The sequence below is a fragment of the Anguilla rostrata genome, chromosome 1 (genome assembly GCF_018555375.3).
Source record: "Anguilla rostrata isolate EN2019 chromosome 1, ASM1855537v3, whole genome shotgun sequence".
Lineage (NCBI taxonomy): Eukaryota > Metazoa > Chordata > Actinopteri > Anguilliformes > Anguillidae > Anguilla > Anguilla rostrata.
Window position 1 is genome coordinate 25,022,237 of NC_057933.1, and position 72,089 is coordinate 25,094,325.

The window sequence follows — 72,089 nt, forward strand, 5'->3', positions numbered from 1 at the left end:
GCGACAGCAATTGTCAAATTTGTACCACCCTTCTGATAAATTGCCGTAAAGAGGGGTCAAATTTTTCAGTCAGTTTTAAATGGCCTCTTCTGCATCTAAATTATAGAGCATGCAGTAAATGCTTGTAATAGCCAGTCAATGGTTTTTAAAAATAACGCTGGCAGCTAACAGAGCTTTTGTGATGTACTGATATTGTCCCAAATCTGTGATTTCGCTCATACACTTTTGTGTGGATTTGTGTGTTAGAGATGCAATTCCAGAAGAATTATCAACTTTCACCTCATAAGAAATGATAATGTTCGAATTGAGAGAACAACCTTTTTTAGTGATTGCGTTGGTTTAGAATATTTTGCTTTGTTTGCTATTGTGCTCGTCATATTCTTCCGAATTGATATTCAGTATCCCTCTAAAAAGTCCACCTGAACACAAGTGACTGTTGATTTGTTTGGGGGGCATGGGTATGTTGAGGCAGGTCCTCACTTTCTTTAAAAGGCTATCTTTGACACTAAAACATATGGTCGTGAAAACGGTTACATCCATAATAATTATTTTGGATTTATGTGTGGGTTGGGCTATTTGTGTTGGGCTGAAGGATAGCTTTTACACTGATCCCAATTTAGGCCCTATTCCAAATTGAATCTTTGCAAATAATTTAAAATGCCATGTCTGCTACAGCTGGGGGAGTTTTAGGCCTAGAACTTCAACTGAAATGGATTTTGACCATGCATCTGTAAAACTGCCTAAATAAAAAATGAATACCTTCTAAAGTTTTACAATGTAATACACAAACCTACATGCCCTTCTTAGAATAGGCCAGTCAAAAACAAATATCCATTGCCTATTTAAAATGTTTTTTTTTTTGTGTTTGTTTTTTTTAAAATCATGAATCGTCACATTAACATTTTATATTAATGACGATAAATAAGGTAATACATTTTAGCAATATTAAGTACTATTGTTACTTCGCCCCACGCCTTTTCAGCCTCTGCAGCGTCTCAATACATGGGGCGGTTTGCATTCCAGTTTTCCATTGCGTGTATTTACACGTAGACGGTGTTTTTATTTGTTCATACTTTTTTTATTATTTTAATCTTTCTCATTGAGATAGATAAGGCCATGATTCCAAGTAAAAATTGTAATAATGCATAATTAATTATGAAACCCAAGTGCAAATGTTTTATGAATATTATATTGTTACACGGGGATAGTTTTGTGAATATTGACCAGGCTTTATCCCAACTGATTCCCTAACCTCCAACAAGACGCCATTTTATTTGATTTTCTATACCTAATTGAACTCATCTTAGGTATACACCTACATGTATCAATTCCATTTCGCCGGAGTAAACAATTTTACAAACATCGTACAGTGTGTTAAATTAATCTATTAGTGAAAATGCATGGTTTCTGTGCTGTCCAAATGGATTTCCCTTCATAATGTGCATCCGATCTGCTTAAAATTATTGTGAATGATACGCAGATTATGAGGTTATGCACAATAATCACTTTTAGGAACGTACTTGAATCCGCGGTAGCGAGGAGACATTTTACTCAAAGTAACCTGTAGTTGTTGTTTTGGGATTTTTGGCTCTTAATACAAAAAAGCTATAAACAAACAAGTTATCGCACATTTTCCCCCAATATTTGCTCAAGAATGCAAGTTTTAACAAGAGGTTATTCGAAATTGGATTCATATTTGCGTTGACCTAGGAAATAAATTGGACATGGAGGTGCAAGCATTAATTATTTAAAAAGAATTTAACAGTGATGTGGTATTGTAATATTGGCAGTTTATTGTTTACTTCAAGGATTTTGGAAAGGTCCATAATACAAGTTTGATCGTGCACATATATAGATTATTTCAACCATAGTGGAACGAGAAACCTCTTGATGAACGATCAATTTAATTTTGTCACTATACCTCTTATTTTACGTCTTAGTGTAATTTTTAACTGAATAAATATGAACCCTGCGTAATAATAGGCCTAATAATAATAATAATAATAATAATAGCCAATACATTATGCATCATCATTATCATTATAATAAATATTCATGGCAAACATAAGTTATTTTGTCGGTGTTTTACTTAAAACTATGATTTATTTATTTTTTATGTAAGAAAGAAAAACACCACAATCAAGTACACATTAGCCTGTATGTAAATGGAAGTTAACACATACGAAAATGTATAATATTTTTTTTTTTTTTTTGAGCATTGAATTCGGTTTCAATATAAAGCGTGCATGGAATAAACTAGGTTCATTCTACACTCGCACAAAAAGGTACGAAAAGTGCCTAACGATACATTAAATTACTAGCCAGCAATGCATAATACATTTTTACCTCGCAAAATGTGCTTATTAGTACCCAAACAGAGTTTCTGTGGTACATTTGGGAAATGTGTTCCTAAAAGAAGAAAAATGTACATCCACTGTACCTTTATTTCAAAGATTGTACCTAGTTAAAAAAACGTTAAAAGGCACTTCCTTGTGCACGATTTATACTGCTATTTCAAATTCAGTCACTTCAGTTACTCGCGTCTCCGTATATTGACATTTATTTGACTTAAATATCATTAACGATATGCATCCATTCTTTATTATTCATACAGTTTAGTGGTAAACTGGATGTAAGCCTCGCAGCTCAGTGTGTTGATTGTTCCTCTAACACATTGAAATGTCGTTGGAATCATCGAAATCTCTGAACATATACAATGTCATTAATTTTATAACCCGGAGTAGCCTACATAATGCACGGAGAGAGATGACAATTAATTTATATTAATTTGCATTGCCATTGCTAATAGCGTTGACTTAACGGATGATTGACTGTGTTCCTCGTGAAAACTGTATTTTAAAAAACTTAATTTAGTTTGTATATCTAAGTAGTAAGTAGCAGTCCATCTGTTTACAGGCTGAGCAGAACATCAAGGGTCAAGTGATATCTCGCGCAATTCCTAAAAGAGGTTAATACATTAATACAATGAACATACAGTTAATATTAATTTACATGTTAGTCTGTTCCGCTGTCATCCAATTTAGATCATACTACAAAAATAAAATGAAATAAAAAATTTTATAAAAACCCACTGATAATGCTGACTGCACCTACACCGACCCCGGTCTTCCAATTCAATTAAATTTCAATCATATTATAATGAAACCGCACTCGAACTACATCCTTAAAAATTAAACCTTCAGAAATATCTTGCACTTCAAATGATTTATTGTTAACTTCAATTGGTTTGAAACATATACAGCAGCCATCACGTGTTTATTTTTTTAACTTACAAAAGAAATAAAACAAAGTATTTGCCTTAAAACAAGTATAATACAGGTAAACTCAGTCTGGTGTGTTAGCCAAATATACATGTTCTACTTTTGTTTTATCTAAATGTCTAAATTATTTTACAATACGTATAGCATAAAATATCAGGTAAAACACTTCGATGGTGTGGCAATTCCCTTTTGAAAAGTTTATACCTGAAACCCCTTTTCCCGCCCTGGTTCCTCGCATTCCCAAGTGGAGCAGCATTCCTGTTCAAAAACATTTACTACATTAAGAGAATAGGGAAGTCCCAAAATAAACAACACAAACAGTTTCACCGGCAACCGTTTAAGTGTTCGAAAAAGGAAGAAAGAAGCTGCGCTTAAAAAAAAAAAAAATCAAAAAACTGTGCCCCAACCAGGTGGAACGCCTCATGGTGTAGTCCTTCAAGTCCATCGAAGGCTACAATCTTCACAGTTGGATATATATCAACATGATACATTGTTTCGTCTGCTTTTTGGGCTTGCAACCTCTATCCATAGGGTAACATAAAAAGGAAAATTACCACTGGTCCTACCACGTTCTGCCATAAAGCAGGTTCGAACTGACCATATTGTTGGTGTAATCTACAGCAGAAGTGTCAATCTGTGCCAGGTTGCTGATCTGGCTGTGCAGAGACGGAGGGCTCGGTGACATTTCCTCCAGGTCTTGGGCCTGAACCAAAGGGTTCACCTGCTGGTTTTGATGTTGATTGATGGTATTGCTGGAAGCGGGTATAACTCCCCCAGAACCGTTCTGTTGCTGTTGATGTTGCTGGACCTGTTGCTGATTTGGCGTCGGCGTGCTAGAGCCATTCTGACATGGTTTACCATCCTTAACGAGAACGGGGACGGCCACCCGCCTCGGAGACTGCTGCTGCGGACACAGGTTGCTCTCCTGCTGCAACTGTTGCGTGGCTTTGTCCTTGGCCTGCCGTTTCATCTTGTACCGGTGGTTCTGGAACCAGATCTTCACTTGGGTCGGGGTAAGGTGGATCATACTCGCCAGGTGTTCCCTCTCTGGCGCCGAGAGGTATTTCTGTTGCTTAAATCTCCTTTCCAGCTCGTACACCTGAGCCTGAGAAAACAGAACTCGCCGTTTCCTCCTGGGCGCCGCGTGTAATGGTGGCATGGATTTGGCGGCGTCTGCCATTCCTGTCAGCGTCCCCATTCCGGTCATATTCATACCTGTGGAAGGTCCCATGAATCTAGAAACTTAAAAATATATATACATATACATGCATTCAATTATCAGAAAGATAAGGAATTGTCGGTTAATGTCTCTAATGGGGGGCATCGAATTGTGTTTCCCGGATTTGTTTCCAAATTAGTTTAAATACTATTGTTATAATTGTACGCGGACATTGCTTTGTAAAAATAAAATAAACTTTTGTCTAAATTAACTCGACAATAGAAAAAATAATAATTGATCGATAATAGATATAATTCTGATAAACATTTGAAGACTGAGGCACTTCAGTTAGCTGTTCTGTGGGACCTCTTTGTTTTGCGCTTTGGTTAATCCGTTGATGTCCTGTGACTTTTAATAATGATGAATCTGCACGAAAACAGTATTCAATATATACAAAAAATAAATAAAATAAAAAATCAAAAGAATAAATGACTTACTTGTTGAATATCTTGGGTCTGGGTTTGCGCCGTACCACCCTGTTGCTGCTGCGCTATTTCTCATGGTCTCTTGGTACGAGGGAAGGTCTCCCATGTTGCCAATGCTTCCATTGCAGTACCCTCCCATGGCACTGTGCGAGAACTGAGAGACGCTGTGTGGCATGTGGTAGGTGGTCGCGACGGTAGCGTTGTGGCCCATAGAGTGCTGCTGCATGCCAGGCTGAGAAACCTGAGGTTGTCGGTAAGCTCCCAGTGGAGAGGTGAGGTTCCCCGTGCCGTCCATGCCACTAAACTTCTTGTAGGTCTCCTCGATAGGACTCAAAATATCTGTCACTGAGAAAGGCGTTGTGTGCTTTGGGCTCAACGACATGGTGCAGAAAGCAGGTAAATTTGTTGAGCAGATCTGCCGTGTTGTTGTATTAGCTCTCTCCTTGTGGATGTCTACGTAAGAGAGTGCTTGTGGTATGCCTGAGATCCGATTGATCGCCTTGGAGAAGGAGGCGAGCCCTAGGCACTCTTATCTCGGGTTTATTGTAGCCAGGCGCCAGGTTTACGACAAACACGGGGGGCGGAGCAACGTCCTAAACGAGCAAACAATAGTCATTGACATTTTACCAAGATAATTGAGTAAAATGCTGTTAGTTTCATATTAAGATAAGCATGATGCCAACAGAGACATTTGATTTAGCGATTTTCTCGACGTTCTATTGCAGCTTCCAGTAATGTATATCATCAAAAAGGTTTCATTTGGAATATTTTTTGCATGTGTAAACCGTGCTTTACTTTGAAACCCTGAACCGTTGAAAACGGAATTTTGGGGGCAGTGGAAACATTGTCCTGCTTTCATAGGGAATTGCCATACTTTCTACAAACTTTGAGAGCACTTTGACGAGACATAAGCGCCACCGAGCATCGTCAAAGGTACAATGAAGGTTCTTCTCCATTGTATAACTACCTAATTTATGCGTCTTAAGCATCATTTTATTCCAACAGGGGAGGGCACTTTTTAAATTAGCTCAAGGTAACAAAGGCCCCAAGAGGATAAAAATAAGGATAGGGATCCTGTCTTGTGAGTATATTACTTTTCAGCAATTTTACTCTTTTTTATTGACAGAAAAACTAAGGAGACACTAAACAGAGGACATTTATGATGGAATAGATTTTAACAACCAAAGTTTTAGAAAGAACACATTTCATTGAATTTAGGATAATAAATGTAATTTCAGTTTTAGCGATATTAATATTAATAATAATAATAATAATAATAATAATAATAATAAACTGTAACTTGTTCAGTATAACTGCTCTTCCATATATATATATATATATATATATATATATATGTATGTGTGTGTGTGTGTGTGTGTGTGTGTGTGTGTGTGTGTGTGTTGTGAATTGACTATTTGGAAGGAAGGCATTTGTTGTTGCTGAAAGGTATTTACTTTTGCTATCCATAATGATCACAGACCTGAAGGTAGCATATAAACAGAGAGAGAGAGACATATATGTTGTGTGTGCGTGTGTGTGTGTGTGTTTATGTACTTCCTTCTGTCTAAATCCACGACATCAGCTGACATAAGTTTTATATGAACTCAGAGGCGACAAATCAATTTTCCAGATGGTGCTCAGTAACCATACCATGTATCAGTAAAATATTGAGTGCATTAATGTATATTCCATATTGTTATAATAATAATAATAATAATAATAATAATAATAATAATAATAATAATAATAATAATTACTAAATGAGAGATTACATGTGTAAAATGTCAAAAATGTTGAATGTATTTTTTTTTCTACTAGCTTTTGGGCAGTTATGTCGGAGATATTACTGTTCGGAGACATGTTTTAAAACATGTTTTCATCAATTAAATTTAAAACAAGGCAACGTGTAATACGGAAGTCTAATTATAGCTTGACTGAAAATAATGAATTGCCTGCAAGACGAAACAGCATGAAACCAAATGAAAGTGCTTCATCACGTATTCATCTGAACAAGTTATTGAGGTAAAGTTTGCGTTTCGGTCTGAGGAAATATATTGCTGGGACGCGGAAGATATTTCATCCCATATATTCAGTACAAGATTTTACCTAACACGCAGGCATACTGAGAAATGCTTAGGCCTGCATACTGCTCTGTTGGCAGTGCAGCTCAAAAGCTACGAATGCATATCAATTTTTCATTCACATTATGCCAAAGCAGCAACAGAAACAACGACAACATACTACTACTACTACTACTACTACTAATAATAATAATAATAATAATAATAATAATAATAATAATAATAATAATAATAATCACCACCATCATCATCGTCATCATCTTGGCTAGCATGGTAGCTGGCAATGTTTGTGTTTCGGCAAAACTAATCACTCTGTAAATGTGTAAACAGACTATCTGCCATGCACGTTTGGGTCAGCGTAAAGCCCCAATTGAATAACTTGTCCAAGTAGGAATTAGAGTCAGGGATGTGTATCCATACACTCAAGTCTATTTTAGATGAAGAGCTATATTGTGGAGCAAAAGTTGTATTTCTCATGAATGTATAATTGGTCCATGTGGGTGACCGTGTCATGGTGGCGGATTTTTGCAATGCAGTGGATTTAATACAGTTATGGAATTTGTTTTACTTTTCAGAGAATGCCCAAGACACTGTGTTCAGGGAACAACTAAGTACTAAATTATTTTGAAGAACAACGCCTCGGTGGAATACATGAAGCTCTTCAGGATTCACCACAGAATAAGAACACACTCAATCAATGTGCGGGCGTATTGCTTTCGTTATAGTGTCTCTTTCCGAAAATGAGGAAATAACGGAAATGCATTGAACAGATAATTCGATTTAGGAAAACTTTGTAGAAAGCAGCACAATTGTCTTAATAATATACCGAGGCGTGTACTTATTTAGCCTCAAGTACATTAAAATAATACAAAAACACAATGAAACACGCCAATTCTTGTATGCTAATTATGAATAATAAATCAATGTTACCGTCCAGATTAGTTCAATAAATATGGCGTGCTTACTCGCATCAATCAATTAGACTGAAACGCTTCCTGACTTACCTACTAAAACAGAGTGGTCGTATGTTTTATTTCAACTTAAGCATAATAAACAGCCAAGCTTCACAGCATTTAAAACTCTGCCATTTGAAAACGTTCAGCTGAACTACGATCTAAAACCGACTGTAGACTCGTAATAATAGCTTTCCTGTCTTTTGTCACGTGCATTTAATAAAGGGCTAGTGGTCTCATATCTTCATGTCGACTAGGCTGGGTAATTCTGACCGTTCGCCTTTTGAAGGCGTCAATGATAATTCAGTTTGAGAAATATAAGCTGTGGTCATACACGGTCATGAAATTTTGCCCCTACCACTAAATAGCCCTCGCAATGTTGTAAGATCAAGGAAAATTTGAGTGACACCATTCAAAACATGGTTTTAGAAGTTGGACGCTCCACGAGTGACCGCTAGTGCGGCAATGTTTAAAACCGCTGTTCTTGGTTCTCTCAGTCGGGTCGGTTGACAAAGTACCCTACAGTCACAGGACCTCTAGCTTCGTGCTAGTGGTTTTCAGTATGTAAATGAATCAGACCTCTCAACCTTGTCGAATATTAAGTCATAGACCATGACCAAGGGCCACGGAACACCGTCACTTGAAAGCTACTGCTGTCTGGCGAGAGCTGGTCGCACATGTACAATGAGCAGCGTTAAATGTGAAATCAACGCCTAAATTGACGGCAGTGCATTTTTTGTTTTTGTTTTCTTGAATTAACTGTACAAATAAGCGTCAACTATATAGGTGAAATCGACATTAGGTAAAGGCCTTTTCTTCAAACGCAACGTTGAGGATATTTCCGCGCGGTGGGATCTGGCATTAGGAATGGGACTGAAGGTTTGTCGAATGGCTATGCTTTTGTTTAGGTTGATTCGGTTTTATAATATCTTTTCTTTTTATCCTCAATTGACGTGCTAAGTATTTATCTGAACAACATCTTGATGTGAATGGTGATTTGTAACCAACACGTCTTCCAACTGTACATCCATTTCGTCCATAGGCTGCGCTTAAGATTCGCAAACTAATTTAATAATTTTATTAGCTAATTGAACACCTAATTTGATCTGTCGTTTCAGATGTGATCAAACGTTGGACTATTTTTTGAAATATATCCCTTTTGAGCACAACATAATCATTTCTGGACTATTTTGTAACTGTAAGCGTATTGGTACTTGCTTTCAGGGCGTTCTCTCTGAATGTTTGTTTATTTATTAAAAATATGAATTGAATTTCTATATGATGCGCCTTTTAGGTGTGAACAATATTATACAAACTCTGAATTGAGTTGCATTTATTACATGTTCACAACACAATGGGAAAATAGAACAAACGAGAGAAGAAAGGAGTAAACGTGCTTCGCCGTTATAGATGCATGTACATGGTGAGTATATCAATGCATATTATAAAATTAGGTTGCCTGTCTTAATCACTGACATGCATTTATCTCAATTAAGCCTTTTCATTAGTACTATTTTTCTCCTATGTCGCCGCGTATAATAAAGCAATGTAGATCTATACAACATGTAGGTCTCCAGGATTTATTATGAACTACGTTCATTGATAGTGACTCAAAGACCAATGATTGTGTGAATGTAAAGTGGGTATTGAGTGCTTAAGTTGCATTGACGTGCGCTAGGTTAAATAGAAAAACATGTATGTCTGTGAGGTCTGTATGAGCGAGACTAGAATAATAGCCTACTTTATATATGCGCCTTCTTTAGGCTATATGCGCACATAATGCATGCACATATAGTCAAAGCCGGTAGCCAAAGCCATATAGTAATGCGGCCAAAACCTTAAACAACTGATTCGCCTTAAACAACAGCTGTGTCCAAAAAAATCTTTGGAAAGAAAATCTAGAAAGATTAATTATCTGAGGTCAGTTTCTATCTCACCCCCAAACGTCTGAAACAATATCACAATAGAAAAAGCCAAGCCTGGGTACTCCATTTTTTCAGTTTTCATTGGATAAAGTGCGACTTATAGCAATAAATAAATAATTAAATATATAAATCCGAGAGTGAAATATGTATTTTGCGTTGCCTCGTTTTTATAGTAAGTATTATCCTGAAATCACTTAAGTATTTCGAACGATGTAAACGTATGACCGGCCATACAAGCCAAGATAAGAAATTGATAAATTAAATATCACTGACATAAATAAAGAAGAGTGGGGAAGAAAAATACTAATGCTAGCTCTAAAACATATATTCAGAGGCCTATAATGTCATATCACTGTTGACATAAATGGAATTTTGGAAGACACTGTTGCTTTACTGGGCTTATTTTGAACACCACAAAGGGCAAAGGGACGGGCTAATGCTACGGCAAACTATGCCTTGTTGTTGCTTTAAGCAATTACGCAACCAGCAATCCTAATACCCATGATTTATATCCTAGTTCTGTGGTCATCGTCGTCTCCAAATACTTTGTGTGTGACCCCAGACCGTAAATTGTTGCAGTCGTTCCGTCGTTATTAGGTAGCTTTCATGTATACAAAGTACATCCGTGTCCAATTTGAACTTGTAAGTGTTGTTTCACTGCGTTGTGTTAACCGTAAGTATGCGATGCGTTAATATTTCAAAACGCATATCGATCGACCTCCCCACCCCCTTCCCCAATCTCCCTTTACCCATCCATGATGCTGATAGCTTTACAGCAGACGGACACCAATCTGTGGCCACCGAAGCACTTCACGTAGGCCGGCATGCTGGTTCAATAACCAGAAAGAGATTTGGAGAGGTCAGTGAAGGACCCGAGCGCTTGGAGTGAGAGCCGAGGTCCTGAACCAGCGCCTCAAACACACATCAGAGATGTAAGCGAAACGAATGAGCTCGTTTTTTCTCTCACTGAGGGCCAGCTCTTCTAAACTAGCGCAACCCAAGCTACCGATTGCGACCATCAAGGCATCTTGACCAAGATCAAAAACTTATCAACAGACAGAAGGAAGGTATTTGACTAAGTGCTTACTTGAGAACCCACACCATAGATAGCAGTCCGAGCATTTACGGAGTTGCAACGATATTTAAAAAGAAAAAATACATCGTGTGCGCCCCCACCCCCGCCCATACCCCCAACACACATCTGTTCCCATTACATTCTCCTCCTAAACAAAGACACCTGCCTAAAGCAGCTCAGCGGATTTGAAGGTTTGCAGTTATGCAAAGGAAGCTCCTAAACTTAATCCTGACTTTAATGCAACGTGTTGGTCCTCATTTTCAAAGGTGTGCGATTCGTGCCGGGCAAGACTCCAGTAATGAAGATTCGGGGATACGGGCAGCGCCCGCTCCCCTTTGTTTAGTCAATTTCAGTTAAAAATGATTTACATAAATTAAGACCGGAATATTAAATTCAATGCCAAGGAAGTCTAGCAATTGCGGGAAAAAAAATACAGGCAGCTGAAAGGTCTCTCGGGGACTGAAGTTGTCTGCCTGCCCCGTAATATCCCCCTTATTAAATGTTTTAATGTATCTAAATAGATAAGCGCCGGCTCTAGAACAGAAGTAGACGACTTTATTGACTAAAATGTCTCAGAAGAGTTAGGGTGCCTGAACTGCGAGTTGCCTTGAAGGCCTATGACAAGAGGTAGGCGCTTATCACCTGCAGACTATCAATATTTGATCCATTTCTTTATTCATTCATTCATTCTTGTCTTTCTTATTATCCAGACAAAGCTTAATGTAGCCTATTCATAATAAGAATGCACAGTACTTCTGACTGCATTTAGACACTTTTACAAGGTCATTTGTACGGCACAACGCTAAAATAAACCGTCGACCTACTAAACTGGGTTTATTAAGCTTCATAAAAAGATGTTTTACGTTACAGCTGTCATTTCCATATACGTTAACTGTATGGCGGATTTATGGTCCTTTCCTTTTGGAAGTCACTTTGATATTACGTTGCTTTTTTGCACCCCTTATCAGTTACAAGCAATTTTATTAAGCAGTTCCTACATTTTTGTAAGTATTAAACCCTATCTTTCCATTGACATGTGTAGCTTTAGCTCTTGCAGGCAAATCAATTCTAATAGCAAGAGCCCCGTCCACTGGGTATGTCCGAATAGTGGAAAATAATATTGTTCTAGTAGGCATATTAACATATTTGGCAAACATGTGCAATTGATGCTTGTACCTGCAATTCACAGCAAATGTCTTGTCTCACATAGTCAGTATTGGTTTCTGGAAAATAACTTTTTGTTTTGTGACTAATGTAGCCGTAGCCCTTGGTCTGTGTTTGCCCCAAAAAGTAAATTCACTCATTTAACAAAATATGGTTGGGGGAGAGGTGGCGGGGGCCAACTATACTAGCCAAACACTGACATTCAGAAGACAACAGAAAACTGAATTATGTAAGTCTCTTAATAAACCCACTATTGTACCTATTTTTTAAACTACGGTTTTTCGTAGATGAGATTGGGTAAATCTCTAAAGCTTTTTTTCATTAACTAAACCACGCAGCTATGCACAGCTCGGTACACGTGGGCAAAGGGCGAAATTCCAGCACCTGTGTCATTTTGTCTGTACAAAAAGCCTTGTGTTGCATGTAATTATTAAAATATGACTTTATTTGAGTGTAGATCATGCCTATCGATTTTGCACATAATACTATTTCCAAGACTAACCAGTGTTAGCACACTTGAATATGTGATCTAAATTAGCACATTTAGGTATACATGTGTTAATTCAGGGGTATGTATGAAGATTAGGCCTACTTTAAGCCTAGTAAATGTACAACTAGGCTATTATTATTTCATGTGAGTCCTAATTAAAACGAAGTGGATTTTGGTTTATAATGTGTTAAGAAAATAATACACATAAAGTATCATGCTAATATTTAATAAAATGTTTTACATTATTGACAAAATTCAATCAATGTAATGCACGCTTTCCTCGAAAAATTATTTAATTACGCAAATATACTTATTTGATTGTACAACAGCGTCTCATTTATAACTTTACAAGAATATATATATATCAAACATAATTTTAGATAATGTTTATATATTGATAAATACCGCTGCTCATAAGCGCAAAGAACAACCAGTTAATAAGTAGGCTATAAGGTATCGAATAACAGTTTAAAGCGTATATGATTGTTTGAATCATATAAGTGTTTAAAATTGAGTAATGCTAATTTATGATTCATTAAAAAGTTTTGTTTGATAGTTGTAGAACACATTAGCGGCTACAACTTGATCTTTATTTGTAAAATATACCGTCATACATTTGGTCAATAATAATAATAATAATAATAATAATAATAATAATAATACTTTAATTATAATTGTGCGTTATAAGTTACAAACAGATTAGCCTACTACATGGCATTTGTACAAAATATGTTTGCTCAGCCTTTTCAGAATATGAATAAGTAGATACAGCTACTTCCAAAGTAATGATTAATTGTTGTGAAAGTATTTTTCATTTTCAAAATTAAACATTTTAGTAGGTATTTATAATTTCTAAAGATCAAGTAGCTTAGTTAATTGATGCTACGTTTGGCGTCCACTATTCCATTTGCGGCTAAGGATTTTCTTTCTTATTTTATTGTCAACCAGTTTCATCATGAAACAGGCCAGGTGCATTTTTCTCCAGTAGCACTACTTGAAACGGTGCGTACCTTCCTCAGAGGAGGTTAAAGGTCCGTCCAAGTGCACCAAGTATGTGATAGGCCTCTTGAAGACCTTTTTCCTCCACACAAGTTTTCATTCACATGCAATTAATGTAGCTTAATGGACGAAATGATTCTAATAGGTTGCAAAAAAACACCAGAGATGGCAGAACACGAGTAGAAATTGGGTCGTTTCAATAATCCTGGAGTTCACTAGGTGTAGAACGCAAGGCGGACAAGGCGGATTACGAAAAACTTCCAAAATCTCTCCACAATTTATTGAACTGTTTTTAAAATTTTTATTCATTGATTTTTTTTTTTTTTTTACAGCGACGGACTTTGGGGTGGTAGTAATAACCTGTTTAATAAGTAGCGTGTTAGTGTAAGTCACCAGAGCATACGTCCTATCCGATGTCATTCATTAAGGACATTTATATTTTGGTTGAAATTTAAGCGTCAAAGGGAGTGGATAATGTGGATTTCGGACTTGCCTACAATTCTGTAAGTATCTGGATTTCTAAGACATTATGTGTTTGATAAACATAAAAATGAACTACATGCATATTGATGTTTAGGGACCATATTTACGTATTATAAAAAGTAAGTGTATACCTCCAAATGGTCTTTCTGGCCGTAGGCCCACACGAGTAAGTAGCCAACGCAGTGAAAATGTATGTTTATGTTTTGTTTATATTTTACTTAATGAGCGTAGGGGTAATATTTCTGTGACACAAACCGTATTGAGCAAACAGTAAAATTAGCAGAGTAAGAGATTTTGCAAGCGTTTAAATTACTGAACAATGAGTAAACTATACACTTGAAGTGTATCTAACAATCCGCCACAGTTCAGGTGTGAATAACTGTGAAAAATATGATAACAAAATAAAATTATTTGTGCCAAACGCCATCGTTTATAAATGATGTGAAAAATGTTGCGTTCCAAGAACAGAATTTCAGTGAATAACAAAAGTGAAGTTTACAGTATTAGTATTGAGCGGTTGTTCTTTGCCCAAATGAGTATTGTCATAAAAAATTAAATAAAAAAACTAAAGTGTTTGTTTGTGAAACAGAATTTAGATATGAATAATTTATAGAATGGATATCAGGCAGCAAGTTTCCTCAATAAGCGTTTTCAGGAAGCACGACTTAAGGTAAACCCCTAAAAAAATAGGTGCCGTTGTGCACCAGTTCATATTTTAAAAAGGAAGTGCTCTTTCTAGTACAAACTTTTGGAAGCATGTGACATGAAAAACGACGTTAATTTCAGCTGTTCTGCTAATTATTTAATGTTTAGAAAATCACCATTTTGAGGGGGGAAATATAATGAACCGCAATGCATTTGAGATCACGTTAGTGTCATCTCACTCTTCCATAAGTTTTATCCTCAGAACCAGTAGTTTCACTTTTTCCATATGCGGTTATGTCTATCACCGATATATGGTCTTTTTTTGGAGTGAAGAGCATGCGTGGCTATCCGGTACTTAATTGATTGGTAATCAGATATTATTCTTTATGATGTTGATTTTGAGTAACAACAACAACAAGAACAAGAGCAACAACAGGAACAACAACATCCAGAACAATTTTAGGGAAAATGTGGTTTTACAGTTTGCGACTGTGGCGTGTGATTGGGTATAATTAAACATTTCAACAGCAAGGGCGCGTAAACATTGCTGCCGATGAGACTGTGTTCATGACCTAGTCGTGTTTCCTTCGTTACACCCCCCAGGTCCCGAAGGTATTCCGATGGCAAAATGTCCCTGCCAATCTCATACCTGGTCTAATTGCCTTGATGGTAATTGTCTCCTGCTGATGAACTTAATAAACACACGTGCGCGCACACACAGCACACACACACACACACGCACAAATAATTCGCCCTTAAGATGTCATTGTATGTGTATTCAATAATGACATTTTCTCTTAGGGAAAACAAAAGACTCAAAGAGCCTGGCAACTTTTGCTACTTCTGTATAAATAATTTCTGTGGTTACTAGGCATTTTCTTTCTAATCTTGAAGAACCCCCATTTGGATTTAAGATACTTTGGACAAAAGCAGTTCCCTGCTACACTTCTGTAATAAAAGTGTGCAGCCAACAATCAGAAAATGAACTGCAAATGGCTCCTCTTCTGCAGTATGACACAGGGAGAGAGAACAAGGCAGTAATTCCCCCATAAGACTTTAAAAATGCCTTTGCATTAGATACATTAAAAATGCATTAGAAATTAGGACCAGCAGTGTAGTTTAGAACATGGTAACCAGACACAATTTGCAGTGAAATTAGATTACATTGGCCCATACGAATCTTCATGACATGACTTTATTTAAAATGTTAACATAATTTGTATCTGTTAAGCTTGGAACAAGTATGGACAGAAGTGCTACTAAATTTTCAGGACTGGATTCAAGTATTTGTCCTTAACGTAGATGTATAAATGCAATAATTAACACTTTTCTTTGCAAATAGAGTTTGTCAGGGAAAGATTTGCCAGCACTGAACGTGCCAAAACTGTGTTTGTGAAGAAAAACTAACATGAGCATTTAATCATGAGTCAAAGTTAAGGTCACATTCATTGAATCCAGGCATCTGTAGGCCCAGTAAACAATGTCTGAGATTTGTAAAGGGAGTGGTCAGCCAAATATTAATGCTAGGAAGTATATAACCTTTTCGCAACATAGACATGAAATACACTTTTAAAAAGTATCGTCTAACCTTCCTTGATACCTGTATAGTTTTATAGTCAAAGCTTCACCTACTTTTTTCCCCGAAGTTTCAGGTTATAAAAAAGGATTACTCAGCTTCAATTTTTTAATATAGGATTATAGGTAGCAGTGATTATTATGGTGAAATATAACCATGACCATGGCCGAATGTAGATATTGTTTTTGGAAAACAATACCCTCTCAATTTACTTTCTGTGCCATTTCACAATTCTACAATTTGTCACTGATATATTACCGGTCCTGAGGAGGTTAGGGTCTGGAGTACTGAAAAGTGGTATTAGGTCAGGAAGTTTTCGTCTATATAACATTAGAGGCATTTAGCAGCGCTTACCAGATTACCATTTTTTTTTAATAGCACATTATACAGCTGGTTATATAGCATGCAGGTGAGTACTCCAGGTCACGGCAGTCCTACGACGAACTGCGACTTGGTAACATTTTACCCCAGTGTACATCGTCATAATTAGTATTTAACTCATGCCTTCAGTACTAATACTATACAATTTCTCAATTGATATATTCATTGTAATATACACGGGTGACAAATTAAGGGAAAAAATAACATAGTGCCTTAGTAAGGTTTTGAGTCACCATGAGCAGCCAGAACAGTTTCAATGCATCTTGCCATAGATTCTACAAGTCTCTGGAGGGATGGAACACAATATATATTCCCTCATTTGGTGTTTTGATGATGGTGGCATGAAAGCGCTGTCTAACACATTGGTCCAAAATCTCCCATAGGTGTACATCTGCGTTGAGATGTGGTGACAGTGAAGGCCACAGCATATGATTCCCATCAAAACCATTCAGTGACCCCGTGCCCTGTGGATGGGGGTAATGTCATCCTGGAAGAAATCACTCTCATCAGGATAGAAATGTTTCATCATAGGATAATGGTGATCACTCAGAATAACTTTGTATTGATTTGCAGTGACCCTTCCCTCAAAGGGGACAAGTGGACCCAAACCATGCCAGGAAAATGCCTCCACAGCATAAGAGAGCCACCTGACCCCTCACTGTAGGGGTCAAGGCCTGTACTATTCTCTTGGTGTACGCCACACATGCACTATCCCACTCTTTGAGAATATGGTGGAAGACTCATCTGACCATATCACATTTTTCCACATCTCTGTAGACCTGTGGCTATGGTTTATGCACCACTGAACTCTCAAATGGGCATGATAAGGGGTTTATGCACTGCAGCCCGACTATAAAATCCCTCTTCATGTAGTTGTCAACAGATTGTTCTTGCTGACACAGTCTGATTACGTCCTGCATTGGCATTTTGCCACCTGAGAAATCGTTGCTCTTCTGTTTTTCCTTATGTATTCAAACAAGTCACTTGAGATCAAAGTGCACATTCCCAGCTTTTATTTAAGGGTATTGTTACACACTTAAGTTTCACCATGTAGAAATTACAGCAGTTTTTATACATAGCCCCCATATTTCAGGGCACCATGATGTATGGGTACGTTAGTGTTATGTAAAAGAAAGTAGTCACATTTAGTACTTTGACACATATCCTTTGCATACAATGATTGCTTGAAGTCTGTGACCCATAGACATCATCAGGTGCTCAGTATCTTTTCTGGTGATGCTTTACCAGGCCTGTACTGCAGCCATGTTCACATCTTCAGCTCCTGCTTGTTTCAGTGGCTAGTTGCCTTGTTTTCCCTTCAGCATATGAAACGCATGTTCAGTTTGATTCAGATCAGGTGAATGACTTGGTCAATATAGGAATTTCTAGTTTTTGGCTTTTAAAAAATCTGTTGCTTAAAGTTACAATCTCGAAGATTTCAGTTTCGTTCTCTTTGGCGGTACCAATGGCGAGAAGCGGTAATTGCAGGTGTGTTTTTGGACCTCACTTCCCATAGATCCAACCGGATCCAATCAGTGTCGCCTGTGTGACGTCAGTAAGTTGGCACCTGGGCCACGCCAACTATTACACTTATTTACTGAATAAAAAATGGTTGTTATACAAGTAACGTTATGTACATACTCATTCATTGTCTAACATTAGGCTAACTTAAGCTGTCTTTACACTGCCGAGCCGGGTTAAAATGCTGTAGCAGACCTGGGGTAGAATTAGTGATGATCAATTTCCACAAACGTTCTTTATCCACCTTTTGCTCGGTATGAACATTACACTGCAGAGAAGGATTCGCTGTGGCTTGTGCAATTATGTATCTCGTGCATCATCATCATGAATGATTGTTGTGTGATATTTTTGAAACAACTGCCTTGTTTCTGGTTTTGCTGGCTATTCGAGAATAAAGCTGAGCTGGGTGTTAAATTAGCAATCAGAATAAGAAGAATAAAACAAAAACAAAGGAGATTTCATCAAAAAAGGGCATCAAGGCTGAAGGAACATATGAGGAAGCGTAATAAAATAATAACAACGCTAATCCATACTGCCATATTCTTTTATTTAGTTTTCTCCGACTTGACATCTTTACACAGAAATCAGATCCGGCTCTGCTCCACCTATACCCCGGCTTATATATTGATGAACTTGATGTAAATAACGGTAACGTTAAGGCCAGTTAAGATCAATGATTCGCAATGAGACGAAACGGTTTTAGAATGTTGCAGAGAAAATTGCGGCGGTGTGAATTGGTTAGTTGCAGAGCCTCAGAAGCCGTTGCCTGGAGTCTCAGAAGACCCACCTTGTCAAATCACCAAGTGCAGTTTTAGAACGTTTACAATCAGACGTCTTGGAATTTTGCAAGTTGCATCCAGTCTCGTTGCGAATCATTGCTCTGAACTGGCCTTTAGTTTGCTACACTGCAATGCTGCAACAACGTAGCATTGCATTCGAGAGACGGTTTGCGAGGTCGGTAGCGTTAGCTAGCGTTTTTTCTAATTGTTAGCTGACATTAGATTGTGTTAATTACATTAGCTAGCTAGCTAACGCAGCGTTACCTGATATGAGAGATGGACTGTGCGCAACGTTGTCTAAACTAATGTTGCCTTTATTGACATGGTCCGGTAGCTAGCGTTAGCTGTGCAAATAGCTGTGTAATTTAGTAACGTTACATTGTCATCAAATGTAATACAAAATCTACATCAACAAATAATATGACCTCTCATGTTACACAAAAACTTATTAGGGTTCCATAACCCCCCCACGTTTAACAGTAGCAGACACCGGAAAAAACAGTACGCCGCTCACACACAAGTGAGTTGAAGAGCAAGCCTGTTGCATTAGCTCCGCCTACCCTCTCTGGCGGACCAACCACTGATGGGTGATGGAAAACGCGTCACTATCGATGCGCCGCTTGTGATTTTTTCCCGGGAATGTCGCCACAGACACCCAGTTCTTTAATCATAAATAATAATAATAATAATATAAATTAATATAATAATATGCTCAATCACCATTGTGTTACCTAATTCAGCGATAGATAGTGACTTAACAGACATTTATTTTAATGAAAATCTTCAAGATTATTACTTTAAGCAGTATGTTTTATGTTAGGGCTTGTTGTGTTGCTGTAGCATGAAGCATTGTCCAATGAATTTGGAAGGCTTTGCTTACTTCTGCACACTTTAGAACTAATTCTCCTGTTGCTATCAGCAGGTACATCATCAATGAAGACATGTAAGCTAGTACTTGCCCAAAACATAACACCCCCACTACCGTGTTTCACAGATGAGGGGGTGCTTTGTATCTTGGGCCATTCCTTTTGGCCTCCACACTGTTGCTCGTCATCACTCTGATACAAGTGAAACTTGTCTCATCTGTCCACAGGACTTTTTTCCAGGAATATGCAGGCTCTTTTAGGTACTTCTTGGCAAGCTCTGACTTGGCCACCTGATTTCTGCTGCTAACTAGCGGTTTGCGTCTTGAAATGTAGCCTCTGTAATTCTGTTCATGAAGAAGTCTTCTGCGGACTGGTGTCACTGAAATATCCACGCATGCCTCCTGAAGAGTGTTTCTGATCTGTCGTACAGGTGTTTGGGGGTTTTTGTTCATTACAATGATAATTCTTCGGTCATCAACTGTAGAAGCGTTCTTTAGCCTACCAGGCCCCTTGTGATTTCTGAACTCACCAGTGCTTTTTCTTTTTAACAATGTTCCAAAAAGTTGATTTTGGTAAGCCTAAGGTTTGGCCTATGACTTTGACGCTATGACTATGACTCCTTGACTTTCATTGGCACAATTCTGGTCCTGTGACAAATGCCAATAACATACTCAAAATTGAATCAAAAGCATAGAATCAAGAATGCAGACTAGATACTGAAAGCTATACTACTACTACTACTATACATTTAAAACTAATGTTTATGTTAGCTAGTAGTCATGGTAATAGGGGAGGGCAGGGCACGTTGGACCGCGAGGCACATTGAAACACGGGATTTTTCGGAGATACGCTGCAGCAACATGGACGTATTTTTGTGAACACATCTCTCTATGTGACTTCCACCAATCCTGAAGACGGCGAGATTATTTGAAACCATCAAGACTATTTATTCACGATTGTCTATTTTTACCCCATGTAAGTAATTTTTTTTAACTGAAGTGTTTTTTTTACCTTCTACTTTTTGTATATTTGTCACAAAATCCAAACATATATAATTTAAATCGCTATTGTAGTGGCTACAAGATAGAATAGTTTTTGTGTTTCATGTTACATAGCACTGAGTGACAGCTAGCCAAATATGCGGTCTCCAGTAGGCGGGGCACGTTGGAACGCTGTGTACCAACGTGCCCCGCCTTCAATGAACAAGAGCGCATAGCAAGTTTTCTTTGCTTTTATTCACAGTATGAGAAATAGGCAACATAAAACTGACAGAGGAGTGGCCAGGGAGGTACTTGAGCTAGCAGCCAGAGATGTGGAGAAAGGGATGTCAGTTTGTGGAGTTGGGCTCACAAAGCCTGCACTGAGGGCTATAAGCACTATGTGTGCCACAATGTGATGCCAAGTTAATATAATAATAAAACAACTATATTGATGGTATGAACAAATGAAAGAAAATGTCACAAATTTAGTTAAGATTCTTCACACATATATTAGAACATGGCTTCACATACCACTAGATATCACTCAGTTTCAAGTGCTTGAATCACATTGTATATGCATGGTGTAACAGCATATACAACAACCTTTTAAAAGTTAAACATGATCATTTTGGATAACGCTGCTCAGTTCTTTGTCTTCTCCGCATATTCAACGCATTTCATCAAAATAGTCATCATAATTATTCACCTTTGACCCGGGTCACCGGTTTTACTTCCTTCATTGTTATATACAATATAAATACATGAAAGTCTATAAATAATACATGCAGGTGCGAAAGAAAACATGTTTGTATCACACAACACGTAATTGTAAGAAGATAATGTTGTTTGCATACGTTTTTAAGGTAATGTACAACACTGTTCCAACGTGCCCCACTACTTGTTCCAACGTGCCCTACCCTTTCACATCCGCCACTTTCGGCAAAACTGTAAGAAACTGGTAAGTGCTGGAAATCTAGTTTTGGTGTCTATTTGTAGCTAACAGACATATGTATACATGTATAGGAAAAATAGTAATAAAACCCGAATCATTTTTAAATAAATAAGCTTAATTAAAAAAGTGTTCCAACGTGACCCCCCTCCCCTACTAGTAGTAGTAATGAAATCACAAATGCAATCTGATTTCCAGTTGCAGTGCATAAGAATTGGATAAATCTTATAATCTACATAATCCCCTATTTGCAGTCCCTGTTTCAGACAGTCTGTCACACCAAGCACTAAATGCATCAATATTTAATTTCCAGACGGTTCTCACAATGACATATAAAAAACTTAATCGAGTGTGGCTTCACTCCTGGAATGTTGGCAAATATCAGATGCTATCTAGCACAAGTGTTTCCTGATGTGCAGGTAACATTCACTCAATGCCAGGAACTCAATTTTGCATGTTTTCACACACCAGGCAAGAGACGCAGTTGCCTAATCGAGAGTTTCGAAGTACTTTCAACACCCGGCTCGCGCATTATGTCGAGATGAAGAAAACTTTTAAATGGACTCGATACCCGCACAATAAAGGTGAACAAACCTTGAATTTCAATGAGATGTTTTTTTTACCTGTATGTTATTTGTTCAGCTTCCATGTAGCTTTTATCAGATAAACTACATATTGTGGCTGTATTTCAAGGAATCAAAGGTCAGGCAATATAATTACGCAACGCTACAAAAAGAGAAGCTCGATGTTTTAACCTCTATTAATCTGATGGTGCAGTCACCAACATGCATTATCATATTTGTTGATTAAACAACGATGAAAATACATTTAGAAAAAAAAAAGTTTCCAGTGGTTATTTTGGTGTTTAGTATTTTTCCTAGGCTAACAGTAAGCACTGGACTGGTAGCTCTTTTATCATTATAAATTGTCATTATAAAATCATGTTTAGGATTAAAAAAATATGATTTTCTTTTCTGCCCTTTTGTATTCACGTGTAATATTTATCATTGCTTTGACTGGCATTCTTGTAATGATGTGTAGGAGTGCAAAAAAAAGTGTAATATATGCTTACAACAGCAGTGATAATATTGAAGAGGCACACGTGAAAATAAAATTGTATGCCTGTAACTTAATTGTAATGGTAAATATTCAAGCTTTTCAGTTTCTAGAAACACTATATGGCCAAAAGTATGTGGACACCTGACATGCAACATCTCGTCCAAAATTATGGGCATTAATGGGGCTGGTCCACCCTTTTCTGCTATAACAATATCCACACTTCTTGGAAGGCTTTATACTAGAAGTTGGAGCATTGCTGCAGGGATTTTCCTCCATTCAGCTAGAAGAGAATTATAAAAGTCAGGCACTTCTTGGACGATGAGGCCTGGCTTTCCAGTTCATCCCAAAGGTGTTGGCTGGGGTTGAGGTCAGGGTTGATTCTCAACAAAACTATTTCTATATGGACTTTGCTGCATGCCCAGGGTCATTGTCATACTTAAACAGGGAAGGGCCATCTCCAAACTGTTGAGGAAACAGAATCACCTAGAATATGATTGTATGCTGTAGCATTAAGATTTGTCTTCACTGGAACTAAGGCGCCTTGCCCAAACCATGAAAACCAGCCCCAGACCAATGGGTGTCCACATACCTTTGTTCATATAGTGTATATACAGAATTGTTCATTTTAGAAATTGGCCATTATTATTCCCAGATTCTACATTTGTCAGCTTTTGGAAGGCTTTAGGAGAAAGGCAGACATTAAATTCCCCATCATGCTGTATCTGTTTTTACTTTATAAACAGGACGTGAAGATGAAAAAACTAGAGACAATGAAAACCACAATGGCAGTTACTTCCAGACAACATCTCTAAATTTGTGTTTAACATAACAATATGTTTTACTGGATCAAAAAACAGGTGCTTTAGCCAGATCCACCTTGGTAGACCTTTCGGGAAGAGTGTGAAGAGAGACATTTTGTGAACCCCATTATGACGCTATAGTGTACTATCAGTCATTTACTTGTCAGAACCAATCAAAAGAATTTACTCTCCATAGCAAAGCACAATAATTGTTTGAATCAGGCAGCACTGTTCTTCCATCGCTATGCAGAACCACCCACGCCACTGCAAGCACCACACCATCCCCATCCGTGGCATAGGACCCCTCTGGTCCCCTAAACAGGAAATGGTGGACCAGGTGTTGAGTGGTATGTCACAACTGTGCTTGTTTACGGGTCATCAGCTTGGTACCAATGAAATATTATCAGTTCAAGGGTACTGGTCTGTATTAACTCCTAAGGTGCTCCTGCTCCTGTAATGCCATATCCCCTGACCTGGACTGGTGGTAGTCCTCACTCCTTGTGGTATTTGGGGATCTTCTTTTTATAACCCAGTGATTAAGCCATCAAAGACAACAATACGATGAGCTCATCTCTTCCATTACATTTCTGGACACCAATCTGTGAGCATTACCCGCCCAATAAGATTTGTTTCAAAAAATTAAAAAAGGTAATTACATGGATGTTTTGTTTGTGTATTATAGATGCTTTGGATACTTGTTTTGATGGCATTTCAATATTTCAATGAAAAGTAGTTTTTTAAAAGTCATGCAAAAATCATTTCAATATGAAGCAAAAAAGTATTTTATCCATTATTCAACAATTCATAGATAAAGTATAATGACATTTATACTGACTCAAAGTTGAAACATAGCATAACCTGCTTATCTGCATTGTCCATTACATATTTCAACTTTGGCAGCGGATCTAGAGACGACTAGTGCATGACACTAACTGGGGTAGCCCTTTTCCTGATGAGCAGTGGTTGGGTTCGGTCAATCAGAGATTATACTGAAACGCTGCGAACCAATGAATTAGAAACTCAAAATTGGATCTCTGTCCAGTTGCAAAACATACTTAGTTAAATTATGCAACTTTTCTGACACATTTCAGTATCTGATAGTGAAAATTTTTGATATATTCCTTCTTCACCTTTATCTGAAAGATTAAAAAACAATACTTGGTAGGGTTGATAACTGTATATTTTATTTGTATTCATTTGACATCCACATGCCCATTGGCACATTCATTTTCTGGAATTAGAGCTAACGTTACCATATCTTGGAAAAAGTTTGCCCTTGAATGTCCATACCTCTAATAAATGGGCACAACAGTCTCCACCTGTTTCCTACAACATCTCCTACTACAAAGGTGGACCCTCAGTTACCAAACCTGGGATATGTTTTATTCATCTAGCTAGAATGTCTGTAGCTGTGTATCTAGGGAGTTATCTGAGCTAACTGGCAAACTCTGGTAGTACACAGTGAAATATTGCTCTCACAGAAACTATTTTAGTGTAGCTGGCATGTCATGATAAAAAGTTACCAACTATTAGTGAGATAGTGAGCTAACAGATAAAAATAGCTAATGACCATTTATCAGAGCAACTACCCTCAGGGAAAACCAGGTTTTGAATGTACTTTCAGTTTTTATATAGGTTTGGCAGGATGCATACCACAGTGAAACAAATCATATCCAGGGAGAGAAGCAATGAGGTGTATATCTCTTCCATAATGATGACATACCTATCAGGAGATATGGGTATGTTACGACTGAGCTTATTTTTGGGCTGTGCAGAGATGCCATAATTTGTATCTATATTTATATTTGTTCAACTGATAAAAGTATTTAATGTTTTTTTTTTTTTTTTTTTTGGATAGAATCCAGAAGTGGTTGTGGTTGATACCAGGAGTAACAAAAAAAGTCAAGAGGAACTAATTTCCAGCTTCACATCCACTATCATTGATTTCCATCACATACTAAGACAAAATAATATATCTTCTTGCAATAAACAATATTGTATATAACATCTTCTTAATAATGGTCCAAAAAGTTGATTTCTGTTAGCGTAAGGTTTAGCCTATGCTGGTCTTTGAATTTTTTTTTTATTTCTCAGCCTCATAATGGCTTCCTTGACTTTCATTGGCACAACTCTGGTCCTCATGTTGACAAACACCAATAACAAACACCAAAGGCAATCAAAAGGCTAGAATCAAAATTAGATACTGAAAGCTAAGGAAGCCCTAAGGAAGCAATTGAACTCACCTGACTAATCAGAAACACCCGTGAAGCCATTTGTCCCAAACATTATGATGCCCTGAAATAGGGGACTATTCATAAAAAAGTGCTGTAATTTGTACATGGTGGAACCAAAATGTATAAAAAAATACCCTTAAATAAAAGCTGAGAATGTGCACTTTAATCACATGTGAATTCTTTGATTACAAATATAAAATTGTGGAGTACAGGGCCAACTCAAGAAAAAAAATGTCTTTGTCTCAAACATTATGGACCTCACTGCGTATATATACATAACTTCTCTGCTAACGGGGAGTGCCTATAGCAATTATGTACTGAGAAGGCTATTACTGAATAGAAAATAAATACAGTACATGAAGGACAGACATTTGACAAATCAAAGATAGATTACATAGGCTGATTGCATCTGTGTCTTCATGCTTGGCAGGTTAGTTTAGGTTTTCAGTGACAAATTAGTAAGGCTGTCAAAAGTGCAATGAAATTGAGTTTGAATATTAGCTTTTGTAATTAGTTACAGTTCGAATATATTCGAATATCATTTGCCTGTAATTCACAAAAATAAGCCGCTTATTTTCGGGAGCAATGTGCACGTGACGCTCTCACTAAACTGGCCTGCAAGTTATTTTCCACCAGCGGGCAGTAGAATAGAGGACATCGGTGAACTTTCATTACTACATCTGGGGCCTCATTTACAAAACGTATTTTAGATCGACTGTGTAGGTATCTGAGTGACCTACACGCTATTTAGGTGAGGGCTAGCAGAGGAGCAGCTGCTTGAAGCTTTGATGCTGACTTCCTAACTTAATTATCGATAAAGAAAATGTTTTGTTTTGAAAATGTAAATGACAGCAGTCATAGGAAACGAGGCTATGCAACAACAAACGCTCAAGGCACTGTAGCTCCAGCCCAACCAGACATGGATAACGCACACAGTCAACTCTTTCCCGGGCTGGACACGTACATGCCAGAACTGTGACCCTCTCTCTCCCACTTCCTACTCTCCTCATCTTATAAGGGCTGTGGTAGCTCTGAAAATGTGATAGCAGAAGACCGCAGAACCATACAAACTTGCACTATTACTTTGGCATTGTTTATAACAGGAAATATATTTATTATTTGTTCTGATGTCATTATTTTTACATTTTCATATAATGTATTTCATATTTGAGCACACCCCTAGCCTATGCATAGGGTGAAAATAACCGGTAGGTTTTTATGGAGCTTGCACTGTATAATGGGTTGAAAAATGGGGTAGGTTTTGATGGAACTTATATATAGGTTGAAAAAATGGATAGGTTTTGTAGGAGCTTATATATGGATGAAAAATAAGAATTCGTTTAGAGGCCTTGTAGAAAATGTCAATCAGCTGTTCATTCTCGTGTTGCGCTTACCACATTTGTAGTTGTTTTTTGCAAAGTGTCTTTCTAATGGTGTATCTGTTGAGGGTTTAAAAAAAATAAAATTCAACTGAATTGAACAGTGTTCAGGTTTCTGTAAGTTATTTCTGTTCATCGGCAATGCACAGCACCAAATACCAAATATATTATTATTATTATTATTATTATTATTATTATTACCATTGTAGAGTAAGGGAGTGTCATTTCTTCACTCAATGACTCTTTAAATACTCCATTGTATTTTACATGCATTGCAAAACTTTTCTAGGCTGATTTAATAGCTTTACAGATTGTGTCATCGTCTTTTTCAAAATCGATATTCTATACCCTTTCAGCACCCAGAGCTGGGGTGCTCCCTCTAACAATGCACTTAACTCAGGCTGCCTAAGGATGTACTCCACATGATGTTTCAGGACGGGCTATTTCAAGTTTAGCACGCTAGCTATGATGCATCTTGTCGTCATCATAAAAGTTCCATCCCTCTGGAAGCGAGAGTCCGAGGTTACCTCAGGCCTTTCTATAAACCGCACGGTTCATAAGATCGACAACTTTATAGATATACGCGAGCATTAAGATTAAAGTAGCCTTTTAAAAATTGGACAAAGACAGACTTACAGAAGGTTTCCTTTCACTATTTTTCAAGTTTGTTTTTTAATGTTGTAAGATTGGGGTGTTATTCGTTACCAGGTGTTCAAATGCATTTTTGTGTTGTTCCTGGATTTCACAGGACTTTACCTGTCTTTGCTTTTTAGTGTGTGTTACGGCTGGCTTCTTCTGAAAAAAATAGTAAATAATCTAAATGTCTAAGTGTGGGCCCCAAAGAGGCTAACACCCTAATGAAACATTTCAAAAGAACAAAACAGACACTTTAAAGTAGCAGTCATATTGTTGCACTGGTTTCTGTTTTGTCTACTAGTGGGAAAACTGAAGGAATTGTTGTTACCTTCGGGGAGCTTGTGACTTCACAATCATTCTGTAAGTAAATGAATGAGTGAGGGACATTATCTTTTCTAGATTTGCTAGGGTTCTGTCAAGAATATGACTATTGTTGGGCACACAGTGCCCTTCTTGAAAAGGGGAGAAGCAGAACAACATATCTATACACAAACATAAACGCACTCACAGAAACACACACGCACACGCACGCACGCTTGTGTGCACACTCAGATGCTCGCAACCGGAACATGCATGCTCTATTTCTATTTGCAGACTCTTTTTTTTTGGAAATCAACAAAAAATATGTTAAGGACACTGAATGAGCTGTCCAAAAAGCATGCAGCCACAGGACAAACCTACCTGAATACAGAAACAGCTCTCTCAGTCTCAAGAGTGCCAACAAATTATCACGGTAAACAATGTAAGCTGAGTGCACAGAGCCAGTTTTTCTCATTTTGGCACATTTCTAACCATTACCTATGCTCATCTCAGGTACCACGCAAGCTTGTCACAGCTCTCCAACGTGGCAGCTGAAAAAGGAATAACATTTACGATAGCGTTTGCAGGTAAGTGATCCGTTGCCACGTGTGAGAAAATCATTAAGATCAGCAGTTAATCACTCAACCCTGCACGCCGCTGCCGTACTTCCCACAGGAGCCTGCACAATGCACTCTCTGTAATCGGAGAAATTCAAAGGCTGAGGCATTCAGCAGTTCTTCAGATCACTATTTAAATGCTCAATATATTTCAAAGGTTGATCAAGGTAGATAATCGCTGGCTTAATACCAAACACCCTGAAAATCAGGTCAACTGTACTTTTTTGTCACCAAGTCCATGACCTGATTTTCCATGTCTTATATCTGGTGTTTTTAACAGCAGTTTGTTAGCATTTTAAGGCCCATTGACACCAAATGCATTTCTTAAACAGCATATAGGTGGATGGGATGGAGGCACATGCTGAAACCGACACCACATTTCTGAGTTAATGGGAAGACCTCATTATCATCACAACAACAATAGATGAGAGAGGAAAGTGATGGACCAGGTGTTCGATGGACTGCACTGTTCATATGCAGCAAGCATTATCCTCACAGTCTTGTGAACCACATCTTTGAGGCCAGTTATCCATTAGCATGTGTGAGTAAGGTCCTTATGATCCCTGGGAGATGAAGAAATGCAAGCATTTTCTAATACATTTGGAATTCAAATTTTTACTTTTTTTTTTTTACCAATTCGGTCTGTCTGATTATATTGTTAAGGCTCTGAAAATGCCCCATGCCAATTCCCCCCCCCCCCCCCCCCCCATAGGCCAGCAAGTTGAACTGCACAGTCGCCGTATGGGAAGAGTGTGTTCTGCTCACAGCCAGCACAGGCAAAGCAGGCGGGAGATTCACGATGAGCCGGAGGACACCCTGCAGACTGAAAGCCTCCCTCCAGAGCGGTGCTGTAGCGAACCGCGCGACACCCCGTGGGGCTTCCAGCAGCAGTCAGCGCCGGGAGAGCGCTGGTCCGGCACCAGACCGCAGGCCGCGGTCCGCACACTGGAGCCTCCAGCCGGCCACTCAGTCGGCCAGCGATTCCCGCTATTGTTGATAAACCCTCAACGGCTCCATCTTGGCTGCAGCCGCTGGCTTTGTCCTCCTGATAAGCTTGCGCCGCCCCCCCACCCCCCCGCCCACCTCAACCTGAACAGGGCCTCATCAAAAGCATTTCGAGAGTGCCACGGCGGACAAAGCAACAAAGCCGGGCGGACGACTGACCGCACTGGCGAACTGAATGGGCCCCCGGAGCTACGCGAGACGCATTTAAAAAAGCACGAGAACGCGGGACGCCTTCCCCCATCCTGCCTTCGTCACGAGCAGAGAAAACGGAACGCGAGTATCGATAAACGACAGCCCCCGGGAAAGATCGTTCACACAAGAAGTTGACACGCGGTAGCGACGACGGGCCCCGCACGTCAGCCAGGAGGTTCGGTTTCACCGCTGTGCGTCATCCTTTCCCAAATCTCAGGTTCTCTCTGAAACAATCATAAATCCCAAAAAAAATGCATTAAACTTAGCATTAAGCAAAGTTTCAGCAAATAAGCACAGTATACTATACCCATAATCAGTCGTGGGCCATCGCTATGGCATGACTGCATTATAACACAAAAGGTAGACAGGATTGAATTTATTGCATATTCCAAAGCCAAGAACCAAAACCAACAACCAAATCGTTGTTAATGAATTAATACCTAGCCATTATATTTTAAATTGAATTTAAATAATTTAACATTTTTAACTATTTTGTCAATACTTACGTTTCTTTGACGGTACAGTTACTTATTTGCTAAATGGGCGAAATGTCGATACATTTTTCACATAGCGCATTCACACAGTATTTCTTTGCATTGCTCCTTGAGAACAGTTGAGACGCAGTGAAATATTATTTTGCTGTAGAAAGACGAAGAAGACGTGCGCCGTGCGACGGCCTCGCCATAAGAGACTTCTGCACCTGCCGCGGCGAGGAACGCACTCGCGCGTGATCCCGAGGAAGCGTGACTAGCCTCTCGCGGCGGCGATCGCAGGAGACAATGTACAGCTGAACACAGACAAACAGCCGGCGCCGAAAGCGTAATGGCGGCTCGCACCTCATTGTGATTCAAATGCGGGCCCAGATAAGCATTCAGAAATATACATACTAATAAAGAAATGCTATCAATGGCTAGTTGCTTGGTAGGAAATCTGCACTTAGTTTTATTGCAAAAATAAATGAGCTGTTTATTGAAACACCTTCCTTAAAAGGGATTCAATTTGAAACGCACAATAGACAGATAATTAAAGAGGTACTTAAGTAAAACCATGCATATTTATAGGTTTTTATGTCCGTCTTAACAAAGTGGGCATAAAAAATATTATAATTTGTAAATAAATAATATGATTTAGGGGAAGAGCCGTAATTCAGAACGGAATTGTGGCAATACACCGCAGGGGAATGACATGTAACTCTCTTTAACATGGTACAGTGGTACAGTCTTTAATTCAGTGCATTAGAGATGTATCAAAGGCCAACATGAACTTGCACAGATATTAGACCACTGCAGTAATAAGTTGTTATTCTTAAAAAATATGTAAATGGTTCATGATATTAAAATCAATTCAAACCACTAATGTGTTAATGTGGTAATGCCCATTTAAATATTTAATGTTCAGAGAAAAGGATAGAATGTAAAATTGTACCTATACATTCAGTGCACCCTTGAAAACATGAGCAATAAAGATAATAAACGACATAGGTAATGATCTTTTAACAGGCAATAGTTTTATTTCCCAAAAATATAGGTCTCACAATCATTGGCACTCCTGCTTCTGGGATGTACAGTATCTCTATCAGAAGATACAAAACAGTTTCCTAACATCCACATCTTGCACATCCTGAGCATCCTTTTCAAAATGAGCATCCGTCTTCCTATGCCAAACTCCCTATGCCAAACCTGCTACTGGTGTGCATAGCCACAAAGTTAAATTTTGCTCTCATTTGACCATAAAACCCTGTTCCTGTTGAAGCTCCAATGCTGAGGTTGTACGGGATGTTATGGTCGTATAGTTCCTGGAATGACAATTAGGCCAATAGTAAACTTCCAAAAAGGTTAGGAATATATTTATATAGTATACATTGTAGACAAATTAACAAAATAGAGATGGATAAAAAAGGGTTTTCAACAGCATGCTTACAAGGAAGCCAATGAGGTGTTCAGAGGTGTTCAGCCTAATGAATAATGGAATATGGCTTAGAATGTGTAATGACTGTGCTTAATTTTATCTAAAGTAAAAAAAAAATGTGTCAGTTCAAACCTGCTTGAATACCAGTCTCTAGTAGCCATAAAGGGCTGAGCTGATGGTCACAGACTAAAAAGCAAGGTCAGTACAGTTAAAAAAATGTTTAAAATTAATTCAGCAATTCAAAACAACAAGAACATAACTATATGTAGAAAATAAAATAAAATAAAATAAAATAAAATAAAATAAAATAAAATATAATAAAATTAAAAATAAATAGCCACTCGGATATTCACAGAGATACCAGTTAACTCATTCATTACCTAAGACTGATTACAATGTCTTGCTTTTGTGGTATGAGGAATATGCTTGGAATAAGTAGAAATAAGACACGGCATATACTTTAGACGTAAGGTTTAGCATACATGTCACCCAACAGGTTTTAAATAAAACCCTGAAACAAAACAAATAAAATCACAAAGTTTGGAGAGTTCAGAAACTCTCAGACATATACCAAACATTCAAGCAAGAGGCACCAAGCAAAGATGAATGCAGTTTCAACAGATCAGTTATTATTTTCAAATACTTGTCTGTTAATTGGTTGCCCTTTTCCCCGCAAGAAAACACTTTACAGCATCATGAAATGAATATATATTTCTTTGTCACATCATATTGAAAACATTTAAAATAAAAGGAACTATATTCACACTAATTTCTCAGTATTATTTAAAGCAATATAAATATATTTTAAGTATAATTGCCTGCATAAGTTCTGTATGATTATATTTGTATTTTATTTTATGTCCTTAAAGTGTATTAAGATTGTATATTTTGTACTGTTTGTAGGAGTGAGATCTTTTGTACCCTTACATTCATTACAGGATTAGGAGTTATCCAGAGCGACTTACAAACTTTTAATAGATACATGTATCCATTTACAGCTGGATATATACTGAAGCAATGAGGTTAAGTACTTGCTCAGGTACAAGGCAGTGTCCTTACCGATCGAACCTCGACCTTTCGTTACAAGCGCAGTTCCTTACCACTGTGCCACACTCGCTACACAGTATATACAGATTTAGCATATTCAGCATACTTTAAACTTTTGAGTGTATGAAAATAACAGTATTTGTTAATTAACGGATAGGTGTTCATCTTGACCCACCTCAGGGCACCCGGCTCAGATTCGGACCAGAAACCAGCTTGCTGTGAGGTGACAGTGCTATCCACTGCCCCACCGTACAATTTCCTAAAGAACATACACAAACTTACAAACATAAAATGAAATAGATAAAACCATGAGTGATGATTACAGACAAAATAAAAATACAATTATTGAAATAAAAAGGACAATATAATAAAAAAAAAGACAATCGGGGTCTAGAAAAAACAAACAAACAGACAAAAAAAAACATGTTTAAAGTGTACTATCAAAAAGGATACCCAGTACATTTACAATTAATGAAATGAAAGTATACATTCAATGAGTAGGCTATACTATTAGTACTTTGTTTCCATCCCAGGAAAGTTTTACACTGTGTACACTTTTCTAATATCAATTCATGAATTTAAAGTACATTTTCAGTAAATATACTATTAGTATAATTTAGCAAGATTAAAATAAAGTGAACCATTCATAAGTATAGTGCAATACACTTTTAGGTAAAGGAATTTAAAGTAGATTTTCAGAAAATATGCTTATAGTATACTATCCAGGGATGCAAATACAGTACAACTGGGCTTGTAGCCTAAAGGTTGCTGGTTTGATTCCCGGATAGAACACTGCTGTTGTACCCTTGAGTAAGGTACTTAGCCTGCATTGCTTCAGTGGAAAATAAATGCTGTATGAATGGATGCAATGTAAATGCTATGTGAAAATGTTGTGTAAGTCGCTCTGGATGAGATTGTCTGCTAAATGCCTGTAATGTAATGTACTTATTTGATTTACACAAAAGTACAACTTAAACCAAAGTATACTTTTTATAAATATACTAAAATACCATGATAACTGCATGTGATTTAGCACACTTATTTTAGTACACTGAAGTACAACTTAATGACATTTTTGGAGGAATACGTTTAAAGAGTACATTTTAAGCATACTTTAAATTACGTGCAGAAACTATGAGTACACTTGAAGAATTTTTGTATACTTAAATGATATTTAAATACACTCAAAAGTACTATTTATTTCTTGGGTTAGGAATATTGGCCTTTAAAGAGATTTATATATATATATATTTTTGTTTTTTGTTTTTTTTTTTACTTGGAATTTTAAGCACACAACACTTATGGGGAAGACAAAATGAGGGACAAGTAAATTAAAGGTGTCAATGTGAGAGGACAGGGTATGTATATGAGAGAACGGAGATGAGAGAGAGTGGAAGAGAACAGTAGAGAAATGTGAGAAGTATGTGTGTGGTATTAGCTGAGAGGGATATCAAACTGTAGATTAAAGGCATCTATGAATAGAATTCAGATTTTCTTTAACAGTGCATATGAGTTTGCAAGTGCGGCTGTTATTTTCTCCATTGAGATGTAGTCTAAGACTAGTAGTTTTCTGGCAATAGTAAAATAAATTAATAGTGTTTTTTCATGATTTATTGGTGTGTTAACTGTGGAAAGATCACCTAATAAGTACAGAGATGGTGAAAGTGGAAAGTTGCATCCTAAAAGAGTGGTTAGTTTATAAGTTATTAATTTCCAAAAATCTTGTATAGGGTGACAGCCAAATGGCATATAAGTAATTATCTGAAATCTCTAGGGCAGAATGAGAGCATGTGACTGATCTGATCAATCCCATTTTATACATCAGGTGTTGAGTAATGTGTGACCTGTGTATAAGTTTGTATAGAATAAGATGAATATTCCTGTTGTTAGTCATTAGGAAAATATCAGAACATATTATTATTATTTTTTACTTGAAGCCAGTGTGCAGGGGTACAAAGATATTTTTCCCATTTGGATTTTGGGGTAGAAATTGTATCATCAGTCTTAGACAGTAAATTGTAATATTTAGACAGGAGCTTCTTTTATGTCAATATTTTGATAATTTCATCAGCTAAGAGTGGAGGATTAAGTGGGTTGTTTGTTTTATTGATTTTTGATTCAATGACAGATTTAATTTGCAAGTACAGGAGATATTGTTAAATTTCCAACACCTTACCTCTGGATAATGCCTGGAAATTTGTACGCTTATTGCCTTGAAAGAGGTGATGAGTGTGCGTGATTCATTTTTGTTCCCTTGTGCTGAAGAACAGTATTTTTTTGTTGAGCGAAGTGGAGTGTGGACAGGGAAACAACGTAGAGCTTGTTGTTTTATTGGTTTCCACCAATTAAATATTCTTTTAAAATAACCTTATTTTTGCAACAATCATGGTGCTTGATATTGGGCCTAATAAAGGATAAATCACTTATAGATATATTTACTACACTCTGCCGGTTCTATGTCTATCCATGGGTTAGATGGCGAGTTTTATTTAAGTTTACTAACACATAGAAGTTGGCTTCATCTATTGTTGTTGTAAGTTTATTGTAAGTTTTTTTAGTTTGGTGCTTCGTGACCACGTTGAGATTTATTTTTTTGTGGTGTGGCTAGCTTGATCTTCAGTTTCTTTTTTTCCCCAGAAGAGTTTAGTCAATGTGGAGTTTAGTGAGTGAAATCAGGTTTTGGTAGGTTCACTAGGAATCAGAGTGGTGGGGGGAAGGGGGGTGGGGCTGGGGGAGAGGTGGCACCCATATTGTCCCCCTACAAACGGTGAATCCCTGAGAATTTCTGAGAAGTTATGCCATTGGCGGCCCTTGGTCAGCAATATAGAACCCTGCTCCAGTGAATAAATGATTCACCAAAACCAAATTTCTGAAGAGTGATGAATAGGAAATTCCAACTGACTTTGTCAAAAGCCTTCTCTGCATCCAGTGATGAAACTGTGTTTTCAGCATTGTATCATTTTGTGAAGTTGAATAAGTTAAAATGTCTGCACATATTATCTGATGAGTGTCTCCCCTTATAAATCCAGTCTTGTCAGGTTGAATAATAAAGGCAATAATAATAATGACACCTTCAAGTGAATTGGCAAGAGTTTTAGTGAAAATTTTTATATCTGTATTGATAAGCGATAGGGGATGATAACTAGAAAAGTACAAGTAAACCTTATGTCTAAACTGTATGCTGTGTATTCTTTGTACCTCTCACACGAACTCCATTTGTATTCCTCATACCACAAAAGCAGGGCATTGTAATCAGTCTTAGGTAATGAATGAGTTAACTGGTATCTCTGTACATTACATTACATTACATTACAGGCATTTGGCAGACGCTCTTATCCAGAGCGACGTACAACAAAGTGTATAACCATAACCAGGAACAAGTATGACGAAACCCCTAGAGAGAAGTACCGGTCCAAGTACAGGGAACAACCGCATAGTTCAACTTGGACCCTGATGGTTAAACTGATTAACACTAACAACGAGAACGGCAACAACGCAATCTATGGAAAAATAAAAATAAATAAAAATACAATTAGTCGTTAAGACAGGCGCATCAACTAAGTCACCTATGAAACAGCTGCCTAGTTACAACCCTAAGTTTAGTCATTTACAGGGGGGAAGGGAGGGATGGGGAGAAGTGCAGCCTGAAGAGGTGGGTCTTCAGTCGTCGTTTGAAATGGGTCACAGTCTCAGCTGTTCTGATCTCCACAGGGAGGTCATTCCACCATCGTGGGGCCAGAACAGACAGGAGACGTGTTCTGGAAGTGCAGGTGCGAAGAGGGGGAGGTGCTAGGCGTCCTGAGGTAGCAGAACGGAGGGATCTGGCTGGCATGTAGGGTTTGAATATCTTGTGAAGGTATGCTGGGGCTGATCCTTTGACTGCCTGGTATGCTAGGACCAATGTTTTGAATTTGATGCGAGCTATAACAGGCAGCCAGTGGAGGGTAGTGAGCAGGGGAGTTACGTGGGAGTGTCTGGGGAGGTTGAAGACCAGATGAGCCGCAGCATTCTGAATGAGCTGCAGGGGTCTGGTGGCAGATGCCGGTAGTCCAGCCAGAAGAGAGTTGCAGTAGTCCAGGCGGGATAGAACCATTGCTTGGACCAGGAGCTGGGTTGAGTAGGTGGTGAGAAAGGGGCGGATTCTGCGGATGTTGTATAGGAAAAATCTGCATGCCCGGGTTACTGCTGCAATGTTGTTGGAGAGGGACAGCCTGTTGTCCATCATCACTCCGAGATTCTTGGCGCAGGGTGATGATGTCACTACGGTGTCCCCTAAGGAAATGGAAAAGTCGAGGAGGGGAGAGGATAGAGCAGGAATAAAGATTAGCTCCGTCTTTCCCGGGTTGAGCTTCAGGTGGTGATTGTCCATCCAGCTCTGTATGTCCCTCAGGCAAGCGGAGATGCGGGCAGGGACCTGTGTGTCCGATGGGGAGAAGGAGAGAAAGAGTTGCGTGTCGTCGGCATAGGAATGATAGGACAAGCCATGGGCAGATATTACAGGGCCAACTGTACATGTTCAAGTGTTTTTTTTACATGTAGTTATGCTCTTGTTGTTTTGCATTGCTGAGAATTTTCATGACTCCAGCAAGTACTAACTGACCCTTAACATCAAAGATACACCATCAAATTAAACTGTACATACTACATCATTTTCAATATCAGCATCCTTCTTCTGTAGCCGAAGGACTATTGGTGTGCACGGTCTGACTATTAGGTTTCATTTGAAGTTCCAAGGCTGTTTATCAAACTGCAAATACTTGTATTTTTCAAATGTCCTCAATAATGGGGTGTTATTTTTATGTCATTGCCAAACCTTCCAAACAGCCTATTGGCATGGATATGATACCTGATGAGGGGGGGTTATGTATATAAGCTCCTTATTTCTACATTAAAATACCCTGAACCTTAAACACATGTGCATTGTTTGATTCTAAATCTAAAATTGTGGAAAATATATATATATATATATATATATTATATATATATCCCATTTTTTTTATTCACACATAAGGGAGAGAAGGGAACATAGAGAAAGGACCACAGTCTAGAAGGTGCCATGGCAGGGGACCAAACATATCACCTGGCCACTTGGACAAACTCGTCACATGCTTGAGATTTAGCCACCCTGCTGGCCGTGCCACAGGTTTCACCACACTTTAACTGGTATCATGAAAATTTAATATGAGACCTTGTATGCTCATCATTGCTTATAGATCTGGCTTCTTGATCCACAACCTCCTACAGCTCACAATAGCCACTATACTGTGATGTGGTTCCAGATTAATAATCACAAATTGAATAGGGTTCTTCTTTTTTAGTTGCCTTGCCCTTTTCCTTCAGTTTGGCTGATGTGATTTACTCTAGGCAGGTGCCTCTCTTTAACACCACTTGTAACACCATGGTTTCTGTTGCCAATAAAATTTTTATTTTTTATTTTTTGCAATTTTCAAATACATTTATTTCATTCTATTGAGAGACGTTTGGGTGCACGGCCTTCGGAAGTGTTTTTAAGTAGACAGCAATCACGGACTCCATGACATAGGCTTGCCAATGTTATAGTTTATAAGCTCTGAATTACTTAACTGAGCCGGGTTCTTGTTGGGATTCTTTTTTCTCCCTCTCACTGAAGCCTGCCCCGAACATATGACGACTCGTTGTTATAAAATCGCGAAGCCAAATAGCAGTTCACAATGTCGGCTTCTCAAGCACTCAGGTCTCATTTTGTAGATAATATGTCGCTATCCATTTAGTGAACCACATAAACACTTAACTCACAGAATCTGATAGCTACAGTTTCCTTTAATGCTGGCCTTTCACTGGAGGGAGCCTTCGGAAGATTGCCTTCATCATAGCAGATAGTTTGAGTCCGGAGGTGAAACATATAGACATGAACTAAATGATAATGTCTTACCTTAATTCAGGTTCAGCCTTTGTTCAATATTATTTCTTTCTGCACTTCTCAACAGCACAAAGCTTCTACTGTCTTATGGCATCCGCCAAGCTGAATGGCACAAAACTTTCAAACAGCGCTGTTGATACGGCTAAAATAGTATGAATACGTACACTCACACTACCCCTCTCCACTCCTGGATGGAGTTGCTTTATTACAAAGTTCATTAAAAAGTAACAATACAATACTTTGACCAGGTAACAGTGTCTTTGTTTCCCCAATTCAAGGCTCAGCCACCCATCTGGACTGGACGAATGCATCCTGGAGGTAAGCATGTGCCAGGACACCACACCACATGCACTCATTTACTGTACTGTACGTCATAGCAAAAGGAAGGAAGAGATTCAATAGGAATATAGACACAGCACACTTCTGCCCCGCACACACAACTCAGTTACGCCCCAGGAGGCTAACTGGCTGGGGAAACACCAACTAGTGACATCAGCCCTCTCTGTGATGCTCGATTCTAAGCCAGAACATTCTGTGGTAGTGCTGTTGAAAACAATGCACCAACTGAAAGAAGCCACAGACTTTACTTACAATTTACAGCTGCCCAGCAGTATTTGGTGAGCTATAAAATTGGTGGGGCGGAATATTTCATTCATTTTCTTTGTTTAGCAAGTGTGCCAATGATCTGACTAATCAATTGGCAAGTAACATACAGCTTCATCACATCATGGTAGGAAGATTAAATGATAAATTCAATTTAGAAAACCCTGTTTTAATCACTAAGTACTCTTAACAATAAAGATACCCCACTCTAAGTACTGTGTTTGCGTTCAGCATAACCAGTAATAACAAAACCCGTTCTTCAAGAGTGTTCAACATTTTCCCATTGCAGATCTTTGCCATGAGCCTCCAAGTATGAGTGCAGAGAAGGAAGACATCTACATGTATCCACAAATAATGTTGATAAAATGTGCACAAGTTTGCAAAGAAAATAAAAATAATTGCTTTAGTTGCTACATGGCCTAATTGAGGAGAGCTGGTTTTATCCGATGGCACGTTTAAGGGGAAAAATAGTTATCAGACCCCCCATGATAACTATTTTATTCCAAAAATAAATTAAAGATTGAGAAACTAAGTGCCTTCATGAAACAAAACAAACATAGGCCACCCTTTTTATCATATCATCCTACACAGTCTTATACAGCTGGGTGAGTTCATAGATTTTGGACCCCTGGACTTGCCACCCGTGGTCTTATGCTGAGTAAACATGTGTACAGAAATGTTTTTTTTATACAGAACCAAAGGTGCATTTTGTATATTAAAAAAGGTAAATATATTATCTTAAGCCACTATTAGAGATAATATAAATAGTAAAAAAAAAATTAATAGCACGTAACATTGAGTTAATTTTTATGACATATTAACAGTGGCTAGTAAAAAAACATCTGTGTACATTTACAGTGAGTACCATAATGCTTAGGACAATGACATGATTTGTATCTGTACTCCACAATTTTAGATTTGTAATCAAATAATTCACATGAGGCTTCAGTGCATATTCTCAGCTTTTATTCAAGAGTATTGAGATTCATTTAGGTTTCACCATGTAGAAATTCCTGCTTTATGACCTACTCTCTGGGGAGTTATTTATGGAGCTCTCTGTCTCTAAAGTAGGAAAAGTGTGGAACCTGCTGCTCCCTGTAGTTGTTTTAACATGAGGTTATTTTATGCCAATTTATTAAGGGGGGTTGGAGCCCCCACGCAAATTAGGATGCTGATTAGATTTTTTTTTTTCTCATGTTTTTTTCAATGTCAAAGTCAGCTCTACCACACAGTTGAGAAGACTGTTAAAGGGAATTGCTCGGTAAGGGATAAACCATCAGATTTTGCAGATAGAAGAGACCTTAAAGAATAGAAATATAAAGTTAATTATGAGAAATATAATGTATAAGTTCTTGGAGGTGGTAGGCTGAAACGTGTCCAAATAATAATCAGGTTGATGACAAAGTTTAATAAAATAGAATTCATTAAACAAAAAAATACATTTAAACTAAATGACTATAAGGGATTATATGGAAAATGGACTGGAGTGTGTGTGTGTGTGTGTGTGTGTGTGTGTACTCATCAGCATGTGGTGCAGGGGAATTGTGTGTACCAACGGCAACCAGAGTTAGGGACGTCTAACTAATCCCAGTGAGCCTTCACATTGTAAAGACACAAAACCATATATCTAATGATATTAGTACAGGGGAGATTGCATGCACAGATCTGGGTCGACAGATTGGTGGATTGTAAGGTAATGTTAGTAACAGAGTATATAGGTTAGTTTTGTGAGGCTAAGTAGCTGCTGCTAACTAGCCAGCAAAGTGATATACTCTAAACACAATATTAAATACATACTTCATTGAAAATAAGAAACAAACATAAGTTGTCTTAAGCGAATACCTAGAGGTTTGTCAGTCTTACTGCTGTAGCAGAGACAGATCTTTGTGATTGGTTGCATGGCTTGTATGTCCAAGGAAACTCTGGCTTGGAAAGCATCTCCAGATTGGCTGTCGGTAGAAGCGGGTCTATGCGTTGTTTTTCCATTCTTCCGGGGAGCCTTTCCTGGGCCTGGAAGCTGATTTACTCTTTCAGGAAGCGACGCAGGCTATGCGCATTTACTTGTTGTTATGTTGCAGAATGATAGCAAAGTGTAAAGTCAGTAAATAAACTGATCACATGTGGTGGATGCAGTTCCTTTAGCTAACTTGCAGTACAATATGTTAGAAACTGCAGGCCATGGCTATAACCCGAGAGAGTGAGTATGTCTCTCACATGTTCCTTTGCAGGCAGGCCTTTGATCTCTTTCCGTGGTGGGGTTAGGCCTAAGTGTCCTTAGAGACTTATGCATGTCATCTAGGTTGCCTAGTGAGCCAGCAAGGAGAGAATGAACAAGAGAAGAGAGGGATGATTTATTATAGGACATACCCAGACACCATATGATCAGTCTTTTCAACCGTGATCATGTGACTGTGAGTCTGACCTGTTGATTCAAGATGGCACCCAAACCATGTAGGAAGTGCATCCATTTTTTTACATAGTCCTCTCATTTTTGGAAACCAAAAGTAATTGTACAGTTAGATACTCTGCTTTTTCGTGGCCAGCTGTGTTGTTGTTGTATCTTTAGTTGCACAAGAAAGCTAACAAAATGTATAGACCTGATTCTAGGTGAGGGTTCTATGTAGATTCCTGGTATGCCTGTTGCTGTTATCAGCTTGTCAGCTCTCAGCGTGGGGACTAGAGAAGTGTCAAGCCATTGTGTGGTGGAAAAATCTGAAATAAATCAATCAATTATACGATTGCTCATTATTTGAGTACCGGGACACCAATGCCAGAAATGTCGCCTGGAGAAAGGTGTCAGAGACAGTGGGTGTTTCGGGTGAGTTTGAAAAATTAGCATTTTGAAGGGTAGTACTTTACTTTCTTGAAAGGTAGCTTAGCTTAGCAGCTGTGAATCTTTGAGATATTGTGATGCTCCTATATTTATAGACCACTATCTTAAAGGTACAGTCTCTCCTAATTTGCATTAAACAAGCGGGAATTTTGGATTATGTTGAATGAGCGGAAATACATTTTCAGCAGGACTTCGTAACACCATCCAGTGCCCACCACATATTTTTTTGACACGCCCCCAAGCAGCCAGGCGATGCGTCGACATGCGACGTGGACACTCACCGTAAGCCTCAAAAAACAGAGTATCCCGGTTAAAGTTTCATTAAAATTACATGAAAAAGCTATGGAGTTCCGGAACAAACTCATATGGATGGGTGAGACGAGTATTAGCCTGTATCGAAGTCATGGTATTGCACTGAGCTGTTGTATTGTGAAGAGTCTTATGTCTAAAGTAGTGTATTTTGACTCTGTAAAATGTCTCACAGTAAGAGAATTCTTATAATTTCTTCCCACCAAAACTTTATGCTCATTAATCCAGAGATGTATTTATTGTCTATTTGTTTGACCAATCTATCGGAAATTGCATGGGCCCATGACAACATGCATTGTATGGTCTCTGTAATGGTGTCTTTGATTTTATTTTTTCGCCTCACAGCAGAAAGGTTCTGGGTTTGAATCCAGCCTGGGTCTTTCTGTGTGGAGTTTGCATGTTCTCCCTGTGTCTGTATGGGTTTCCTCCGCGTACTCCAGTTTCCTCCCACAGTCCAAAGACATGCAGGTAGGCTAATTGGAGACTCTAAATGGCCTAGGTATCAGTGTGTCAGTGAATGATGAGTGAATGGTGTGTGTACCCTGTGATAGATTGGTGGCCTGTCCAGGGTGTATTCCTGCCTCTTGCCCAATGCATGTTGGGATAGGCTCCAGCACACCCCCCACAACCCTGCCCAGGATAAGCAGGTATAGATAATGGATGGATGGATGGAAAACACATATGAATACATCTGCAGTGTGGGTCTTTTTAGAGTAAATTATTCCTACTGGCCAACAGACCTGCCTTCACCACATTTTTAAGGAGTGCTGAGTTCAGAAAATTCAAACGTATCACTGAGGGATAACTATTTTTCCATCAAAGTTCAGATAAAACAGGTTTTATTTAAAGAGGAGCAAAATTTGCAGGTAATTCATATCACACATATACACTGTTAATTTTTTTCTACGCCATTACATTTGTCGCCACTAAGCTGCAATCAATTTATGAGCTTCGTAATGGGATGGATATGGGTTACTTCTACAGAAAAAAAAAACATATCATGATCAGCATATTCATGCATAGTGAATATTATTTCAAGTGCTTCATTAGACTCTTTGAAAATGGCATATTGGACCGGCATGCATTTTGCTCAAAAACACTGATGAGGGTTTCTCTATTTTCCTGGTGGAATAATCTAAAAGCATCTTAATTATATTGCAATGTAATCACTGCCAAGTGTACCCGCCAATAAAGTGCTTCCCACGCAGAACGTTGAAGACCTCGGTGTCTGTGAAGATATAATAAAAGAAAAATCCCATGAAATGACAACTCAGGAAACAAGATACATTCAACAGTCACATGTGAAGTCACCACTTTGACGGATATGCAAATTAAGTTGATTATCCCTGCTACTGTAGATTCACTAAGCCTGAATCATGGCCGCACGTTGCCTGTATTTTTCTAGAATTTAATTTTTTTTGTATTTATTTATTTATTTGCAACTGGGTTCAGCTTCTAGGTTGTGGAGATCATGAAAATCAATTCAAATATTGAGTGATGTGGTATAAATTCATTCCTGATTTAAGGATAAATAAGATGAGTAAGTAAACAGTCTCTGTATTGGATGAATAAACCCTAATCATAATCCTTTGTACAAAATGTGAAAAAGTGTCCCACAGAAATGATTTGTATTTGAATATTGTAAAGATTGTCAATATTTAAATATAAGATTCATTTTTAAAGTGTAAAACATAAAATTGACCAAAAATATGATTGATAAAACTTCTTGGGGAAGCAAATTGTTCAGCACACAGAGATATATTCCCAAGAACTGTGTTCACTGTTTTCATTTGAAAAGGGAAGGTTAGAGAAAAGGATTGGCGTCTTAAAGCTAGCAATGGTTTTGCTTTATAGAACAGAAATTGCTGGGAAATAATGATAAACTATTTTCCTTATAAAAATTAAATTATTATTCATAAAACATTAAGCATGGCTGACAGCCAATCAAAATAAAGCACTTATACCAGCAACATATCATTTATTAACATTAAGTGTGGTGACTGGATTTTTGACATTTTTTACATGCATTTTCTTTTATTTATGATGTTTTGCAAGATGACAGCATTCAAAAATTGAAAATTATACAGAAGTTATAAGTTTGAAATTCAGACTGGTAGGAGTTTCTATTTAAATGAAGGACTCTATTCATCAAGCACTCTTGTGTTGACCCTGTGTGTATTATACTGTGCAGGGTGTAACAGCAGCGGTGCAGTGGTGGTGTGTGGCTGGGAAGCGGGGTGGCGGCAGCTTCACGGACCGGCGCTATGCTGGGGAGGCGGGCGACCTGCTCGGCCATGACCTGCGTGGCGTGGCTCTCTGCTGCCCCTGTTGGCTTCAATGAGCGTCTACATACTTTCCTCCATGTCGCAGCTATAGGTACGCCACAAAACACAAAGGGGAGAAACGAGAAAGGTTTTTTTTTTTTAGCCTCAGTGACTGGGAGCGCAGGGGAATGGCTCAAGTTCAGAAGCGTTTAGTTTATCTGTGTCAGCTGCCCGTATTCTTCAGCTCTGTGGTGCCATACAGGGTGTGACTGCACCGGTTGGTGGCACAGAGTAGAGTGACAGATTTAGCTGAAAACAGCCCCCTGAGGGGCTTTATTAGAAGCAACTTCCCCCATGGTAACATTTCATGGGTCAGAGTCAAAAAAAGTAAAAGCCCCCCAAAAAAAGTTTATCATAAGCAATGCCCCACGGTTTCACCGGCCAACCAGTTGTTGGTTCTGGCTTCCCTCAGCGCTTCTAGAGTCGGAAGACTAAAGCCACATATCCTCCGTCGAGTTTGCCTGGCATTGCTCTCCCCTCCCACAATCAGCTGCTTGTGGATGTATTTTAGATATTTAAAACAGTGTTCGTTAAATGGGGTGCACGGTGATGCAGTGGGTGGCAAGAAGGTCCTGGGGTAGAGTCCCAGCCTGGGCCTTTCTGTGTGAAGTTTACAAGTTCTCCCCCTACAGTTCGAAGACATGCAGGTAGGCTAATTGGAAACTCTAAATTTCCCATAGGTATAAGTGTGTGAGTAAATGGTGTGTGTGCCCTGAGATAGATTGGTTCCAGCACCCCCACGACCCTGACCAGTATAAGCGAATATAGATAATAAATGGATGGATATTTGTTACATTACATTACATTACAGGCATTTGGCAGACGCTCTTATCCAGAGCGACGTACAACAAAGTGTATAACCATAACCAGGAACAAGTATGACGAAACCCCTAGAGAGAAGTACCGGTCCAAGTGCAGGGAACAACCGCATAGTTCAACTAGGACCCTGGTGGTTAAACTGATTAACACTAACAACGAGAACGGCAACAACGCAATCTATGGAAAAATAAAAATAAATAAAAATACAAGTAGTCGTTAAGACTGGCGCATCAACTAAGTCACCTATTAAACAGCTGCCTAGTTACACCCCTAAGTTTAGTCATTTACAGGGGGGGAAGGGAGGGATGGGGAGAGGTGCAGCCTGAAGAGGTGGGTCTTCAGTCGTCGTTTGAAATGGGTCACAGTCTCAGCTGTTCTGACCTCCACAGGGAGGTCATTCCACCATCGTGGGGCCAGAACAGACAGGAGACGTGTTCTGGAAGTGCAGGTGCGAAGAGGGGGAGGTGCTAGGCGTCCTGAGGCAGCAGAACGGAGGGATCTGGTTGGCATGTAGGGTTTGAAAATCTTGTGAAGGTATGCTGGGGCCGATCCCTTGTTAAATGTGTATTGATCCTATATTTTGGAAATCAACACAAAGCAATAATTAACGAGTCCTCCGAACATAAGTACTGTATGTGGATTGGGGAAATAAAATTTGAAGACAGTTTATGGGCAGCACGGTGGTGCAGTGGGTAAATTGGGCAAGAAGGTCCTGGGTTCGAATCCTGGCCTGTGCAGAGTTTACATGCTCCCGCCCCCCCCGGTCCACCTGGGTTTCCTCCCACAATCCAAAGACCTGCAGGTAGGCTAATCGGGGACTCCGAATTGACTGTAGAACTATTACGAAGTCGCTTCCCTACACAGGATTGCATGGCTTTACACTTACTGGAAGCATCCGCGAAGCATCCGCGAAGCATCCGCGAAGCATCCGCGAAGCATCCGCGAAGCATCGCCCGAGCGGGACGCGGCTGGAACCTGGGGAACGACCGCAGGTAGCTTCCCGAATGTGCACGCGGCTGTGCTGTGAGGCGCTCAACACCGGCAGTGTCCAGAGTGCAGTAGTGCCCGGTGACGGTGTTCGCCAGTCTGACAAGGTAGGTGGGGCGAAGGAGAGCTGAGCTTCGGCCAGCATCTCACTACGTTTCCATTTCCCATTGGTGGTGCTGGAAGGAACTGTGATCATGTTCAGTTGTTATTTAGGTCTGTGGCTGTCCCTCTTTATTGAATTATACTGTCCAGCAAAAGTGTTGGAACCTGTGAATAAAATAATTCAAACAAATGTAATGCTCTGTAATTGACTCGGTGAACTGCTAAGTAGCATAGCTGTAACTTCCAATGCTGTTGCGGAATGAGGAATGAGGAATGAAGTTGTATTTTGTTGGCCACAGTTACATACCTACACCGTCACCAATTAATCTGTATAGTAGCTATGTGTTTTCAATGTTGTGTCTCTTCCATCATTCACTGTGCAGTAGCATGTTTCCAAGGGAAACAATTTGCAGTGTGACAAGTACATTACTTGAACTGCCTCTCTCCAGACTTATAAAATGGGATTTGTATTACATAGATTTTATGTTAATATTACACGGAATGATGTTACGGACATTGCTAGTTTAAAGAGTGGGCCTTTCTGTGCTGCAGCCCTCTGTAGTGTTGCTTTTTGACATCTGTGGCTGCCTTTAATATGCATAATGAGTATGTTGTGTTCATTTACAATTTAAAATTTAAGCTTTTGGCAGATGCAATACGAGAGTTAGAGACAGGTGAAATTAAAATAAAATCGGTGCTGCCTTTGAGGTGCATGCCCCAGGACCTGTAAAATAAAGGGAGAGAACAGTTAGTGCATTTTTTAAAAATATATAAAAATTAACTGAGGTGTAGTCTGAAAAGATGGGCTTTTAGACATTCGCAGAAAACAGCCGGTGAATCTCGACTTACTGGGGACGGTCATTAAACGATCTGTGGATGAGGGCAGAGAAGAGCATGCTGGGTACCCAAAGAGATCAGGTAAGGCTTTGCCGGAATTCAGGCGTAACATTCCGAGGACTTGGACGAGTATCTGAGTGGCCTCTTCAGTGAAGAAGGGCCAGATTCTCTTCAGAGGTTCAAACTGCAGGACTGTGTGGTTGCCGCAGTGTGTCCTGAGAAGGTCAGCTGGTCATCCCAGGGTCACACTAAGGATTTTAGCTGACCAGGAGAGAGACACCGCTGTTTACAGTCATCGAAGCATCATCAAAGCATTCGCTGGGAGGTAGAGGAACCCTGTCGTTCCCAGGTTGAGCTTCAGGTAGTGAGTGGAGATCCAACATTGGCCATGTGCAGAGTGGTAATTAGACTCTCATTAGTGATCTAGTGCAAGGAGAGAACAGTAGAAGGCAAACTATAAGCTCTGTGGGGCAGCGGTCAGGCTGGAGTTGTGGGAGGAAACAGGTACCCTTCGGGCGATCTGGTTGGAATAGATATGAATAAAACAAAAATGGGAGCCTGGAGATGCCCATCTCTGCAAGCGATGAAAGAACGATGGTCTGTGGTTGACAGTGTCTAACACAGCAGAACATTCAGGGAGGATGAGAAAGGAGCTGAGTAACTTTACTCAGACCACGTGGTAATTCTCAGTGATGTCACGGACAGCAGTCTTAGTGGAGTGGCCAGACTGGCTGGTTGGAATCAAGGAGATTGTTCTATTGGAGATGGAAGGACGGTTAGTTGCACACTACAGATTTGGATAAAAATGAGCAGAGTGAAATAGTCCTATAGTTGCTTAAATTAGCTGGATTCAGATAGGGTTACATGAGGAAGGGGCTGACAAGGGCCCTCTTGAGAACAGTAGGGCCCATGCAGCTTGAAAGAGATCTGTTGATAAGAGAGGAGATGAAAGGAAGGATGTTCTCAGAGATGGATTGAAGGAGGAGGTAAGGAATAGGGTCAAGAGAAATGGTAGTATGGTGGTGAGATGTTAGGATTTGTAAGGAGCTGGAGAGTCAGGAGACAGAGGATATGGATTTAAGGGATTAGTAAGTGGGGAGACAGGTTGAGGAGAAGGAGTTGCAGATGACTTTAACCTTCTTTTGTCCTATTGTACAACCACATACAACCTCTGGAAGCAGATTGTCTGTGCAAAAGGTACTTCTGAGTTACCTTACGTGAATTAAATAGCTTTTACATAACTACCAAATGCCCATATATCTGTGGGCAGTGGGAGAGAGAATTTATTTGATGGACAGACTGATGAGTGGGATAGATTAGGGACAGAAGAGAGGTAGAGAGAAGGACAGTGGTGGTTGAAAATGTGAAGTGGTAACACAGCGAGGTTAGCCACTCTCGGTGAAGACAAGATCCACTTGGTTATCAACCTTGTGGGTAAGTGGGAAATCAGCTAAGGCGTTAGGCTGATAGTTAAAATCTCAAGGAATCTGAATAAAGGGACTGTCCTCAGGAAATCTCCGCTAGGAATGCCTCCAGTCAACTCAAGGGATGAAACAAAATGACAAAAGGATCAGTGACAGAAATAAATTCAAAATAAGAGGGGGGGAGAGAGAGAAAGAGAAAGAGAGAGAGAGAGAGAAAACACAGTCAAAGACTTGTTGCCCTTCTCATGCATGATGATTTAATGGCTGAATCTCATCACTGATGCAAATCAAATGATAGCCAGTGCTGAGATCTGATCACAGAACAGCCGTGTGTAGCATATTGTTCTTATGTTTAGAAAAAATTTGGCATGCAAAATGAAATATATTTAACTTTCAAAATGTGTTAAACTACAGTGAATCTATATGGAGAGGATGTTTTTGGCAGCACAAAGTTTTTTGCTATCTTGTAGCTGAGCCTGTACGGTAAACATCATGCACTGTCTACTCACTCTTTAGAACTGAGAGAGACTTACAGTGTGACATTCATTCCTGGGATGTAGAATCTCTTGTTATGAATTCATTATCTTTGCCTTTGCCACAAGACTGATGAGCACTTGCATCAGATAAAAGAACCCACTGTATGGGATACAGTCTTTTGGACTTTAACTGGCTAGTCTTCTCAGGGCTAGGCCATTCTTCACATAATGGTTCATATGGGGTTGTCAGTATAATCTTACCCTCGCAGTGTTTTTGTGTCTACTGTGTAATGTGTGTATGTATATAGCCTAAATGACACAGTGAATGAATTTGACTCCCCTTGCCTGTAACTTCTCGACACAACAAAGCTTTATTCCTGAGTTAAACCAGATTGTACCATGTTTTATGGTACTCTAACATGTTAATAATAAATAATGTATTATTAAAAGGACACGTGTGCGGGGCTGATCCCAATGTCCTTCTGCCCTGGGTGATCCGCAGGCAAATCTTTAGTCAGCACTGGCAGAAAGGGGCGTATCACTACACTGAGAGCCACTGCTTTAGCAGTAAAACTCCAAACAAGGCATTAATCTTTTGATCAGGCAACATGGTAGGATTGACTGGAATAATAATCATGCCATTCACTCATGGAAACCATATTCCAATTAGGAGAACATAGCATCTTATGGAGCTCATGTCACCTGATAATGATAATATGAAAATGGAACCTATCTCATGTTAATGACAAGTATTAAAATGCATGGATGGGGGTTGTCAATGGTTAATGGACCTTTTGCCAGGTGTATGCCAAGTATAAACTGTGTGGTTGCTTACCTTTTTTCTTTCAAAAGTATTCATTTTATAATCACACATTTAAGAAAATAGCAGTAGTAATACAATTGTGCATAAAACAACATCACCTGTGTCAATTAATGAAATCCATTGAGAACAGTTGTAATCAGCCTGTAATCCATTGCTGTCTGCCTGGGCAGTTTTGCATTCTTTAAAGACTTTAGTCTCAAGTGAAGGGGCATCTTGAAACAATATTTTATTACTATGAAGAAATTACAGAAATAATATAACCTGAATTTCACATGCCTAGGAGTACAATGCAGTTCTGGTGTTAAAAAAAAAAAATTTAAAAAAAATTAAATAAAAACAAATTAAATTAAAAAAAAACCTTTAAGGACAGCACATAATTAGTAATGCATTTTAATTGTTATATATAATTAATAAATGTGCAATTAACGGTTCATGCAAACTTATTTAGAAAAACAAAGAAATGCACAAAATGTAATACATCCATGATTACCTTTCAGGACAAATTAAAATGCACTTTCCCCCTGCTGTATACTGTCGAAAGCTACATTTTTATTTCATTGACTTCAGAATATATATATATATATATAGCAAAATGTTTCTCACAATTGGGAAATAACCGTGAAGCAAAAAATGACAACTCTTAAGGTCATTCCCCTTGCAAGATTCAATAAAATATTTCTCATCACAAGAACACGTAAGAAAGCCACCTCTCCTTTTCAGGGTCCAAATAAACATTGTAAAGCCAGCTTTTCGAGCGTGGCCCTGACGAGTTGCGTCCAATCGGGCCGGGCCCCGCACTGAAGGACCCTCGAGGACGCACGGGAGGGCATCGGGCTGGAGCCTTGGGCGCCCCGAGGCTCCGCTGCATCTGCATCAGGCCCTCGGCCGCGCGCGCGCGCCTCGCCTCGCCTCCGGCTGGAGAAAGAGAATACCTGGGGACTAAGTGAGCATTGAATCAACACCGGAGCCGGGGGAACTTGAACCGCCACTTTTTTTTTTTTTTTTTCGACGGCGTGTCACGGTTAACGAGAGCAGGGAGGCTCTTTAGAATCGTGCGTCTTCGAGAGCAATGGAGATTGAGGTCGCCCCCGCGCCACAATGCGGCGAGAGACGCGACGGAGCGGGCGAGAACGAGACGGGCCTCCCGTTCAAACTTTGCATCGAGCGGACGCGCGGGCAGCGGAACGCGTGCTCTTATGCCCCAACGTCCAGGAGTTTAGCATGCCCTGCATCAAAAGACTACATTCATGGCACTCTTCACCACGTTCGCTTCCGGCACCGCCGAGTCAGTTCGGGGAATCTAAACAATTAGCTCGCTGCCCATGAACCTGTAGGACAGCATTCAGCAGAATGAGACTCCCTGACAAGGATCTAGTGTTTGAAGTTTTTACTCACAAATCATAAATGAGATATGATTATATGAGAAGCAGGCATAAGGACACAGGAATAGATATAACAGTGAGGGGTTACATCTGGTGGTCAAGATTAAGGTTGTTGACTTGCTGGAGGCATCAGACCTTCAGACCTCACCTAAAAATGTGATGGCCATTCTGGAGAAAAATGAATGTCCTTAAAGAGCTCAGATGGGTGATTGCTGTTACTTTCCCCATTGTTACTGTACTGCATTTCATGGTCATGAAAGGCAGTATATAAATGCAATTCTTCCATCCATCAGATAATGTTGAGTGTAGATAACAGAGGTTGGAGAGCAGATACAAGAGTGCTTTTCTAGGCAAAGACTTTTATAAATGATGCATTTATAAATGAATGATATATGAGGTTAGGCACCGTGTACAGCAATTGGCCTCAACATCATTGCCTGGGATTGGTGGAAACTTCAACATCATTGCCTGAGACTGGTGGAAAGGTGAGCTGGACAGCCAAAAAAACAAACAAACAAACAAACAATTAAACAAAAAACAAACAAACATTGGTGTACATGGCATTCGGCTGCTTGTCAGAATAGTTTTAAACTCCAACAGTACAGCTGACTTTCACTTGTTTGCACTATAACCAGAGACTAAAGAATCAAGTAATATAGGGCCAACACCAGTAATAGAGGTTTCACACCATCCAACACAACTCGGTCCTTCTTTGAACATAATACTGGCCCCCAAAAGTATCCAGGCTTGGGTACTAATCATTTTAATGGAACACAATGTGATAGAGTGGGGTCAGTACATTCTGTGCATATTTTGTAATTTAAATATCCAGTCAAGAGTCAGCCTGGCACTGGTGGTGATCTAGGCAGAAATCAATAGTCAAGACATTTTTTCCCCCTAATGACTCATGAGGAATTTGGTTTTTTTAAATTAGCCCAGACTTTCAAAAACAACCATACATGTACAACAGTGCCATATCAAGAAAACAATTTAAAAAAAACAGACTTGGCAGATTGTGACTACTTCCCTTTTGTGAAACCACAATTTTATTTTCTTCATAATCATTCAGCTTCATGTGTGATTCCCCCATATATTTTCTGTCATTTCAGCCTAACTTGTTAGCATTTTGGCTAACAGTTTCCCATCAAAATCCCATATCTCTAAAGCAGGCACAACTCTGAAAATACACAACCGGTGTTTTGTTTTTATTATTGGTTACAGCTCATGATCCTTTTATGCTTCCCCCCCTACCCCCCCCCCTCCTTTTTTTCTCTTCCAATATCCAGTAATGCTTATGCTGTGACTCTCAAGGCAACCCCATGCTGATGATCTTGAAGAGCTGAAGATAGGCATGAGCATTCCTCTGAATTGTCATGTCACCGCCACGTCTTTTTACACCGTGGTCAACAAGTTGGGCTCACGCAGACCTGGGTTGGGGGAAGATACGTCATGTGCTGATCAGCAGGCGAATCACAAGTGCCCAGTTGAAAATCTACTGAATATATTCATGTACTTCTTTTTTTTATCACTCTGGATAAGAGTGTCTGCCCAGTAGAAGTAATGTAATGACTGTAATGTAATGTTATGAAGCAATGCAATTTGATGAAATGTAATGCTGTGTTAATGCACTGTGTGTGTTGGCACGAATACCAGTTCATCTAGCTGTATGAGCAGGTGGCAACAGGCACGTTCCTCACCAGTGCTCTCTCTGTGCATTGGTGGGGCAACTGGTGCTTATGTTTGGTGGGGCAAAGGTCTTCCTGCATGGCATTTAAAGCAAGGGGGGATGGGGGATTCAAAGCTTTTATTCTTGATTTTGCGTTTGTCTCATTATGCCTGTCTCATTGTCATTGGTGCAATGTTTTCCTCAGGAAAAGTACTAAAGCAAATAAACAGGATGGCTTAATTTACTCCTTCGTGGGTTCCTTTTTAGCTATAAAAACCCACCAATTTAGACAAACATATGGCATGGTACATACCAAATATTATGACAAAAAATGCTTTTAAAATGCATAGAGTACTTATGAAATCTTTTTTTATTTTATTTTTGTGTGTATATTGTATAACCTATGGTGAAAAGTATTTTAGCAAGCCACTATCCACTACCCCATCTTGACTCGACTGAAATGTGGTTAAATATCAAGGCTGGCAAATGATAAAGCAGTACCTCTACTCAGACAGGCTCTAAACAGATTAGGCAAAGGAAAGGTTGTACCATTTTGCCTTGATGTTTACTATGTGGGGAAAACAGTGTGGATTTTGAGAACCTTGGCAGTGGTGACCTGACGTGGTTTGCTAAACGTGGTGTGTCTCTGCTGTCACTCATTGAATGTGTGAACACGTCCCCTACAAGAACGTATCACCAAAGTGGAGTCATGGCATCTTTGTAGACCACCCGGTCGGCAGCAAACAGGCGTGGAAACATTGTAATTGCGTTTATCAAACTCTCAAAAAATGTGCGGTCTTCCATTTTATTTATTTTAAGGTTAGGCTAGTTAATGACTTTACACTTTGCCTAAAAATAATTACAGGAAATGAGAACGTTATATAATAATATTGTCGTGACAACTGCGCCAGCCATGGGGTCAAAGTTCAATACAATTCATGTCTCAGCGACGGGCACACTGATGATAGCGACGATGACAAATCGTTCATCGTCCTAGTATAAATTAAAAGTCGTTGCGACAGAGCATCAAATGTGATAATCGCTGGTGGCAACAATCGTACATCGCCTAACTGAACACTGGCCTTAACACAGAGGTTCTGAAACATCTCAAGGATCAATCTGTGGCTGCGGACTGAGGAATCCAGCATCAATAAAATGGGTAACTGTAGACACAGTTAGTCAACACGCTCTATAGACTGAACTGCAGTGGCTATTTGGTATTATATGTTAATTCTTGTCACATATCTATATGCCATTTGATATATTATTATTGTTGTTATTGTTATTATTATTATGTTTTCTGTAAAACAGAATGGAGCCTACACAAAGACACAAAAATATACATACAGATGAAAATGCAAATAAGCATTTGAATTGAATTTGCAATGCTCCTCCTTACTTGTACTTTTCAATGGAGTCTGCATGCTTATCTCAAGTTCAAGTTTTTTTTTTCTTACATAACACAAGCGACTTGGATGACAAAAATATGTTGCAGTGAAAAAATCTTTTAATTGTAATATTATTTATTTAATTTCATGTTCCTTGTAGTGTAGGTAGAATATATGATTCTCGAGATTAAGACCAAGGGCCTAATATATAAAAACATTTTTGGATTTAAACTTAATCATTGCCTTAATATCATTTCCAAAATAGTGCTCATGCTTGATTTAGAAAAAGAACTGAGGCCAAAAACTTACATTGGTTTAATGTGTAATTTGCTCTGTTGTAGGCACCAGTGATTTAAAAATTGTCAAATGAACTTTAATTTGAACTCACGTGAACGTGCTTTACAATGACCCCTTCATGTGAAGGCTACCAACATGCGGCCAACAGCCATTTCCCTCTGAATAATGCTGCATTTCAACATACCTTGTACTCTTCATGCCTAAAATTGATCATCACTCATATGTCATTCCCAAAGCGTTAGCACAGCCCACTTCAAGGATTAGCATGCAGCCAACAAACATGCAGCACTTTCACATAACCAGCAGGTAATTTAGCTCTACTATAGACTTTACATAGAGGCACAATCATATCCACATAAAACAGGGATTTCATAAATAGCCACTTAGTCATGTTTTTCTGCGTAAGATGCCATTTTATAAATGAGGCCCTAGAATATCATGTTCACTACAGAATGAACTGCCAAGGATATACAAAATTGATAAACAAACTTCTGCACTTGTACTGTAGAAAGAAAAAGGGCAGAGGTACTGGCCAACATGGGTGACCTATTTAACCCAGGAAAGAGACATTTGTATGCCAAAAGACAGTTGGAATTAGGAGAGGCATGATGTTTGAAAATATTAAAAATATTGTGTATTGCTATAGAACCCTGACACAACTTATTGTTCCCCGTAAATAAAATAAAATAAAAAAAACTCAAGGGAATTTTTTCTTAAAGAATATGGTGTGAAGTAAAAGTATTTAAAATGTATTTCTGCCACTTGTTCCATATACACGAGAAGGGCAAAATAAATTCCTGACCCCTTCTAACCAGGAATTCCTTTATCCCAGCACTATGAAATTGCTATAGCATTTCCAAAAGCCTGTTCTTACATAATAATCATATTGCTATAGAGTGTGTGTGTGTGTGTGTGTGTGTGTATATATATATATTTCTTTCTTTTTTGCTGATTGAGGTTATAATGTGCAGGACATAATTTTATTATTTTATTTCATTTATTATTTTCTTTACATATAGGTGGCTTATTGTCATGTTAGCTTTATTTATTGGTACTTTCTGAATCCAAGAACATATATCCGCAAGGAAAGTATATTTCTTCAGCATATTACGCTGAAAAAAACAACAGCTACATGGGAAAACACTTTGCTGTAGCTAGTACATTTGAACCCAAAAATAGACGTTATATCAGCTATCAAAGCTGTCCATTTCCTTTTATTATTTTGAGAGACGATGCTCCCAAACCATTGTAAAACTTTGCATTTTGCTTTTGATGATTTTGAGATATTAAATGGTCTTTTGTGTTTTGGGTCTGGTCTCATGAAATATTTCATATTGTGCCAAACAAATGATACCTATTGGATATTGTTGCACTCTAATGTCACTCTAGTCTAATCATTTTTCTAGAGATACATTGGCATGTCCATATTTCACTCTGTAGACACTTCCCTGAAACTATATTCTAATACTGACTTCTGTAACTTATTTAGACTAATCCTTGATGGTATAATTGTGGTGAACATGAGCTGTTAAATGAATAATATCAGAGTTTAGAGGGCCTTCAGTGAATTTATATGTGTGCATGTGTGTATGTGTGTGTTTGTGTGTGTGTTCAGTTCTTCTTACTCTTGAGTGGAAACAGCTGCATGAATCCAAACCCTTGTTAATCAATGTAGAATACAAAAGACTATACAGATCTTTGGAAAAATGGATCCTGTTACAAAAAAGGGACAGAAATCACCATGAATTTTCTGTCATTGTACCTGCTTTCAATCTCCAGGACCACAGACAGTACTAAATGAAATAAAATGGTCGCTGAAATGTGTTATATGTTTATATGTTTATCTACTGAACATATACAGTGCCCTCCATCCTTATTCGCACCATTGATAAAGATGAACAAAGAAGGCTGCGTGAAATAAGCAATACAGGAAATATATTGTATGCTCAAAGAATGTGAAAATGGCTTCCTTTTATACTTATACAATTGCTCAGAGAAAAATATTTTGTTTAACAAGTAACACTGCATGTGTGTGTGTGTGCGTGTGTGTGTGTGTGTGTGTTTACTTCCTCTCAGTCACACAGAGAGTTAACAGCTGTCTGCATCCAAACCCCTGTTTGTAAATGTAGAACAGAAGGGGCTATATGGATCTTGGGAGACATGGATTCCAAGGTTGGAAATAATGAACAGAAATGACCATGAACCATCATTGCACCTGTTTTCAATCCCCACGTCCCCATCGGAGCCCCTATTCCGGGCAGCCAAATGTCTTGGTGTAGTCCTGGAACAACAGATCATCTTTCACTGAGAGTATTACAAGAATAACTCTGTGGTGCCAGTTTCCTGACTCCATCCTTTCTATTACTACATAAGCTACCCAGCTCATTATTCTGGCCCCTGTGCTTTCCTGACTGGTGTAATGCAACTCTCTATGTGCTGGTAACACCATTGGATTGCAATGGTGTTACTTCTTGACGTAATTGTTTTATGTTCTTCATATCCATGCTTTAGGTCCATTCTTATCAGTATTTTTTCCACAGGTGATAAATACGATGCTCGAGTGCGATGCAGGCTGTACTGCTCATTTTTGCCGACATGGCCACTTTATGGGCGGGTGTACAGAGCTTGATTAAAGTCCATGTTCACTTAAGTTAACAAGAACATTTGTGGTACCGGTTGAGCCCGATTGCGGTTGATTTGTGAAGCCAGCTAACACAATGAAACCCTGGGTATGTTAGGCTTCCCTCCAAGAGGAAGAGCACCCTTTTACCATCAATCTTTATTACACATCTTCCACCACAGACCTTATTTCACCTAATGCTGAACATTTTGCATGGGTTTTCTATCTGTACCAATGCTAAATGTAAAGCAATATATCCTAACCTATTTGCTTCCTAAATGACACAACATTCCGTATCTCTCTCTTGCACCTACTATGGAATCAATCTGTACTGCATGTTCTAAGATTATACAATGACTACAGATACAAGTTGTGATCCGAATGACATCAGCACTGCTTGTTCCCTAAATCTGTACGCATGTACTTAGGTAATTCACTCTGCATAACAAAAATGTACTAAATGCCTACATATGAATACAAATGCAACGTCTTTTACCTAAAAAAGATATATCATAGTTATTCACATCCCTGTTTTCAGTAACGGCTCAATTTTGGTTTCATCTAACCGTAACACCCATTTCCAATCAAATATAATGGTATGCTATGGTTTACCAATCTCATAAAACATCAAAGAAGGTGACTCAGTAATGCTATCCTTGTGAGGCACAGTGCTGGAAATGGGGAGTAAATAATTGTGTTTTTTTTGTGGAAAATAAGATTACTTTAAAAAGGTGTTCAGCATACAATTTAGCTCATTATCTGTATTGTTTATTTTATAAAGCCTTCTTTCCTCAATTTTTAAAAATCATATTTAGAGACAGAGAGAGACAGAGAGAGAGAGAGACAGAGAGACAGAGAGAGAGAGAGAGCCAATATGTCCTGCTTATCAAAAGACCTTCATGCCAGCAGTGGACTGGAGGCTTGACTAAAGTTCATAAACATTTGCACGTCATCAGTCATGGACTTCAAACCTGGTGAGATGTTACAGGTAAACACAGTCCATCAAAGAGCGCCCATGATCAGGCAGAACAGGGACCGCAGCATTCCTTGATCAGATGGGGATATTATTACACGCCAAATCAGTGATCATTTTCCCACACTGTCACAGCAGAAAAAGACATATCAAAACAATCCCATACATACCCACACACACAATAAAAACATGAACAACACCTCGGTTGAATAGACTCACCAACGATGGAGCCATGAATCAAGGTTCTGATGGCCGTCAGGAACTGTGCTGCAGATGGATAGAACACAATGGCCAGCCGCTGGAAAGGTCCCAGTGTAATGGTCGGAGCAAGAGTGTCCAGTCAGTGCAGAACTCCCTGCTGCAGTGATGAGTACCTGCTTTCTGAGAAGTCCTGGGATGCCACTTGGCCCTTTGGAGTAGCCTCATATCAAGGTGTGAATGCTTCAGAGGAGTAACACCTGTCCTCACGTTACTCAATGTTTATTAGCAGCCTCCAAACCGTTGAATCCCTGAACCCTGCTGAACCTTTGGGTAATTCAGCGCACCTGGGCTTCCCATTTTACCTACTGTTTGGCAGAGCACCTAGTGCTGAGTCAGGCCATCTCCTGAACACCCCAAGTCTCGGCTTCTACTGCATGGCTTCTTAAACTATTCCAGGCAACATTCTGGACTCACGGTCAATGCGCAACAACACAAATTAAGGGTGGTGGCAAATTATGGTGTACAACTCAATTACAGTGTATTTCAGTTTTCAAATGAGCCCACCCAACAAGGTTCTCTGACCAGTACTGGCCGAGCAGTCCCTCGGTATAGCCAAACGGACCCGCCAAGAGCAAATGAAGATTTGACATGGACAACCTAACTTCTCCCCAGTACAAAGCCAGCCAACGGCAAGCTATTCTAGTGACAACTGACAAGCATTATAGCCAATGAAACTATGATTCTAACAGTGTATAGGTCGTTAGGCCTGCATGAAAGGACATACATTGTTTCTCCTGCGTAAATAAACCGTAACTTTTTCAGTATGCACAAAAAACAGGTAAAGCACAAGCAAAAAAGTTCTTGAGACTTTATACCTAAAAAGGTTGGTGTTTCACAACAACAATTTATTTTGCAATGGTGAAGTCTAAGCAGAAGACTGCATTTGGAGGCCCTGGACGAAATCACTCAACTGAGTGAATATTTCAGTGAAAACATCTTTGACTTGACAGCAGAGGACATGTTCAATAAAGGACTTGCTCCCATTTTAGATCAATGAGCATCTAAATACATTATCAAAATATTTTTATTATTATTCAGTATGCTTATAAATAAGGAGTGATTTTTCATAATAAATGCGGCATGTGAAATCGTGGGATGTGTTTGACATGTTGATGGGGGTGGGGTATTCGACAAAAACCTTAATCAATGAACCTCAGTCAATGGATTAGTAAACTAGATAGTTAATATAGTTGTTTTCTACAAAACATACAGACCTGCTGCTGCCAGAGGTGACAAGGGGAGAGCAGGAAGAAAGAGAGGGAGGGGAAAGGGAGGAAGAGGGGGAGAGGGCAGGGGAGGGTGAGTGGTAGAGGGGAAAGGGAGCTAAATTCCTCCACAAGCATATAGTATACAAGATATAATATTTTGCACCTCTAAATACCCATAACATCATTTGGTTATCAAGCTGTCATTTTGGAGTCTCCAAATGGCCTTTTCTTAAATCTGCCAACATGCAGGTAAGATAAAACCGTGAAAAATGCTCATTTGTGGTAGCATTATCATCCAGTTTTAACCAGGGTTTGTCCAGCCTTGTGGCCGTGACTTCATTGTGCTTCTAAGCTGACCAGCTGCAACTGCAAGTACCTGTATCTACTAAAACAAACTTCCAGTGCCACTGTGTTTGAGCTTCCATTACTTTGTCTCAGTAATATTTTGAGTGATTCTGACTCTTGGAAAACAAACTGCCTAGGTTTACCCTTCAGAAGAGACCAGGCATATGCCTCTTATCAAAGGGGTTCAAGAACAGCAACCATTTTATTTTGGGCATACCATTTGTGGGCTTGTGTTAAAAAGGGGGCCTTGTGAGAAGGGGTTAAGAAGAAAAAAAATGTTGTTGGTTTGGATTCATTACGGCCAATCAAATCAGCTGCTTTTTACCTTTAGTGTGCCATTTTGAACAGGCAATTTTGCATTGACTGATATACTTGTCCAGGAGATGCAGATCTGCCATGTGTGCACTTGTGGCACCTCAAAAAACCTCAGGGAAATGATGGTGTCATTAAAGTCTACGGAATAATGTGTGGGCTTCTCATGCGAGTGCTCTGCATAATTTCATTTTATTTAATATAGGTCTAATGTAATGTAGCCAAAATCGACAGCACACTACATGGGCAGCTAATTGCCTTTCATTAGGAGCTGCACTGATGATTGGTTAGGATAGCACAAATGGAAATTTCAAAGGAGTTACACTTTAATTCACTGCAATGCATTACCCCACCACCAACCCAACATTTGACAGTGAACTTTCTGTTCAATAGATGAAAAATGTAACCACTGAAAAAACTTTAAATCGATCCTGTGTAAAAACAAAAAGTAATTATATAATAATACTTATAGCTTAGGCATAGGTTCTATGCGGAGATACCCTGGATTTATCCTTGTCAACAAGAAAGCTTTCACTTTTCAACCAAATGTAGCTTGGTTTTCACCTGAACGCCTAGATGGCAGTTCACCAACTTTTCAGCACAAAAATATTCACTGGGATCCTTCACCACCGTTATTTCTGGCGAATGCATGCAATAGGAAGAACAGTGGGTGGTAAAGAATGTCATCTCTATAACTACCATTAGCTTGAGAGCTGCCTTGCTAGCTATAAAAAAAATATGCACCGCATCAAAATCAACAATTTTACTTGCAACCGTGCAAATATAAGCTAGCAAATACAGCAGCTACCCAGATTACAGTTGTGAGATAAATTATACATAGTGATAGGGGGAATGTAGGCTATTTTTGGATAGCATAGCCTACTCCTCTTACAAAATATGTAGCCTTTTGTTTTAACAATATTATCTTTTAAAATAAATAATCTTCAACAACCAATCTGACCTTCCAGTGCACAGTCCTTTATAATAACAAACCAATGCCCGCAGATTGTCTTTACTGGTGTTTAGAGATGCATCATGAAGCTCCTCATACTGACGTGGAATGCATCAATTTCTCAATTTCTTGCCCATGGTGGCACATAAAGAAAGTCACGCCATAGTACTGCAAAATTTGACTGTTTTTCAAGTGGAATCAGAGCACCCCCTTGCAATTGTGTCTGCCACATGCCACTAGATTGCCTCCATTGGAATTTTTCTACATATGAAAATGGTTGTCTGTAAAACCCTTATACCCCATAAAGTATTAACACAAAAGAGGCTACAAAATATAGCATAATGTTCACATGTGCTGCACAGAGCTGCGTAGACACCAACACATTGAGATTTTTGCTTTTTGCAGAATTTAGATTTTGTAACTTGGCAGCTGCATGGTGCAGTGAGTTAAATTACAGAGGTCTTTATGTGCACACACACACTGTCATGAAATGAACAAGGACCTTATGTTAGGCTAAACAGCAGTGGTTGGAAAGTTCCAATATGGTTACTTGGTATAGCATGCTTTTGTTTACTGGCTAAATTAAAATGGTTAAATTTTCTCATCTCCAGCTAGGCATAACCACAAAACCTTCTGCCAGAAATTTTGCTTGTTTGTTTTTATCAAGAGTTTTCCCTTATAACGTAACAATATTTTATATCGAGCGCCAGCGCACTACTTCTAAGGGAAACTTGATAAAAATAGTTTTACTTGCTGGTAGTTTTAACATAAACAATGTCTAAAAATAATACTTGAGTTCACATTAGAACTGTAATGAACATTTTGTCATATATAATTCTCGCCTGTCTTTCCGTTCCACATTGCCTTGTGACTTGCCTGGTAATAAAACTATTTGAGAACAATGTATTGCGTTATTTCCAAAATCTCTGACTCTTCCGGTACTCAGAGGTAAACTAGGCCTACGTGCGTGCATCCCCTTGATTCCGGGTCGGAAACAGATTTCCTCCTCAGCCTACGCATCGGTCAGTTTGGTGTCTTCTCTGGGTATTTGCAACGAACTATACCTTGTCTATCTACTGTAAACTACCACAGATACACCAACCGACATTTTTCGTTTTTTTCTCCAGTAAAAACATGCATTTGACTCCCGTCTTCCTGGCGGGCTAAAAAAAAATGCCACACACTTCTCTCTGAACAACTCATACCTACTCGGGGGTGTTTGTCCCTCGCTGCACTTGCATTTGAGGATTTCAGAGGGCATACAGCTAGAAGCGAGAAGCCATACGATGAGTGGTGAGTGCGAGTAGTTTGTGTGAAATGGCTATTCTGGAGGCACAATTCTTCTGAAGGTGAGCACGCAATTTCAAGATCGGATGATATCTTGACATTACTGCTCATGTAAGCAGCAATCATCACATGAGGGGTTTACACCCTTCACTTGCAGTCTTTCTAGAAAAGCAGCGTTTTCTGATCCCTTTTTATAGCCCACACAATGCACTTCTCTTTCTATGCATCAAATCGGCCTGTTCTTGACATGATTATACGAGAGCGACTGTAAATAAGAGATGTTTACCACAACTTCAGTTGACCGGTGCCACAAACACAATACAAAGGACGAATGTACACCGAGTGTCCTCTGCTTTAACGAATAGCTCGTTTGAATTTCAACGCCATAGTCAATATAACAAAACAGTCCAAGGACAAACACACAGCTCAGCTCTCTGCTTAGCAAGGACGTAACTATCTGTTCCTATGGCGCCGTTTCTTTCCATAGCATGAAGCTCTATAATCACTGAGAAATTCTTGATAGTTATTTACTGACTGTTATAAACTTTTAAAATCTAAGCATTTCAGTTCGTGTTTTTCGTTGATAGTTACAAAAACAAGAATTTCTTATCTGTAAAATATTGTTTACAGAGGACAATCAGAGTACATAGGAATAGACAAGTATCAGGCTGTAAGTAGTTGCCTATACCTACGTGCACTGTTTTTGTATAGGCCCAGAATTGCGTTAAAAATGCAAGTTTGTAGACCTACCAAATAAATAAATTAATGAATAAGAAAAAAATATTATTTATGGCATTAAAATGGACTAAGTGGGCACAGACGCCCCTATAAGGTCTGGCGAATAACAAAATGTGTTGCCTACATTAAAACAATTAGAGGCAATTACAAACAATTTTATCAAACCGCTTTGATCATGGAATTGCTCGTATAAAGCCATGGGATTTTGCTTTTAATTAAGATAATTTAATAAACATATGGAAACTATCTTCGGTGTGCGATTCATCGATTCATTTTTGCTTTATAGTTCCTGGATTGGCCAATTGCGCCACTCTGTGGAATCGACTTCATCCAGTGTCATATATTTTGCGTGCGACCGTTAACACTGAACACAGTATGCGACTGTGATGTACAGGCGTATATATATATATATATATATATATATATATATATATATATATATATATATATATATATATCATTGTCATGCAACATGGCATACGTACTATATACTTTAATTATCTTGGTCTTCGAATATGTTGCCCTGTAAGTAAACAGAAAGCCAAACACTCTTTATCTATATCTCTCTCACACACACACCGTCATTGAGCCAAAACCCATATGCATATGTGCAAACAAAAACATTTGAAAGAAAGACGCAACGAGTAATGAATGAATCAAATTAAGCGGCCTCTGCCTCCATCTTGTGGTTGAGAGGTGCAAGGACGCCTTTCTTTTCGTTTTCGTATACGCCTTGCGCTCTCCGTTTAATATCTGCGCCAAACCGGTAGGCGAATCTAATCTGGATCTTATATAAGGCAATAAAAACTAGATTGCTTCCTTTAAATGAAAGCCCTACTTATTATAGCTCAGAGATCCTCGTTTATTTGGAGATATACACGATAAGGCATGATTTATATGGAGGTTCGGAAGGTCACCCTTGCGAAGCTCCATGGAGCCAGAAGTGCATATTTCCTGAAATATTCTATTTTAAGGCATGTCATACAATTATCCACTCAGGGTGTTCGCGAATACAAGTTACGCTGTTTGTTTTACGCGTTTTTTTTCTTTCAGCAAAAGAATTTCAGGCACACACTGAGGCACGATTAGGCATTCGTGTTGCATCGAATTCTAAAACATTTCCTCTGAAATTTCTGTTTTTCAGGGTGTTGCATGCATACTCCCCTTGTTCGAATTATGATAACTCATAATGTTGAGGGTAATTTGTAAACCTTCTCCCATCGAATTATTAAATGCATCGAATGATAAACTTGGGGACAGATAGGCCTGCACATGATCAGGCCATTTCGTTTGGCAGCATCCAATGTGTAGTTCGGGATCTTTCATTGTTGGTTTCGCTCACGTGTTATGTATTAAAACTGTACCATCACTCCTGGCGTTTAAATATATAGGGTTATTCTTATTCAATTGTAAATGAACTACCAAATACCAATCATATAAAACAAAGAACTGAGAGCAAAGGGTTAAGAAAAAAGAGCGTGACGAGTAAGTAATCTACAATTCTGCAGTAAAAACCACAACCTTTAAGATAAATGTACTGTATTAGCAAGGATGATGCAGTGGTCTGCTTCTCATCTGGCCTGTTTAGTAGTTAACAAACTAAAAATGAATGCCACGGAGCTTGACCGTATTCGGCTATATAGCTGTTCAGCTACGTTACACGGTATGATTTTTGTTGGCATAAAGTCTGACAAGGTCTACATTGGACACACGTTACGTCATACAGTAGTTGTAGTTCACAGATTTGTTTCTTTTGTTGACATTTTGTTGAGGTGACATTCTTCCTAAAGACCGCAAATGTTTTTGGCCTGTGTGAGCCGTAATGTCAAACAAACGGGCATGTCAATTGTGCATTCAACAGTCATGAATAAATAACACTTCTTTAAAAAGAAGCAGTTCATCGATTGTAGACTACGAAAATAAAGGAACAATATTTGGCAGAATATATAAAAAATAAATAAACGGAAGACAAAATACATTTGTACAGAATCTGCGAAAAATCTGCGAAAAATCATCAAAACGACTAAGGAAAAAAATGTATTTTGCTTCACGATATTGATATTTGGCTCCGGATACCCGCATCACATGCTATTTCTCTCCATTGAGATACATAATATTTCGTCAATGACAATGCTAAGAAAGTGACAGCAGGAAGTGAGACAGCATGGAATGAACAGTACCGAAATAGTTAGTGTCGCAGTGGACGCAGACTTTCTGGAACAGACAATAATCATTCTCTTTCAGCGGGGAAAAGGAGAGAGGGGAGGAGACGCTGAATAAGACAAATGTGCGAGCCGTTGTTAGCATAGCTATATCAAGGAAGAAGGACTCCCTGTTATCAGTGAATGGGTTTTATTTTTCCAGAATATATATAGCACGAATTTTTAATTCGTTTTTCTTTGAGACAACAATGCTGCATTTGAAAGCTGGATACAATTTGGGTTTTGTGAGCGGCCCTTTTCTTTTTTCCTAGAGCCCAGCTGTCCATATGGAATAAAACGTGTACAACAAGGGCCACAATGGGACCAACTGACAAGCACGACAAAACCCAAGGATACTTCTTTTCCCCTGACTCAGAGATCCACTGCCCCCGATAAAAGACCTGAATAGCACCAAGAAAGTGTGACAGTCGCCGTCTCCTCTTTTCGGCAACTCCCACTCCGAGTCTTCTTAATATGCACGCCTCTAACATCCACAGCTACCGGCCTCTGGCCTTTGTCTGTTTATTGTTCCGCGCACTGTATATTGTGCAACTATAGACTGCGCAAACCTGTTCCGCCAGGGTGTTAAATATGATGGGGCTAGGGCCCAGCACATGGAATCAACATATTTTATTGACTAGAGAGAAAATCGAATGATGCCACCAGTCTTGTTCATGCGCCAATACTAGGCGCGGAACTAGCAAATGATGAAAACTAGGGAAAGCCGTTTGTATAGCGCGAAATTTATATATATATATATATATATATATATATAAACTGTGGACATTTTATTATATGAAAATGTAACATTCATGGACGTGTTGTTTGTTTACAACAATGTGTGTGTGTGTGTGTGCGTGTGTGGGTGTGTGAGAGAAGGAGAGAGAGAGATGCAGTGATCTTTGAACAAAATAAATGAGCTAGTAGGCTATCTATTTGTAATTGGATATACTTTAACGAATAAAACGTAGGCAACAACACGCGCTATTCATTGTATTAGGCAATGAAACACGTTTTAAAACTGCTTAATTTCCTGTTCACTTTCACTGACACTACGTTTGCCTTTTCGACTCAGTTGTGTTATTTATCAGGCAATGCAGAAAATATAAAGCGTATTATTGCTTCTTGTTGCTGAAATCCATTCGCAAAACAAAAAAAAATACAATTAATAGGCTACACAAAAAATGTTATTGGCGGATACAAATAGCGTCCAGTTCACCTACCGTATACATCAATTTATTTGGTTTCTGCAATGACCATGAGGCACTGGTTCCCCCAGAGATAGAATTCTGTAAATAATTAGCAATGCGTATCAATTTAGTTGTTTACTGAGTGATAATGAGAACGGCATCTAACATCTGTTACACCAATATTTCTCTGCTGGAACAAACACAGTTCAGCTAAGTTTTCGCGGATGATAATCATATTTACTTTAGATATTGAATTAGATCTGATTATCACCAATAGACCGACATGCAATTCACGTGGGACACCATTTTTTCTTTTTTTCAATCTGTCATGTTTGCAGTTCATTCCATTTCAATTATACATGAATGTGCAAGAGCGCCATATTTGGATAAAACGTTAGTTACTCTAGAGTTCAGGCATTCGTTGTGGAATTAAAAATTGTGCGAGTCGTTCGGAAAAGAATACATTAATTATCATTTTTAAAATAATAGTTGCGCCTCGCAATTATTCTCGAAGTTTATGACAGTGACGATACAAACGTCTTCTAATTGGAATAAAATAAAAAGGACACAAACAATAACATAACACCCTGAAATGAATTCAACAAAACGGGTCACTTAAACATCGGAATTGTTGAGCAATTCAAGATGTTGAAAGGCAGACCTTTTGGAATTGGCTTGGAATGAAAAGCTCCTTTCCAAGAAGCCCTCTTATAATAAGTGAGTGGATTTTTTTTACCCCATCTCACAAGTGACTTTATCCTTCTTATCCCTGAAGTATCCAAACAGAAAAAATAAGAAAATAGTAAAGAATTTATCTTCATTTTAAAGTGAACATCCTAAGCGCATCGGGGAAAAACCAGCGTCTTACACTGAGCTAAATTATCCTAGTTTACCATAAATGACAAGCAAACATATATATGTATAAATATATTTGGACTTCCAGTGGTAATTTTCAACAAATATCTGCTGAAAGTGTTCTCTGAAGCTATAGACATATTTCCTATGACGTCGTTAAGAACGCAACCAAAACGTATTTCTGAAACACAGCATTTTATTAAAATTCTTATAAAAACCGGGAATTTCCCCATCAACGCGCTTTTAAACTGCTATTCACATAATTAAATGGGATCGTTGCGGACAGTTTTGACAGTTCTTTTACCAGCTTGCTTTTAAATCGGGGAATATTTTGCATCCAACTACGCGCCCTGAAAAGTGATCTGCATCGCAAACAATTACCACAAACTATTTACAAATAACATAAACAAAATAATAAAAAATAAGCTAAAAGTTGCCAGGGTTTTATTCGTGGCCATAAATATATTCAATGTCAAATGAACAAGAAATTAAAAAATCTATATAATTTTAAAGTGGTTTTCTGTACGTGCTTATTACACGATTGACAAAAGGGAAACATTTCTACAACACACAAACATACTATACAAAATTTCACAAGAGCATTGACATTCTTAGTTCTAGGGAGAGGCCGGACCCGGTTTTCATGGCGAAAACTTGTAAACATGGCGCACATATCAGTCCCAAAATTACAATGGTTGATATGGGTCAAGCTGCAAAAAAGTCTCTTTTATATTGTTTTTACTCCCTATCCGCGCGTTCTTTCAAACGCAACTCCCATCAAGTTTATAATGATTCACCAAGTCCACTGTTGCGTTTGCACCAAATGGTGTGCTGTGGGGAATTGTGGCGTGGTGGCGGCCGTATACTGAGCATTGTATTGCATATGCTGAAGTGACTGGGCGCTATATGCGGAGAATGGAATTCCAGCCTGAAAAGTGGCCGCCAAGTCCTGAGCTTTAAGAGTATGGCACGGCTTGCCATCCCTGACTAAGACAGGTACTGCCACCCGCCGAGGAGAGGGGAGATGAGTCACTTCCATACCTTTCTCGGCCCGAGCTCTCTTCATTTTGTACCGATGGTTCTGGAACCAGATTTTCACTTGAGTCGGCGTCAGGCGGATCAGGCTAGCGAGGTGTTCCCTTTCGGGCGCTGAAAGGTATCTCTGTTGCCTAAATCGACGCTCGAGCTCGTAAGTCTGTGCTTTGGAAAATAACACTCTCCTTTTTCTCTTCTTACCGGAGTCACTGCCGTTGCTTGAAGTTTCCTTGTCATTGTCTTGTGATTCGTCCGCGGACGGTTCCGGCGACTTGGCAGACGAATCTTGTTGGGAATTAGCCGACAGACCGTGCACTACGTGGGAAAACAAGACACATTTTCACAAAATTGTGCATGCATTTGCATTTTTCCATTCGTTTTACAAATTAATTCCAAGTGTCTTTTAATAAAGTAACCACGGTTTAACGTCCCCTCGAATGCCTCCGATTTTACAAAACCTGCACATCAGCAGGTTCGTATAAGTTGGGTGGGTATTAATGTACAGCCTTCAAGAAAATGGTTTCACTGTGCTCTCGTCGTCTACAGCTTACGCTCAGACATACTCAGTTGAAATAATATAGCCTTAAAATTAGTTATATTTCATGCATTGTCAACTATAAACATATAGATTAAATAGGAGGCCTATTTAACATTTTAGGTCAATAATCTTGTGGACGATTGCGGCAGACGTTTTTGTAAGATTTCCATCTCATATCTTTCAAAGCAATATGGATCGATGTATTTCATATTCGGATTCATTAGAAGGTCAAATGCATTTTATTGTTTATTTATTTATTTATTTATTTATTTGTAGGGTGGTTACAAAACGCGCAACTCAACGAATACAGATAATGGATATAATTTAAGGGTACCCACCGATCTTGGCTTTGCGCATAGCCTAAATAAAAAAACTAACATTTTACATTCCTGCAATAGCGACACAAAGGTAAAATGCATACGATGCCCAGTTATTGGCAGATAAAGAAAAAATAACTGATACAAGACATTCGGGATACTACTACTAGAAATTCTGATAGTTAAATGGTACTTACATGAATACTGAATGCTGTCCGTAGTAGCAAGCCATCTTGTATACGGATTATCACTATTATCGTAAAATGGGTTCTTTAAAGGCAGGTTTTGAACGTTTTCTAAGGGACTCTGCACCAAAACTCCAGTCGTTTTTGTTGCCTCAGACCCCTCCGTATCTTCTTCCGCTCCTGTGATAGATCCTTCTTCATCGTTTGTGTCAGGGAGGTCCAAAATGTCCTTTACAGAAAAGCCCGTCTTTGTGTTGGTCAACGACATGTTCTGTGGAAATTTATGCAGGAAAGTTGCTGCACCAGTTTGGCAATCCGCTGTTTCGAAAACACACAAAACAGAATGGTGGTTGATAAAAGGAGATCAGTTAAATGCCGTCTGATATTTAACCAGCGTTACAGCAAATCATGAAGTGCGGCTCATATAGCCACGGGCTTAAAGTAGAAGTGCAATCAGTTTCTGTAAGTCCAAGAAGAATGCAAAAGTGGCTGAAGTACTGTATCTGGCTCGTGGGTACTGTGCTACTGCTGGGCGCAAGGGGGGAAATAAGCCATTACCGGTCTGATCAGTCCATATAAGGTTGGTCTCAAACACATGAACCTGCAGTGAAAAAGCATTAAAAACGCAAAAGGTTGGCCACGTGTGGGCGGGTCTTGGGAGTCAAGTGGATGAAGACAGTGTTTGCAGATGTGAAATTGTGGGTTTTGGGGAGATCCGAGCCTCTACCATTGGTGCTTCAGAACATGATGAGTGGTATAACGTGTCAATTAATTACAAAGACGGGGAGGGCCTTTTTTACACCCTATTTACATACAAAGGACCTCCAAGTAGCTTTATACTCAGCATACTTGAAAGCGCGTTTTAACAAATTGCTCCTGAAAAGCGTTTGCGTTAATATTCTCCTCATATGTAGAAATATTAAAGCAATAAGCTGGAAAATTGCTTGTTGGCAGTTGGGGCTAAACTGCGGTCTAAACGCCCATTCTAAGCTCTATTTTTTTCAATACTGGTTTTGAATCCAAAATGCTATTGTTTAAAATGGCATGAGACCAATTTATGTAAACCTTTTAGGTCAATATTTTGGCTGGGTCTTAAGGACAAGGGGCATACATTAAACACTAAGTCATCGACTCTTGTTTGTTTCTAAAGAAACGCAAGTGCCTTATCAAGAAATTATTGCAGACGCCTTTGTTCTGCCCATTGCGGACTGTAAGCTCTAAGCTCAAAGTTAAGGTCGGATATACATATTAATCAATTAGGTAAACAAGACGTAACCAAGTTTAGAAAACAACAAATAAAGCATAGAATATTAACACAATACTGACATAATAATAATAATAATAATAATAATAATAATAATAATGAGTGATTCGTCTTTTAAAAAAATATGAAACCGCTTAAATAAACACTAGAATTGATTAACAAATAAATATAGAGAATATTAAGTTGAAAACTAAGCTCCGAACTCTTGGAGGTCGAGCCGCTGCACAACCGATTATATTAGGTTGCATGCACCCATTGCATGCGCTTTTATATGCAGTAAATGGTCAGAAAAGAACTTCTAATGATTGTCTGAGCATTGATGTATTCCAAATATGAACAATTCAATTAGGCCTACATTTTCTTTATTTTGTAATGTGGTACTAAAGTCAATTGTACAAAAGAGAATCGCTAAAACTGCTAACTCTTATGAGATTCGATTTGTTCAATTTAGTTATCCTAAATGTTTGCTACCCTACAAAGAGCGGGTAGCAAACTTATTAAATCCGCTTGATTTTTGTTCATTTTCCGCTACTTTATATTTTTGTCTCTGCCTTCCGTCTAATACGAAAGCGATGTATTATTGTTGATCAGTTTATTTCTTTTTTCTGGGATTTCTTTTTCACTCTCACTCACTTTTTCTTTTCCCCTCTGCCTCCTATGTAGTATGTGA

General features: G+C 38.9%; 2 protein-coding genes and 1 long non-coding RNA gene across 6 annotated transcripts in view; 1 reads left to right on the forward strand and 2 right to left on the reverse strand.

Annotated features, from left to right (window-relative positions):
- Nucleotides 1–3,210: 3,210 nt before the first annotated feature.
- On the reverse strand, nt 3,211–5,544 carry nkx2.4a (NK2 homeobox 4a). Of its 2 annotated transcripts, none has more exons than XM_064331490.1 (2): nt 4,938–5,544; nt 3,211–4,496 (listed from the first exon to the last, which is right to left on the reverse strand). In XM_064331490.1, exons 1-2 carry the CDS (start codon nt 5,305–5,307, stop codon nt 3,844–3,846), a joined length of 1,023 nt encoding a protein of 340 aa, XP_064187560.1. In that variant the 5' UTR covers nt 5,308–5,544; the 3' UTR covers nt 3,211–3,843. The 2 variants fall into 2 exon arrangements, with proteins under 2 accessions (XP_064187560.1, XP_064187552.1); XM_064331482.1 differs by having other exon boundaries at nt 3,211–4,523; nt 4,938–5,543.
- Nucleotides 5,545–8,257: 2,713 nt separating this feature from the next.
- On the forward strand, nt 8,258–46,798 carry LOC135252880 (uncharacterized). 3 transcript variants are annotated; one of them, XR_010329488.1, is made up of 5 exons: nt 8,258–8,838; nt 28,714–28,787; nt 39,147–39,186; nt 39,761–44,989; nt 46,671–46,798. It is a non-coding gene; the product is annotated as an uncharacterized LOC135252880 (long non-coding RNA). The 3 variants fall into 3 exon arrangements; XR_010329487.1 differs by lacking the exon at nt 8,258–8,838 and adding an exon at nt 13,482–14,115; XR_010329489.1 differs by lacking the exons at nt 8,258–8,838; nt 39,147–39,186; nt 39,761–44,989; nt 46,671–46,798 and adding exons at nt 13,482–14,115; nt 29,150–29,454.
- Nucleotides 46,799–68,258: 21,460 nt separating this feature from the next.
- The window catches only part of LOC135252888 (homeobox protein Nkx-2.2a), a 9,055-nt gene continuing 5,224 nt past the window's right edge, over nt 68,259–72,089 (reverse strand). The window contains exons 2-3 of the mRNA XM_064331518.1: nt 70,168–70,473; nt 68,259–69,430 (exon numbers count right to left, since the gene is read on the reverse strand). Coding sequence (XP_064187588.1) covers nt 68,874–69,430; nt 70,168–70,423 — 813 coding nt within the window. The 5' untranslated portion in view covers nt 70,424–70,473 and the 3' untranslated portion in view covers nt 68,259–68,873. The remainder of the gene's footprint in view (nt 69,431–70,167; nt 70,474–72,089) is intronic.

Excerpts from the sequence above, each read along its gene's own strand:
- nkx2.4a (XM_064331482.1), bottom strand. The coding sequence starts at position 5,307 with ATGTCGTTGAGCCCAAAGCACACAACGCCTTTCTCAGTGACAGATATT. Across the intron at positions 4,524-4,937 it reads AGACCCAAGATATTCAACAA|TTTCTAGATTCATGGGACCT; the intron begins GTAAGTCATTTA and ends TATATTTTTAAG.